Source organism: Adiantum capillus-veneris, chromosome 28 (genome assembly GCF_014529385.1).
Source record: "Adiantum capillus-veneris isolate H3 chromosome 28, ASM1452938v2, whole genome shotgun sequence".
NCBI classification, from domain to species: Eukaryota; Viridiplantae; Streptophyta; class Polypodiopsida; order Polypodiales; family Pteridaceae; genus Adiantum; species Adiantum capillus-veneris.
The window spans coordinates 54,621,198-54,693,286 of record NC_140958.1 but is presented as its reverse complement, the minus strand read 5'-3'; positions in this window follow the sequence as shown (position 1 = coordinate 54,693,286).

The window sequence follows — 72,089 nt, the reverse complement described above, 5'->3', positions numbered from 1 at the left end:
GTGTGCCTATCGTGTCATCTGTGTCCTCTATTGACATTATGTTGATCTAGGTAGTGTTTGCATGCACTTCATGGGTGTGTGAGTCTCTCCCGTCCAACAATCATCCTTGCCTTGAAGATCATGATCCATAGCAAATATACCATGTGTGTAGCTTCATAAGCTTCCACAACCACTTTGTATCGTGCAAATAATGATAAAGGCACTCATAGATCAGCTCAAGAGAATGAGTGTGTGAAGCTTTAATGAGCTTACACAGAAAGATGGCTCTGGATGGAGCTGTAGGAAAACATGAGGTTCCAAGATGACTAGCTAGGGAATCAAACTTACGACATTGCAAAGGCATTATGAGAGAACTCACCTTCCACTAATATCGAGAGCACAAGGGTTGCAAGAAGATGACTCGTGTGCCATTGTCACAAGAAAGATCATGCAGACAGATGAGCGCATAGTGTCGTTCTTGGTACGTTTTTGGGTAGAGGTCTAGGAGAAGGTGTGCAAAGGGATGTCAGACAAGAGTTGCAAAGGAGTCTGGTGGATAAAATGCTGAGGTCGATGAAGGCAATGAAGGATATATGGGCGTCAAGGCAGAAGGGGCTCAGTCATGATGACTACAATGAAAAAGAGATGATGGAGTTGAGGATAGAGGACGTGTTTGTGTGGCCAGTGTTGCTGTTGATAGAGTATGCGTTGGGGGTGGAGTTACCGAGAGCCAATGCATGTGAGCTACCGAGGAAAGTGGGGTAGGTGATGCACAAGATGACAGAGGCCAGGTCCTACAATGTAATTCTGGTGATTTTTGTCAAAGAATCTCTAAATGATGCTAATGTTTCATCAAATAAAAATGGTAGGAATCAAGAAGATTTAGACTTGTCTAATTTTCTAAATGGATTCCATGTCAGGACAAGGGTCCTACGAGGAAAGGCCCAACCTACGGGGTCAGGGACCTAGGCCAAGGGCGTGGACTGGACCAGTGCGGACTGGGGATCCGCTTAGGGCAAGAGCTAGGAGCTAGGCCTATATAAGGGGCGGTAGGGAGGAGAATCCTATGTTCAGTTACCCTAGGTCTTATGTTGGTATTAGATTTCAGGGGAGAAGAGGGAGGAAGAAGAAGAAGGCATGGTGTGCTCTCTCTCTTCGAGGCATGGCGTTCTCTCTCTATTTCTCTCTCTCTCTCTCTCTCATTTTTCAGGAGGACGTGCAACGAGGGCAAAGCTGTAGGATTAGCCCCTTAGATGGGGATCTTCATGACATGCTCAAGCACCTGACATGGAGCATGGTGTGCAAATCGACTAAGCAAGAAGAGCACGGGGTCGAAGGCCGTGTGCAGGGCCGCTAGTGCCGAGGAGGCGGGCAGCTCGAGGTGCATGAAATCAAATGGGGCTGGGATCGTCAGGGTCGTGAGACCCCACCCAATGACTTTCGACAAAGGGCAGAGTCCCGGTTTGCCACGGACAGGACCCTGCATGCCCGTTTTCTGCTCGTGGCGCCCCTGCGCCTTGCCATCGTCATCGCCATGTTCTTTTTTTTCATTAGGTTTAAAATTGGCCGCCCTTTGGGGCTTGAAGACTTTGGGAATCCCCTTTCCAAGGAGGCTTTCCCACCCCACCCCATATCTACACTATCTACACAAGCCCTCGCGGTCTTGCCGATCGCTATAAGCCGATGGCAGTACACACAACCGACACAGATTGCAGGCCATTAACAGTACGACAAATTTTTTTTGATTATCTGAAAATTGTGGGTTGACGACGACAACTCTTAGCCACTCGAGGATAATTTGCGCATCAACAAGGCGACGCTCCATGGTTGTGAGTTCACTTGGATTCAGGAGGAGCTTGGTCTGGATGGTCATACAGCATCACAGATGTTGCATGGTGGCTACAATGACATGTTCTCATCATTCAAAGTGGACTTGTACGAGTCGTTTTTTGATGTTCGGCAAAGCATGTGACAAATCGAATGCATGCAAGGCATGGGCCGTGTGGCATGGAAAGGCTTCAGTATAGAGAATACACATTATGATGATATGCCAGGCATTTTAATGTGTCCCAAACCATCTTCAGAGATCTTCAAAACCGTTATTTTACTACAAAATTAGAGTTTCCTAGCACTCATGGCAAGTTTAGGCAGGGCTTGCTCACTACGAAAGGATGTTAAGCATGAAGTCATAGGCCAGGTGAATGCAACCACTATTGCACACCTCAAGTACACTTGGTCTGGTAATTTTAAGCTTCCAAGTCCGTTGCGAATAAGGCAAGGCCTTGGTTGCAATGAACGGCAACGGCATCGTTCATGAGGTACACAGTTTCTTTTTTGTTTCTTGAGCATGTGCTTGATAACTATGGTATGCCATGGACGTTTATGAGTGGTCAAGGACAATGGTACTCAAGTCAAGCAGGTACGCGACACATCTACTGCACGTATTTTTCTATTTTTCAACACATTGTCCAACTCGACAAGGACGATTATTTCTGAATGCATGAGTACTTCTGTGGAGCAAGAGTATATGTAGCTCTGAGGCATGGTAGCATCCAAAGTGAGTCTACTAAAAAGTATCATGCAAAGACAAGACTTCCATGTTTGGCCTATACTATGAGCATACAAACTTCGGACGGACTTGAAAATATGCCAACAGGTTATTTCATGAGAAACAGACGAGCATATATGATACAAGGGACGTATCTGTACACACGACCGACCCCACTCCTACAGAGCAGATATGGCTATGCGCCATTTTTAAGCAAGTTTTCTTCCACGAAATATTGGACCAACTGGTTACAACAACGACCAGGTTAGCCAAGGTTAAGTTTTTGTTGTTTTTCCCTGTTTACACTTTACTTCGCAATTACTGTCATTGTGCAAAGCAAAGTGCTTTGGCAATTTCCTAGGAAGCACGGCTTCAGGGAACTGGCAAAATAGGGAATATCAAAGCTGACAGAATCCCTACCAGTCTAAACTGTGCAAGGCACGTTTGGTTTTGGTTCTCACGTTTGAGGCCATCATTTTCACCAAGCGCTTCAAAATCTGTATGCAAGGCATGCTAACTAGGTGGCATAAATTCCACCACTTCAAAGATTACGCTTCCGCTAGCACACTCGCAACTCTGTCAAGGACAGTATGGATGGATTGTTTAATATGATTGTTGGTCGCTATCAACACTCAACAACACTACAAAGAACCTAAAATTTTGACTAGATTCACCGGCAAGGTGCCCTATTCCACTCACCCTCATACAGTCACACCCATACACGGTAGACGGTAAAGATTTGACTTGTGTTTTTTTTGTTGCCTCTCTTGAGAAGAGCATCATACAGACAGATTGTGGTATGCTTATAGGATAAGCTGAAATTCAGGCATAAGATGTCTAAGACCACACCTTCTGGGCACACCCTCTACAAATTTAAGGAAAGTTCCTCTGCCCAGCATGCTCTTCTTCTCTCTCTTTTTCTTATTTTTCTCAAGAATAATGCAAACTTCTGAGAAGCTTGTCATACATGTTTTGTTTGGGAGTCAGCATGAGCCAAGGTTCTCTAACTCTCAGCTAGAAATGGGCCAAGATTCCATTCACATTAGTTTTCATTGGTTTATCGATTGGACATTAATTGTAGTAAGAGCTAGGAGCCACACAGAGGTTGGCTAAGAGCCATTGCTAAATTTAGGGTAAGATCCACTTGTTGGTATTCCTTGGATGATTGCTCTCAAGATCGGACAGCTCTACCCAGTGGAGTACACATTGATGTTAATTGACAAGCAAGCGTCTTGTCGTTACGGATGTTTAGGGCGTCATTTTTGCACTACATGTTTTCAGTGCGACGCTCAAGTGAGTTTTTGATAATCTTAAACTCGCACCGGCTGATCTCTACCACGGAGTATAGACGCAACACTCAGTTGTGATAGCATGGTTGTCCATAAAAGATCGGTAGTTCACTTGTGGATTTTCTGCTCTCTCTATAGCACTACGGCGTGTCTATGGACATACTGTTTTGGGGTAATACCCGATGGGTGATGTAACCGGCGGGTGATTGTTACATCACCCCATAGGCATTAAGGATCACAGTTTGATCTACATTAAGGATCACAGTTGATCTCTCCCAGTTATACTTTCAAAGAAAGAATTCCGCACTCTACCACACGCGGTAGCGGACAAAGACACTTTTCAAGTTGATTCCAATCATTTTGTACACAGTTGACTATGTTGGTTATCGTTATCTGCTAGTTGAGTTGTTTCTACAAAGAGTCTTACCAAGGGGTTTGACTACGTAGATTCTAATCCAAGGGCTTGGATTGCAAAGGCAACACCCAGGGTTCCTAGTGCAATGCTGTTTGTTTTTTCAGGTAGGGGATGTGCTCCTCTCCATTTGAATACAAGTAAGTGTACATTACGTTCAAATCTCCAGGTACGCATCTATTGATTTGGTTTTATTCCATTTTTAGTATGCTTTTCTTGTTTTTTCAAGACGTCTAAGTACGCTTGAATGTTACAGAGCCATGCCAAGGGCATGTCGGCACAAAGTATTTTGGGCCAAGTGTCCAATCTGTCTTTCTGTCTTATGCTGTTACGAACCTACTTGTAGGGTTCAATTTGGCACATGTTGTCACATGGGATACAACATGGTCTAGGAACTCAAGGAGTTCAGTTTAGCCAGTGTGGAGCAAGATAATGAGGGTCCCTCTCACTCTTGTCGTGGAGTGTTTTGCAGTTCCTCCACACACAAGTACATCTTATACTTGATGGATGTCGCTTTTTCGGCCATCCTTCTTTGAGACATATTCCACATGTGGTGAATATGAGTCTCTGGGACCCACACTGGCGCCTAATTCTTAATGATGTGTCGTGAAGAAGTCCCTATGTGCTGGTCGCATCCGTTTATTAGACCATTCGGAGCACACCGTATCAGGAACAATTTCAGTGGCCAGACATTGTCGGTACTCAGTACAGCTTTGTTGCGATGAAAAGTGCTGTGAAATGACCTTAACAGAAGGTCGTTTCTACATATAGCCAAGTATGCTAAGTTGCTGAAAATGTCTCATGGTTGGTACCTAGGTGTGACTGATTTTTCACATTCTGTTATGGTCCAACTCTTGTTGAAAGGCTTTCACTTACGTACCGTGGAAAGTCTCGTCATGGAATTGCGGTTTGGATAAATTTGTGTTAAATGCATGCACACTAGGTGTTATGGGCCCTATAGTTTAACACTGATTTATTTGAGCGGCATGCCAATTCATGGACTTTTATTCTCTCTTCAACTTTTTGCACTGCATGTGCAATCTCTCCTGCAGATTTATATGAGTTTACACCCTGCCATACAAGGTACTGGCTCAAGATGGGTGTCTATGGGTTGGATGGTCTAAACTCTAGGAGCTTACTCCAGTCCACCCGCTTTCAACCTAGTTGATTGTCTTCACTCCATATAAAATATATGGCTGGATACTCAATGATTGAATCCTAGTTTATAGACAGTCAGGGAAGACTGTCTGTAAGTGGTTGGGGAACAACACCTCACTCTTACTGCTGCTATTCATCTCATGTTGGATGGGAAACTTACAAATATTTCTTTTGCTAAAGGATTTTCTAAGAGAATACGTTAGCACAATGCATTTCTGAATAGATGATTTTCTCCCTATTCTAGAATTTGCTTCAGTATGGTTTTTAACTTTGAACACCTGTTGTGGTGGGGTTGGAGATTGTTTCAATAGTTTCATACGTCAAGGACTTACCAGGTGTGCTGACAAAGTATGTTGGCAAGTAACCTTCATTAGGGATGAACATGTAGTTCTTTGTGTTCCAAACTATTCAGAATTCTAACAAGAGGACACTCCTCTATGAACTTTTCAAGATACTCACACAAGTAGGAAATCTGGCTCACAACTGCATGGACAGTTATGCCAAGGTTTCCTTGCATTATTAAGTACCTTCAGAAGATCTGAAAACTGGTTATGCCTTTGGACAACTCTTAGTTGTGGTTACTCCTTTATAGTACTCAAGTGAGTTTTAAATAGAGTTACCATTTAGACCCAAGTGGTTGCAAAAGGACAACACTGTTGAAAATCAAGATGTTGCTCTTGGTTTCATTGAACCTCCTCACTGCACCAATTATCGGCCATACAGACAACTGGCTCATGTATGAGACGTCAATAAAGAAAACATCAGTATCCTTAAGAAGATATTACTACTTGTATTTTCGAGGACGAAAACTCTTCCTTAAGGGGGGAGTAATGTCAGGACAAGGGTCCTATGGGGAAAGGCCCAACCTAGGGGGCCAGGGACCTAGGCCAAGGGCTTGGACTGGACCAATGCGGATTGGGGATCCACTTAGGGCAAGAGCTAGGAGCTAGGCCTATATAAGGGGCGGTAGGGAGGAGGATCCTATGTTCAATTACCCTAGGTCTTATATTCCAAGATGTTTTTATTGATGATATACCTTTGGACTTACCTACAAAATGAGGGGATGATGATCATCAAATTGAGATCCTCACCGCCTAACAAGCCTCCTTATCGAGTTTCCCAAGCGCAACAAGAGGAGATCATGAGCAAGTACAAGAATTTGAAGACAAAGGGATGGTAAGGCCTAGATTCTCTCCCTTTTATTCTCCAATTCTTTTAGTGTGTGGACTATCCTCGGGGGGTTCATCTCTTAGACAAGTAAGTTACTACGTGAGTTTAAATGAATGGGTTTTTTAATTGCCAAAATTTTAAAACTTTAACATGATTATATTAACAAAAGGGGTTTTTAATTGATTTTAGAGAAATACCATAAGGTTTAAGCATATAAGTAAAGGGTTTTTTTTAATTCCCTTTGAATGCACGTTATATGAATAGTTTCTCAAAGGTGCATCCCCTGAGGGACTATCAAGCACTAAACCATATCACGATCAAAAAAAGATTTCCTGTATCATGGGTTGAAGATCTGTTTGATAAGCTACAAGGCTTTACCTACATCAGTAGGATTGACCTTAAAAGTGGCTATCATCAAATAAGGATAGTGAATGAAGATATCATAAAGATTGCGTTTTTTGCAACGTTTGGTCTTTATGAATATCTATTCATGCCTTTTGGCTTGACTAATGCATCGGAGACATTCAATAATTTGATGGAGAAAATATTTAGACCCTACCGCAAGTACACTTGGAATAGATGATGATATCATCATCTACTGATCCAAGTCCTTGTGTAATGGAATTGGCCTATTAACTTGAGAGTAGCGGAAATTACAGAGAGTACTTTTGTGAAATTACTTTGTGAGCATAGCAGGTGAACATAATTGTTTGGTGGACACAACGGACTGACACGTAAAAGACGGATGTACACCAAACCTTGTAGTACTCGCTCATTTTTTCAAAAGAAGCGGTGTAATTTAGCTAATGAGGATTCAGAATTGTAATATATTTTGTAATGCCCTCTTAGCCTCTCTAAGTCTACACACCTTGTAAGTGGTTGAATGACAATGAGAAATTCCCCTTAGCTCTTAAGTCAAAACCCTTAGTCTTTGACTAACATATTATCATTAGCTTGAAGGAGTATTGGTTAATGAGTATTGGACGTCCACTGTGAGAAACTCTTGCGGCTACAATTTGTAATTCACTTTTCTCCTTTTCCGGTAATCAGAATTCATTTCTAAATAGCACGCTCTACAATTTAAGTGTAATCATTCTCGATTCTGTTGTGGTTTGCGAAGACTTTCTTATGAGCTAAATGAAAAATGGTTGTCTTTTGATGTTTTGACCATGGATAAGTGTTTCTATGCTTAAGGGGACCTTTTCGTATAGTTCTGTTACAATTTTTTGCACATTTTTTATGATGGATCATGATTTATGTACCTTCCCAGATGACTGCAGAACTTGGTAGGATTGTACCCTTAGGTGTTTTAATACCTCTCCTTAAGTTTTGTTGCATTCCGAATTTATTTGGATGCCAAAAATAGAGCCGTAAGATCGGACATAGATCGGTTTTCTGATTAGGAAGTGGTTGATTTGATTTTGTCGTAGTATTAATATCCCTCTAAGTTCACTTTGATGAGATTGACACTCTCGTTAAGTGTCCATGCCCCATTCCAAGTCGTTTCCTTGTATATTAACATTATGTTAGTACCTAAAAGCTATGCTGCAGGCGTCCGTCACGGCAACCCGCTAACATTGGGGCCGCTGCCAGAGAAATTGATTCTTAGGTGGTGAGTGACTCAATTGTACAAAAAATCCTTTCCAAATATTTTGAGACCCATTCCGTTTACACATAGATATTAAAGCATCTAGACGTAGGTTTAGTGCTTAGTAGAGACTGGAGTCCGAAGCTAGCCAATGCTATTCCTTATGATCAAAGAAAGCTGTGAGTGAAGTACAAAAGAGTATTTGGTTCTTTGATTTCTCCATGCTTGGAAAGGACTGTTTCACCACACACTTCATTGTCGGTTCTGTACCTATTAAATTCATTTATATTTATGCATCTATATTAGTTTATAGGAGTAGGTTAAGTAATAATTTCCACCATCAATTTGGGCCAAAAGAATCAGTGAGAAAATTGTCCAAAACCTTATTTTGGTGCCGAAGACCATAACTCTGAAAAGTTGAAAATTTGATAGTCAGAGCCTCAAAGCTGAACCAAACCCAACAAAACTTGCAAAAAGGGGATATACAAGCTTGATAGAGACAGACTGTGTAAAATTTTTGTAGGTTGCCTGTCCATCATGGATCGCAATCCATGTACCTTTCTGGAAAAATGAGCAAAAATTGTTTTATCTACTTAGAACAGACTCTCAGGCATCAGAACCTTGAGTTTGGCCACAAGTAGAGTGCTAAAAGATCATTTAAACCAAGAAATTGGGTTAAGCAGAGCAAACCTTGAAAATTTGGAGAAACTAAACTTTTATTTGTCCAAATTCAAAAAGGGGTGAGAATTGGGATCAAGTAGAAGCTCAAAACCAGCAGGACAAAAATCATGACCAAATGCTGCCCAACATGGATCGCGATCCATGTACCTGGTGAACATTTGTAAGGGAAATTTGATCAGTGCACTCCTCATTACTAAGGGAATAACTTTTCCAAAGGAACCACACAAAAAAGTAAAAATACCTGATCAAAATAGAAAAAAAAGAGTTGTTTGCAAAAAACCGCAAAGCAGACACAAAATCTTGCTTTTGACTTGGAAAAAGTTGGTCAAATCCAAAAAGATTTGGGGAAGAGCATCACCATACCCTCTATCAAAAACTCACAAAATATCATGCCAGAATCTTGCCAAACATGGATCGGGATCCATGTTTCTTTCTAGAATTTTGAGGTGATAATTGGCAGGTAGAAAAGTGATAACATTTGAAGTACTTTCTCCCAAATCACTCTTATAAAAAAATGGCAAAAAGTGGGCCAAAAGGGCAAAAAATAGATACAGGGAGAAACCACTAGAACAGACCCTAAAACTGACTTTTGGTTGACCTAAGAAACTCCAAAACATTGAAAAACCATACAGCCAGCATCAGTAGACCAAGGACTAGTCGTGTGTCAAATTTCACTACATTCTAACACTGAGGTGCATGGATTGCAATCCATGTTCCTCTGACACAATTTGATACAAAATTTGTACCATAGTTAGAGGACATCACAGGGAGTCTAGTGGCCTTTCCAAAACTGAATTTGGATATTAAAAAACCAAACCAAAAGCCCAAACTTCTCAAGAACTCTGGCAAAGTGTCGAAATTGACCTTATTTCCAATCTAGGGGTCCATTTTCAAAAATTTTGATGCCATAGTACCTACTCATCATGTTAATCTGATGGTACCAAGAAAAGTCAATTTGGCTTGCCAACATGGATCGCAAACCATGCTCCTCTGAATTGGAATAAAAGCAAAATTTTACCACAGAGAGGTAGTCCACAGGAACCTGGTGGCTTTTTCAAAATTGGAATTGGACCTGAATTGTTGACGTTGTGAGTAAAATTGTGTACTATTGAAAAACCTTGTTAAGTTTTGTCGATTGAAAACTAGAACTAGTAGGAACGGTTGTAAACTCACAGCTATCAAGCATCTTTTGACAAATTCCAGGTACTAGAGAATACTACCCAGCAAGTAAGATCAAAATGGGGAGTGCAGGTTAGCTAATGAGGTAACCCGGTTTGGATTTTGCAATACCAATTCTTCATGAACTTGCGATCAAGAAGATTGTACCAGAATAGGAATCCCAATAGTATAGACCAAGCAAGCAATCACTCAACTGAAGGTAGCATGAATCAAAGACCACTGCATCCTTATAACCCATTGTAGAGGAAAGATTTTCTAACATCTCGTCAGAAAGATCATATAGCCTAATGACTGAGGACTACAACAAATTGAACCCTCAAGGACAGCTTCCATGGGGGCGGGTCCTTCTCAACCTGCATATGATGTAAAATTTTTGTACTTGAAGTTTCAATTTGAAAATATGCTTAAGGCCAAAATCTATAAGGATGGAATGGACCGCTACTATGTTAAGTTGGAAAATAAGTCAAGAGAGTTCAGAGACCTTGTAGATGTGGATTATGACGGGGATAGGTGTTTTGATAGAGAGGGAATGATGTACTTAGTGGTTCACAACCCCTTTATTGTGGACAAATGGGGGATGACTGGCACCAAGGACAAGATAGATGAAGAGCTAGCAGATGAACCACCTAAGATGGATAAGCAAAATGTGGTGCTCAGATGCACCAATGAGAGAGAGCGGCTTAATATGGACAACACTTACGTGGGGCTATATAAATTCAATAATGGAGATTAAACACTCTATTATAGATGTGATGAACCCCGGATCAAGGAACCGACTCCCGCAAAAAACTATAGTTTTCACTTACATAGAAGGGAGAAGTATTCAGGTGGTCATTATGGACAAGTATGGCCAAGATACTCTCCTATGGATCGTAAGGAGTTAGGATGATATACATATTTGGGGGGACCACTCCACCAATACTATGAAAATCCAGAAGAAGTAAAAACCGCGACTACTCACACGAGAGCAGAAACTGGGCATGTAAGTCCAGTGAGAACCAGAGTGGAAGATTCTTTTGGACATGAACAATTTTTGAAGACAGGGCCTAGGGGATCAACGTGATCTAGGGCTTCTATGAACAAACACAGGGGCAATGCAGCACCTGACGTGACTTACACCACTAGAATCCCTCCGACTATTACATGAGATTGCCTTGATGAATGTATAGCCAATAGGATACCAATTATAGTGCCAAGGGAAGATTATGAACCTAGAGAGACCACAACAAGGGGACCAGGGGTGGTGAGGATGGTTGTGGAGTCCAGACGCATGCGACCATCTCAAGTGGAAAAATGTGTACCCAAAAAGTATAGTGGATCGGGAGATCTGTATGCCCATGTTTTGATCTTCAAACAAGTGTTGAGGGAGGAACATGTAACTCATTTTTATACCCAATATGAAGGTTTTGGGTTGAATTTAGAAGGAACTACTTTGACCTAGTTTCAACCTTTAAACAGCCTAGAATTTTCAAGTATCAAGGAACTTCCCCAAGAATCCGCTCAAGAATTCTCAAAGAGAGGAATTAAGCATAATATTGTCTCCTAGATCTACGCATTTAGACAAAAGGAGAAGGAAAAGGTGAAGGAAATCTCGCTTTGTTTCAAGCAATATATCAAAAGATTCATGCTAGAGACCTACCTTGGGATGAGAGATTGTGAGTCCTTTTCATAGAAGGGCTCCGAAATGACACTCTCAAAAAATACTTGCACTTAAAGGCATGTGTTACTATTGAGCAAGTCACGAAAGAGGCAATGTATTTGGTAGACGATTTCAAGGTACATGGAGAGGTGACAGAAGATACAGACCAAGGGATGAGTAGCACCTCTTCAACCACTAGTGAGTCCACTATGAAACTGGGTTGTCAAAACCCAATTGTCCTGGACATTGATCAAATGATTGAGGAAGTGATCAGAAGGATGAACCAAGGGAACAGGAAGAACCCAAACACACAACAAACGCCCACCTGAAACTGTGACACTTGTGGAGGAGATCATCCAACGCAATGGTGAAACCTTTAACAGAGGCTAGGAGTAAAGATATTGCATGTACTGAAGTGGTGTGCTACTGAACAAGAATGGAAAAACCATGAAACCCACAAATGTTTCTATAATAGAAACTATGTTAGAGAGAGATAGTACGGGCCACATGGAGGGCAGCCATTTCCGCCACTTCCAAGATACCAAGTAGAGCCAAATAACGCAATCCAAGGACATGAAAAACCTCAACTTGTGTTGGGACATCAACCTCCTTTACCCTAGGAAAACAGGGCCATGGTAAGGATTTCTCAACCTATAGAAGCACCTTCTGTTCAGAGTATGGTCCATGTAGTTTCATACCGAGAAGATTTAAACAATACCTATGAGAGGGGGTTTGACTGGAATTCATATGCTTCAAAGGGAAAAATTCCATGGATGGTTCCTAAAGAGATGCCAAAGCCCTCATACATAGCACAACCGACGAAAAACCATTACTTGGTCGATGAAAATATGCTTATGTTTATGGCAAACCAGAACTACAAACCTAGGGGATATCCTTCTAAAACAGGACAATCTATGGGGTACTCCACAAGATTCTCCACCACCTGTAGTACCATGCTATGAATGCGGCAGTGATCATTGGACAAGGGTTTGTCCACACAAAGGAGAACGAGTCAAACTTTTTGGGATCTGGACGGGTGTACGAATGACCATCTCATTTCACATTCTCCAAAATTGGAATCGTACCAAGCTCAAGTGTATCAGAAACAAAACCAACCATTTTGATAAACTCGGTAACAAGATCCCAAGCACATGAGGTTGCAAGGAACACCCCAGCCAGTCAAACAAAGATATAAAATTTCTCTGCCAGAACCCCTAGGAAATCCTGGAAGGCAAAATGAGACAAGATAAAAGCCAAAATAGAGAAAGAAAAAACAGTGCTGGAAACCAAATTATTACAAACACAGAAATAGTTGAGGATGGAAAGAGACCTTAAGGAAAAAGGCGATGTAGCAAAGCCATCTGCAATATCGCCGGGAGGATCTGTCTTGGTGGACAAGGTCTTTCAACCCTTGGATGCAATCTTAAAAGATTACGATGCCAGTTAAAGCCTAACCAAACCCAAGAGGATAGGTGGCTAATGTACCCTCACCCAAGGTATGAAAAAGAGAGGTTAAAGATGTGCAAGGAGCTCATCCAATCTACTCAAGCGCTTATGGAACCATCAGTTCCGACTGCTCCAAAAACTGAGGTGTTAATCCATGAAAAAATTCAAGAGTAAAAGGAACGTGGAATTGGATATGGAGACCAAACATATTTTGTAAAGGAAACGGCCTTGGATACGAGGATAGCAGCCAATATGACAGATGGAATGTTTTGCAAGCACCTCTGCCAATTCCTAAGGTGGAAGAACAATGGCCACAATACTTGTGGGAACATATTAGAAACAAAAAAGATGGAAGCACGATGCTTTAGTCAGCGCCGATCACGGAGATCCATCACATAACGCATCTAGGGAAAGTCTTTGAAAAGTGTAAAGCTTATCGTATTTGCTTAAACCCTGAAAAACTTGTTTTCATGGTAAGACAAGGTAAAATTTTGGGCCACATTGTGTCCAAAAAGGGGATTTCCACTGATCAAGAAAAGATACAAATAATTATCGCACTACTCAGGCCAACAAAAATGAAAGAAATGCAGGCATTTATGGGACATTGTGGGTACTACAGGTGCTTCATATACATGTATGCTATAATAGCTAAGCCGTTGTATGCCCTCATTGCTAAGTTTGAATGGACAGAAGAACACGAGTAGGCTTTTCACAAATTGAAGCAGCAACTAATGTTTGCTCCAAATTTTCAAGCCCCTGACTAGAGCAAGATCTTTCACATTCAGGTTAGATGCATTAGGCTATGCCATTGGATGCATATTAGCCCAGCTAGGAGAGAAGAAAATTGTTTTTCCCATTTGCATTAGGAGAAAGTTGGACTCACATTTGGGCCCTGTAAGAAGTTCCACGTTGGCTTAGAGAGAGAAAATAAAAATGTTAAATTGTGCATTTTATGAGATACTTTATTGCGCCAACAAAAAGCCAATATGACATTCTTTGGTAGGTAGCCGTCGTCTTTATCATTCTTATTCTTCGTTCTCTTGTCAGGAATCCAACTAACCATATGACTAATGATTTGAAATGCCAACTTACAAGCGTTCCCTCCAGAAAAATAAGCCACACGAACTCTATCAACTCTAAACATGAGAATATGGTCTTCCCTCCCAAATCCTGAGATATTTCATGAGTTTTGAGTATTTGTCTATATCTCTATCAACTCTAGGAATGAAGAACTCTTCTTTTTCTGATGAAAACACCAATTTGAACTTGAAATCCTCAACCCCTCCATCTTTCACACTTACCCAAAGAAAGAACACACATCATCTTCATGTTGATGTATTGCAAGAGTACGCACCATTGCAGAAAGGTAGGAGGGAGTCTTTCTTATCTCAATGGGAGAAAGAATTTAGAAGTACAAACAAGGAACATTATTTGGATTTGTGGACCGATGGGTCTATTTATCCAAAGGATCCTACGACAAATGCGCCACCTCCTTTGCTAATATCACTAACCTCTCACATTTTACAGGTGATGGCAAGGATGGATATTGGGATACACTGAACATTTGGAAATGAGAGAATTGAATGCGGAAAGCAAAAGAAACTTCCTGGCGATGGAGAACATGCAGCTGAAGAAACTTAATGAAGCATGCTCTGGGAAGATTTCATCAAGTAAAGAGACAATCCAAGGCCTTGATAAGAAGATCACAAGTTTGCGAGAGAAAGACATTGTGCTTGGTAGTCAAAAAAGAAAACGAGATTTGTGCAACATTGAGAACATGAAGATTGGTAGTGGTGGCCTGAAAAAACAAAAATACGAGCTTTAAGGTAACTTGAAGTTTGTTTTTGCTTTTGTATCTTCAATGTGCTTCACTAAGAAACGGATACACTTTCTATACATGATCATAACACCTGGTGCTTTTTCGGCAAGTCTTTACTGCATCCAAACTCAAACGGTGCAGGCTTCAATGCCGGAGTGCATTACAGCCGTCTAGTTCCAAAAGAAAAAGTTGAAGAGATGATAACTCAGAAAAAATTTCGTAAGTTGAAAGGGCGGCTCCTTACCTCCTTCATGAACGAGAATCGGTTGGAACCAATAGAAGTGCAAGCAATACTTGATGAGAGTGACATCTCACAGATGGGATATAGTGAACTCTTCAAAGCATTAGCTAAAAAGTCTCAAAACAAACTACAGAGAGGATCATTGCTGCCAAATCCATCACAAAGGCTAACAATGAGGTGTTTGAGAAACTTGGGTCACCATTCCATATTGAAGCAAATTTCTTAGGCAAGGGTGGTAGAGAGGTACAGTTTAACGAGCACAACAATCTCTTCATTGATCTTGAAGCATTGGAAAGATATGCAATCCACTTCTTTGACATCTCGACAAGTGCGAGGTCCTGAAGAACAAGAAGCTGGAGAGAGTCACCATTACCCTCATGAATAGAGCTCTAGATCCATCAATAACGAAAGAGGATCCACGATCCTTCAACGTGCAATCCAAAAACAACATTCTAACTTAAGATCCTTTCAGGTATACTGCGTCCACGCTATAATAATAAGAATATTGATTTTGGTTGTTGATTTTGTATTTTTGTTTTTCACTGCAGGTTGATAAGGAAAATTTTGAAATCCTCGATTGGGTTTTTAGTCAAATCCAAATTCCTTCTATCATTAGTGAACAAAGAAACGAAGTTTTCCTTTCAGTGGAAGGATTTGGTGACTATACAGTGGAATGGCACATGGCATGTGACTCAAAGACTCTTAAGTGTATGTAAAACACAACACATGGAGCAGCTGTGGCAAATGCATGCTTTTATTGCATGGCTGATGCACAATCTCTTGAGAGTGTGCAATGGATTAGAGCTCCCAACAGACAACTTCAAGATAAAACTTTTAGGCCAGTGCTTGATATTCCTCTGAGTAGATTTCACATCTGTACACTTCATGCACTCTGTCGAATAATTGAAAAGGTGGTTCATTTGTACATATGTTTTTCATGGACATTAAAGCCAAAGAGTGAGTCGAAAAGAGTGATCAAAGCATTAGAGGGAGTGCTCTCAGACATTGGTTTGCATGGAGGCAATGTCAAAATCGAAGAGGACCCTAAGATGTCTAAAAGTCGTTACAAGGTACATAGGAAAACATCGATAGGCGACGTGAAGGCCATAAGGTTTCTTGGGTTTAGCCTCAAAGATTCAATTAGAGAAGAAAGGAGAAACCTCTTCAACAAATGGAAACAGTTACATAAAATGGTTAAAGACAATGCTGGTGGTGGGGAAATCCAAGATCACCAGGCGAACGTGTGAAAATCACTAGATAAATTTTTCCACTATGTTGAGCAGCATTCTTGGGACCAAAGTAAGTTCACATCATTTCAAGCAGCCTTGTTGGATTGGAAGAAGGCTTATATTAGAGGGTGGGGTGGGCAACATATCACACAGTACATGGTGGGTTAGCATTCTAGTATACAAAACAAAATTTTAAATTGTACTCTATTGACCATTTTTTTATTTCAATGCAGCACATACTGTTCAACCATGGTCCATATTTTGCCAAGACATATGGCTCACTATCAATATGATCCACAGAAGGCATGGAAAAAACCCACTACATGGCAAGGACAGGTTATTTTAAGCACACTAGACATGGGGGAGGAAAGGATAAGGTCAATAGTCTATTAGAGTTACACCAATGGACTTATTGACGACTAATTCATAGAGCAAGGCAGAAGGAGCTTCTTAAGAGTTCAAAAATTACACGATCTTTACAACACATCCGCAAAGAGAAGAAACAAATGGCTTGGGGAAATTCAAATGCGGGGGAGTGCCATGCAAGGTGGCAACAGTCACGAGTCAGGAGAGGGAGAAGATGGACCTGAGGGAGAAGATGGTGCCCGTCGTTTTTATCCTCTTCAATGCACCTCCTTCTTCCTCACTTTGCACCTCTTCGATGTGCAAGCTTTGTAGACGAGCTCGTTCCTCTGCTGATGGCAGCATCCCCACGGGCATCAGGTGTCTTCATTACCTCAAAAACAGCCGCTTGTTGTATGGATCTAAGCCCTCCCGGTCTTCAACCCCTGCAGCCAGAGCCTGAGCTGTGTAGGACATGAAATAGGGGGCTTTGAGTGCTTAGAACCCATACCCAATGCCGAAGATGCGTAGAGCAAACTGTTTCTCAATCAGAATTAGTCTTTATGCATTTAGTGGGAGGGGGCGCCCACCACACAATCTTGTAGTAACTTTCATTGCAAACAGTGGGAACTTTGCATTGTCCTCGGAGTATTTCTTGTGGTATATTATGATCTACAAAAAAATAGTAAAGCATTTATGGGCCGTAAGTGAGATGAGTACAATTGCCAAGTACTTGAATTGTTTCTACAAATCTTTTTGTGGTTGAAACGTCCAATGTAGTGAGACAACGCCGCATCCTTGCCTTGTACTCCAGTGGCAAGCCCTTGCCGTGAGCCTCCCACTCTTCTAAGAAAACTATTGTCATACACTAGCACTGTCAACAAAAGGATTGATCATTGTATTTTATCACTAGGCCATCTCCAATACCATCTGAATTCCTTTAAAAATTACCATCTGATTCTCGTCCATTTCCAGCATCGACCTTCCCCACAAGTGAATAGACTGACTATTCATTACCTGAGCTCTGGGTGCCATGGGCCTACCCATGTTTTCCAAGCCGAGTTGTTTTATTGTCGATTGAAACTGCTCATCTATTGCCAAATTGGCCTCTCCAGAATTTGCTTCATTGAATGTATCTTTGATCAATTGCCACCCTGAAGTAAACTGTGAGTTGTGGAAAACTGTGTCAGCAATAAGATGTTGGTCCACTCCATCTTCATCCACAAATCCCATGTCTGTCTCACAAAAATTTGCAATTGCAGCTAGGCAATAGTCCTCCCGTATATTCAGCTCATGCATGATATCTGTGAGCAGAACGTAGTGGGTGTCGCCCGCCATAGCAAAGCTGGGAGCGCAATTCAGAGGCAAAGTCACTTCCTTATTTGGGCTTTCTTGATTGCACCATAATGCTTCATCCACAAGAGAAGCAATAGTTAAGCCGCATCAAATGTTTCCTTTAATACCTCTACCCGCTCTTCTTCTGGGTCAAACTGCACCTCCACATCCTCTACCTCTTCCTGCGGCGCCAATGGACAACTACCAAAAGTTGTTGACTGGGAAGTTTCTGACTCACCATTCGTCTGCAAGTACAAGTAAAAAACAAACCCGTGGTAGAATTCCACTAAGTGACACTTTTTGAAGTGCGTCATAACATATCTTGTACAAGCAGTGCATTGGAGGGACACTTTTCTAAGTAGTAGTCTCCTTGAAGCACTCTTGTCAGGGTCAAGGTCGGCTGGGTGCACATATCTCATGCCATCAATTTTCATGGAATTTTCACAAATGACTGCCTCATACTATTGCAAATGGGTTTGTAGGTACGCAAATGAGCAATCTATAATCCTCTGTATAGAAAACTCTGCATTCAACATTCTTGATAGTTCTGATGCACGGTGATGAGCACGGGCATTGTATAAGAACGTGAATAGTTTTTCTTCACATGTATCCTTTCCCACATTGTCTGTCTCCAGGACTACAATCCCCATGACTGAAAGAAAAAGCAAGGCAAAACTACTATTCAAAATTGGTATGTATTTGGTGTCATAAACAAGTAAATATTGAGCCTCGAGTATCCCTCAAGTTGTCTATTCACTTGGTTCTGTCTCGTGTGCTAATGTCATAATAGGTGATGTCACTTGAGTCGAAACCAGGCAAATAGGGGCCCCAAGAATATTCGAAGGGCCCTATTTGCTTGGTTCTGACCCAAGTTTGATTTTTGTTGTACCCATGTCCATTCGGAATAGGTGGAGTAGAACAGAGCATTTAATGTTATCAGTAATAGATATATAGGCCTAATCACTCACTATGCCCAAACATAGCATTGAATAACAACTCAAGCACGGTCACATAAGGAGTAATTATTACAACCATGCGGTGTAAGACTTCTAATCTTACCCTAACGACCACTCTTGGCCCTTGGAGTGTTGTTCCCATTGTGCTCTAACCTCGTAACACAGTGGCTTCGGTGCGCACATAGTTAACAACACAGAGGAAGGAGAGAGAGAGAGAGAGAGAGAGAGAGAGAGAGAGAGGGAGGGAGGGAGGGAGAAAGAACCCGTCTTTGCAATATCCAATGGCGCCGAGTTGGATGGTGATGTCGCAGGTCACTGAGAGAAAGAACCAGAAGGTGGCCAAGAGGAAGATGAACAAAAGGCGAAGGCGACATGGCAGCAAAGGAATCAAACCAGTGGAGGTCGCTCAACGCAGGATCACGAGAGGTGGCCAAGGGAAAGAGTGCAGAAAAGGCGAAGGCAAGGTCGATCTGTTTGTTCTACTTGGAGATGGAGATAGAGACTACAAGGGTGATCGATGTCTGACTCTAAACGCTCACTCAAAAAAGGCACGTGGGTTGTGCTCACAAGGACAACTAGTAATAAATGGGATCAAATTCCTATGCAGTATGATCTAACAACCACAATCTCGAGTGTAGTCATACGCATAAGTGAATTTTTCACCCTCATCGAGGTGGGCATTCTAAGTTTAGAGGCAGTACCCCGCCAAACATTTTAACTATACCCTCGCCCCAGATGAGCGCTCTTCTACCTCTTTTTGCATCCTCTACTGCCCATCATTTTAACTCTGCCCCCGTCGATGCTACACGGTACGCAAACCATTTCTTTTGTGCTCCCAACCTTTTTTGTGCATCTCCTCTTACTCTCTAGAGCTCCTCCTTTTTGTGCATCCTCCTCTTACTTTTGTTCTGCAGTGCTTTAATGATGCAGAACTCTACACACATTGAAGAGGTATGCTACTACATTTTTGTGCACTTGTATTTTTTGTAGTCAGTACCAAGAAAATAAGGGAAGGTAAACCCTATTCGTTGCACCGTTCGCTTAGTACTGACCATCATCTTTATTAATGATGTTTGCTATTACACTTTTCTGAGGACAGTACCAAGCGAATAAGGGAAGGAAAACTCTGTTTGATGCACCTGTTCGCTTGGTACTGACCTCAAAAAATATAAATGATGTTTGCTATTACACTTTTCTGAGGTCAGTACCAAGCGAATAGGGGAACGTGAACTCTGGTTGTTGCACCTGTTCGCTTGGTACTGACCTTTTTTGAGGTCAGTAACAAGCGAGTAGAGGCAATACAACCGTATTTGGTGCACTTCTTTGCTTTGTGCTGACCCTAGAAATCTTAAGTCCCTTGTGCAACAAATGACATGTTCTTTTCTGTTGTGCTATTTGTAGAGATGTGTCAGGACAAGGGTCTTGTAACCTAAGAACTAGGATGGTCATGGACTACGACCAGGGTCGGGCTAGACAGTGTGGACAGGGGATCCGTCTAGGACAAGGGGCTAGGAGCCCGCCTATATAAAGGGAGGTTGGGAGGAGGATCTTTAGTTTAGTTTCCCCTAGTTCTCACACTGGTATCAGAGCTTAGGTTAGCTAGGAAGTCTCTCTTCCACTCTCTCTCTAAGCGTGGTCACTTTTTGCTCCTAAAAATAGGGCCTTTAGGTGAGAATCGTGGCCTTTGTAGGGTTTTTACCAAATTTAGCAAGCAACTGCCTAAATCGGGCACACTTTCCCATTTTGGAAGAGGAGCTATGGTGCACGAAATGGCACCCGCTTGGGCTTGACACGATCGCCTTGGCGAAGGGGGTGGGCTTCCAAGAGCTCGCGGCCATTAGTCGTTTGAGCAAGCCACACACAGCCTCTGTAGGCTCGTGCTACCTACCCCGCGCTGTCTGCGTTTTTTTTAAATCAAAAAAATCGTTGAGTTTCACATGGAAAGGCCAATTGGCAATCGATTTTGAGCCTTGGGCATTGTTGGTGGCCCTTCCCACAAGCAAGGCAACACAAGCAAGAGCCTTCGTGTGCGGGGCAAGCAACAAGCCGTCTCGGCTTTCCATCGAGTCTCACAACTTACGGTTCCACAAAGCTATTGCAGAACATTCCAGAAACCTGCATATTTTTACAACTGCGACAATTTCAATTGGCGTTCATGCAACATAACTGTTCGCCGATTACGAAAACTACATGATTTCAGTCGTCTTGTGAAGCCACGGGCGATTTGTGAAGTTCGTTTTTTACGCCGCTTGTGCAAATTCTTCTTTTTTCGACAGTCAGGTGCTATGACGTACAAGTGGAGTTACCTATACTTCGCAAGTGCTACCAATATAAGGTTTTTTTTTTTTAGTACTTCTTTCATTGCACTGTGTTGCCATGGATTCAGATATCAACATGACATTCGATTTTGAGCAAAGTACTATTGATCCTACCAATGACGGCTTGCGGCGGATCCTCTCAAGGAGAGTACCTGCGACGCTATGGCAGGAGAAGATACTTATGAATTGATCGATATTCAAGAATTTTGTGCACTTCAGACATGCATGATCGTCATGGATGAAAATTTTAAGGCTTTAAATGAAAATGTTCCTAAAATTTCCACATTAGTCATTCAATTAATGCAACAGTCTAAGAGTCCTGCTGACACCCACATGCATGAGCACGTTGGAACACAAGGGCAAGGCCCAGTTCATGAAACAATGCATACTCTCACTGCCAAAGAGGTAGACGACTTGTTAAAAAACTTTAAACCACCAGTTTTCAAGGGCGAAGACCAAGACCTCAATAAGGATGTAGTGAACATCTTTCTCAGTAAATGGGATGGAATTCACGCCTTATGACGTACTCCGGATGCAGTTAGATCTCTGGAAACAAGCTTAACTGTGAAAGGCAAGGCCTACAAATGGTGGATGTATCTCAAGGAGAAGAACATCATACCACAGAGTTGGGAAACCTTTGAAGCAATGTTTAGCAAGGAATTTTTTCCTACAAACGAGGCCGATCGGAATTGGACCACTTGGGACACGTGTTCCATGCGCCAATATCCATCACTCCTTGAATATATCTCTCACTATCAAGACGTCATCCTCAAGTTGGAAGGCTTGGATACCTTTCAACAAGTACGAGGGTTCATACAAGGTCTGATTCCAGAACTTAAGAAGTATGTCAAGACCCAAGACCCTAAAACACTTGAGGAAGCCATAGTGAAAGCACATATTCATGATGACCCTGATGATAAGAAAACACATAATAGTAACGTGCCTACTAGTATACATGGTAATACACACACTCAGTACGGGCACAATAAAAGAAAATTTCTAGTTGCTAATTCAGATGCATCTAAAAAACCCAAGGGGTCCAGGGGTCTTCTCTCTCCTGAGGATTTTGATAAAGCCAAGAAATAGAAGCTATGTTTTCAATGCTTAGGAAGAGGCCATGGCAAAAATGATTGTCCCAAGGGGAAATCTACTGCTTAGGGGAAGGAGAAATTAGTGCACACGGTGCAACTACTGCCTCTTGAGTCTTCCTCAAAATTCTCCAGAGTGGAAGTAACACACACTGAGGTGGTGCATAAATGTTGTCTCACAGCTTCCAAACAAACCTTTGGACCACATGAGCTAGTACGTATGCACGAATATCTGCAAGGGCACAAGGTGTGCATCTTGGTAGATGATGGTGCTACTCACAATTTCATCAATTATGGATTGGTGAAAAAGCTCAAACTGCCTCAAACTCTTAGTACCCAACCGAGCTAGAAGGTAGCAATGATGAATGGACATGATACTGAAATATGGGATACTCAATGGCGAGCTGTCCCATTGGAAGTACAAGGGTACTCTACTTGTTTGGATTTTTCAAGTTATGAACATGGAAAGGGCTGATGTGGTTCTTGGTAGGGAGTGGTTGTCTAGCCTAGGACCATCATTGAAGCGTAACTATGAGCACGACATCTTGATGTTTGATTCCCATGCTTGATGTTGTTGTTAGGAGAAAAGGATATACCTTCATCACCATTGATTTGTAGTGTTGAGCTTATGCAGCTCGTTTCTGATAATGAAATAGAACAGGTTTTCTTGTGTTACTCTCTATCTCATTTTCTTTCTAACATTGAGTCGGTTGAACATTCCTCAACGCCGCATGCTTCTCTCTCCTCTATTCCACCAATTGCTAATTCTACAGAAGCAAATGTTGCTAATCAATTACAAAAATTAATAAAGTAATTTCAAGATGTCTTTCGTAATGATTTGCCATCAGGATTATCGCCGACACGCACAGTACAACATGGCATTGATGTGACTGCAGTCTGTAAACCTGTTAGTAAACCACCTTACCATATGAGTTACTCAGAGGCTGTTGAGGTGGAACGTCAGCTTGCTGACTACCTTAGCAGAGGGTTTATACAACCCAGTTCTTCACCATGGGCTTCGCCTATCCTTTTAGTGAAGAAAAAGGACGACAATATGCGCATGTGCGTAGACTACCGGGGTTTAAATGCGGTTACAATTAAGAACAAATACCCATTGCCAAGGGTAGATGAGTTATTTGATAAGCTAACTCATGCTCGAATTTTTACGAAAATCGACTTACGGTCAAGATATCACCAAGTCCTTATTCGGCTTGCCAATATACCTAAGACTGCATTCCGAACACGGTTTGGACATTACGAGTTTTTGGTGATGCCCTTTATGTTAACCAATGCGCCCGCAACATTCATGACACTTATGGATAGTGTCTTGAAGCCATATTTGGGCAAATTTTTCATTGTGTTCCTCGATGACATTCTAGTTTATAGTGATTCTGAAGAAGAACACTTACAACATCTCAGACAGGTGTTTGAGTTGTTACACATAAACAAGTTATATGCCAAGGAATCTAAATGTGATTTTCTCAAGGAGGAAATTCATCATTTAGGGCATGTTATTTCAGCTAATGGCCTATACATGGATCAATCCAACGTGGATACCATCCGAAAATGGCCACCTCCTAAAAATCTCGAAGAATTACAGATCTTTTCAAGCTTTGCAGGTTTTTACCAAAGGTTCGTTAAAAACTATGCTCACATTGTTGTACCTATGACTAACCAACTAAAAGGCAAAGGTAAAGCTTTTCAATGGGGTTCTGCTCAACAGTACAGTTTTGAAACACTCAAAGACGCATTAGCTACAGCTCCTATACTGGCTATTGTAGATCCTTTGAAACCATTCGTTTTGGAAACGGATGCCAGTGATCGTGCTATTGGAGCAGTCCTATTACAAGACGGACGGCCGATTGCATTTGAAAGTAAGAAGCTTGATGCAGCTCAGCAGAACTATTCTGCTTATGAACGCAAACTCTACGCAATAGTGTCTGCCTTAAAGACATGGCGGCACTATCTGTATGGTGCTCAGTTCGAGATTGTGTTTGACCATGAAAGCATCAAATGGTTTACACAAGAAACATATTTAAAGGGTCCAAAAACCAGGTGAACCGAGATCCTTCAGGAATATGACGCCAAATTAAGGTATCGCAAAGGCCGATACAATGTACTCGCAGACACTCTACATAGAATGCGAGAGATCAATTTGCTCTTGTTCATGGAACTTCGTAGTGAATTTTTAGATTCTCGCAAGGGCAAATCTGAGCAAGATGAAACATATTCCAAAGTGTGGAGCCATGTTCAAATACCGTCTCACAAATCCATAAACTCAAACAGAAAGATGGGGAATCTATACGAAAGGCAGTCCTAAGACTAAAAATATTTGTTAAGTTCTGTCCGATGGAAGAACTGCCAACTCAATCCAGACTTATGATTATATTCATCCTGTTAAGTATGGAGCCTGATTTACCCTTGTAATTTTCTGTGGTAAAAGCGCACATTTGTAAGGCCCCCATTATGAGGAGAAGCCATTGTGCGTGAAGGGAAATCACTCACCGAAAACCAAAATTTTCACGGACAAGAATCAGGGGCAACTTTAAAGGCCTCAAGGGCGGAGGCCCCCGAGAATTTTTTTTTTCGCCAGAATATTCTTTTTTGTCGGAATATTATGGCCGGACGGCGGCCGAAAAGTGGTTGGAAAACAACCGGTCGGTTGGCCGGTGGCCGGTAGTCAATGGCCGATGGCCGGTGGTCGGAAGTCAATGGCCGGTGGCCGGTGGCCGAATTCAAAAGCGGACTTGTCTTCTCAAGGGAGGCCACACATGGGGGGATTGGAGGGTCTGATTTGGACTTATTCGCACAAGGGCGGCTACACATGGCTGTCTCTCATAAGAGAGGGCAGCCCTTTTGGCCTATAAAAGGAGGCCATTTCTACACACATTTCATAGTGTGAAGTTGATGCAACAAGGTGAGTGTGAGGTGGTGAGAGTGAAGCAAGGTGGGAGCTCCATTAAGGGTATAATCCCTTTGTAAACTACTTCTTGTTTTGAAGTACTAAAGCCATTGAGTGGCTGCTTTCCCGTGGACGTAGCCCACATTGGGTGAACCACGTATATCGTGTGTACTCTCTCTCTCTCTCTCTCTCTCTCTCTCTCTCTCTCTCTACTCTATAATCTCGTGTATATAAATTTGTCTCTCTCCATTAAGTAATCTACTCAATTATCTATTTAGCTACGTCTTATTTCCTAACACATCCAAGGACTAAGGAATGCGGATCTCCAGAAAGACTTACATATGAAGAGGAGCACGACGTTGAATGAGCTGACTAAGGAGGCTCTTTACCTTGTGGACAATTGTGCGGTCTACAAAGTGGGGGAATTCAAGGACCTTGACGACGATTCATCTTCACAACAAAGTGGAAGCAAGTCTTCTAAGAAAACACCGAAAGGAGAAGTAACTGTAAATCAAGAGCTACTTGTAGATGAAGTGCTAAAAAAGATTAACTTGTACGCCAAACCCCATGCTAAACAACCCAAGTGGTGTGCTATTGAACAAAAATGGGCAAACCATGGGACAGAGGAATGTTATTATAACAAGGGATATGTGAGAGAGAGACCTTACGCTCCCCAAGCTCCAGTAGCTTCTCTTCAAGTTCCACCTATGCCTAGGTATCAAGCAGGCAACCAACCAGGACCTGTAGGTGTAGAAAGACCACAACCAGTGTTGGGGCAATAACCACCCCTACCAGGATTACGACCAGTCGGTATAAGATACACACCAACCGTAACCGAATCAGAAGATAAGGCTTTGGTGCCTATGCATGCATATTATGAAGATCCCAATGGATATGCGGAAAACTCTGTCTATTATCCATTGGAAGAACCCTCGACACTAGAACCATGGAGCATGATAGGAAGTACAGGACCACCAACAGCTGCACATGCAGCAGGAGAAGGGAGATATAGCTTAGATGAACGAACATTGTTGTTCATAGCCAACAGAGGCATGGGCAGATAGAGAAGTACAGGACCACCAACAGCTGCACATGCAGCAGGAGAAGGGAGATATAGCTTAGATGAACGAACATTGTTGTTCATAGCCAACAGAGGCATGGGCAGATAGAGACATGCATACCAACAAAGAGGAGCTCAAGGAGCACCTCAACAACCTAAGGGACCCTGATACAAGTGTAGTGGAGACCATTGGCTAAGAGACTGTCCTCATGATGAAATCATTAGAGTCAACGCGTATTGCACCGAGTGTGGAGTTACTCATTTGATTCCCGATTGCCCTAAAAACCCGGGCAAAGGAGCAAAAACCACCTTGAACATGCTAGAAACAGTACCTTCCAGTGGAGGGTCGAAAAATGAAACAATCATACCTATTCAGGCGGTAACACAAGCCCAAGCTCATAAAATGACGAATGAACCCATAGTTGAAGAGCCAAAAATCGATGCCCAAAGTTCAGAAATGAAAAATCAGAGAAGCACTTGGAAAGCTAGAAAGGCGCGTATGAAAGCCAGGAAGGAACGAGAGCAAACAACTCTATCCGAGGAGTTGAAACATACAAAGGATAGATTAGAGAGGTTAGAGGATCTAGCTGGCCTAAGCTCACACACCACGGCAACCATAGCACCCAAGGAGATAGCAGAGCCCAAAAGTGCAGGATCAGGAGGATCTGTACTAGCAAATAAGGTAAATGAGCAGTTGGATGCGCTTCTAAAGGCTTATGAAGCTAGACTCAAAAAGAACAAAACCCAGGAGCAAAGGTGGATGAGTTATCCATATGCGGAAATAGAAAAACAAAGGTTGGAAATGTGTAAAAAGATGATCGAAACAGCTCAATCAGTGATGGAAGACCCGCTGGGTAAATCTGCAAATTTGCATGAGGTACCGGCTCCAACCCCTGTCCAACCAACTTTAGAGGAACAAGTAGAAACATAGGAAAGACTCACTAATGCCTATGAGTCCAAAGGAGAGCCTATCATAGTGCCAAATACAACAGATGAGGCAAGTGATGAGTTCCAGCCTAAAACATTGACAGAAATGGGTAAGGACTGTAACGGTCTAGAAGATCTGTGGAAGCAAATCCGTGAGGCCAACGAGGCTAATAGGATGAGTAACCACATGAATAGCATGAGAAAAGAAAAGAATGTAACCGGTCCACATGTTTGGCCGTAACCTTAGGAGTTCTGCTAATGTGATTGTTCATGCCACCGGGGTGGACAATAACTCAATCAATCCTTGCGAATCCATCACTTTGTTAGAAGAAAGTCTTTGCGATGGGATTGCTCTCACTTCCAACTTGGCTTCATGCTCTCCTAGGTAGGAGGGTAAAGTTCTCAATGAGTCTGGTTGGCTGTGCCCCGAACTAATTGATCCTTGGTCTACCCCTTGTGAATGTATCTCAAAGTTCACTTGTGACCTTGCATCAAATTCTTCAATAGGAGGCACAGTAGGTAAATGCCTAGAAAAATTTGGAGTAAGAGACCTCACCTTAAGGCTACATGAAGGGATCAAGGAGTTGGGCAGACCTCAACTAAACACTAGACCAGTACCATTAAACAAGGTTGGAGAGTATTGTGAGGGAGAAGATGGAAACACCACGCTACTAGTAGAATTCCAAGGAGTAGTTTCCAAAGCTATTCTTGACAGTGGAGCGGGAGTTGCTATCGCCACCAAGGAAATCTGGAAAAAATGGGAAAAACTAGCTTTAAGGGATACCATAATGAAATTGCAATTGGCATATGGGTTCATGGAGAAGCCTTTAGGGCCTTTAGAAAATGTGATTGTCACTTTGTGCGGGATCGAGTATGAGCATACATTTGCAATAGTCGATTTCAACAAAAAGAACAATTACGAGATCATCTTGAGAAGACCATTCATGTGACAATTGAAGATGGTCCAAGATTGGGGTTACGACCACATATACCTCAGACATGGCAAGACAACAACTAAAATACACCTAAAAGACCATAGTTACAAAGATGTGAACCAAACACCTGTGGAAGAGTTTGATTCAGCTACAGTAGCAGGATCGAAACTCCCAACATGGTTAGGGAAACAAAAAGAGCTATGGATGTGCGGAGCTTCACATTGTGGAAGCTTAAGAAGAGAGGAATGCGTATTAGAAAGAGCAATTGAGGACAAGGATTATATTCCGGAACCTTTCCTTGAAGATGCCTTGGAACCTCTAGAATGGGAACACATACTAGCAACATTTGATGTCTGTACCATTACAGATAGCCCAACAACAAAATTTTGCGATAAGGATGGCTATGATGTGCTACCCTACTACATGGTAAACATTATACCAAGAGAATATGAGACGATAGAACCACCAGAACAAGAAGAGTTTTATAACTCCTCTGAACATATGGAAGTAAATGATGATGCAGATAATGAGTGTTCGGACACCTCAAGTGAGCGTGGAAGGGAAACCGAGAATATCAAGTTTTATGATTTTGCTAATCAACACCCTAGACGCCAGGAACGCTATAGGAGGAAACGAGCAGGAAACAAAGTGAGAGAGAACCTGATGCCCGGGATAAAAGGTAAAACTCACTATTTTATGCTTGTAAAAGCAGACGATTGTGTAAAAGATCAAATATCAGGAAGATTCTCAAAAGATCAAAGGGAAAGAACGCCAGAGGAAATAAAACAAGAACGAAAAGCTAAAACAGAAACAAAATCACAAAAATCTCAAAAATCAAAAAAAGAAACAACAAAAGACTAAGAGTGGACCAAATTGGAGCGTAAACAGAAATACCAAGAATTGAAACGTTCTTTACGTGAGATATGGACTACTGAAGAAGATAGTGATGGTAAAGGGGAGTCCGAAAAGGGAAACATGAATGTACCATCACATTATCGGAAATTTACCATCGAGGACAGAAAAATCATCATGACACCACTAGTCAGGGAAAGAACCAACCAAGAATCTTACAATGGGCCAGAAAATGCAAAAAGGATAGACCTTGCAGAACCAGGTGAAAAGCCTCAGCCGGTCTATATAGCAAATGATTTAGAGCCTGAAGAAGAAGAACGGCTAACACAACTTCTCAAGAAGTATAAAGATGTGTTTGCATGGTCCTATAAAGACCTCAAAGGAGTTGATCCATCGATATGCCAACATACAATTCCTTTGAAATCAGATGCAAAACCTAGCAAACAACGTCCTTATACATATAATGACACATTTGCTAAACGAATCAAAGAAGAGATTGATAAGCTGATGGAAGCTGAATTCATCTATGAGATTGAACATACAGATTGGGTGTCACCCATTGTGGTAGTTCCCAAAAAGAAAAGAAAACTACGAGTGTGTGTAAACCTCAAAAAGGTAAATGCAGCTACCATAAGGGATAATTATCCCTTGCCAATCACAGAACATGTACTTGAGCGGGTGGCTGTAAAACGGGATTATTCCTTTCTGGATGGGTTTTCCGGATATAACCAACTGGAAATAGCAAGAGAGGATCAACATAAAACATCATTTGCCACAGAATGGGGAATTTATGCGTATCGAGTTATGCCATTTGGCTTAACTAATACCCCAGCTACCTTCCAAAGTTTAATGACGCACGCGTTCAAAGAATACCCGAGAATATTCTTGGAAATATACATGGACGATCTTTGTGTACACTCTCTTCTACGAGAGGAACATATTGACCATTTGCAAAAGGTCTTTGAAAAATGCAGGACATATCCAATTTGTCTTAACCCGAAAAAGTGTATCTTTATGGTTAAGCAAGGCCGCATCTTAGGACACATTGTCTCAAGAAATGGCATAACCACTGATCTAGACAAAGTCAAAGTCATTGTAGACCTACCCAGGCCTACTAATGCTAAACAAGTGCAATCCTTCATGGGACACTGCGGATATTGTCGAAGATTCATATACATGTATGCGGTTATCGCACAACCTCTGTATCGTCTGCTAGCCAATTTCGATTGGACCGAGGAGTGTGAACGTCATTCCAAAAGCTGAAGGAAGACCTTATATCAGCACCTGCACTGAAGGCACCAGATTGGGAAAAGATATTCCATGTTCACATTGATGCTTCTATATATGCAATCGGGAGTATTCTGGCTCAACCTGGAGACGGAACAATGGATTTTCAGTATGTTATGCAAGCCGACAGTTAAACAGTGCGAAAAAGAACTACACAACCACCGAACGAGAAGGGTTAGGAATGATTTATGCTGTAAAGAAATTTTGGCATTATTTGCTCACAAACAAATTTGTGTTCTTTATAGATCATCAATCTCTTTTGTATCTGGTAAATAAACCATGCAATACAGGGAGAATTGTACGCTTGTTTATTATATTGCTAGAGTTTGATTTCACAGTGGTGGTCAAAAATGATAAAACTCATCTACGAGCGGATCATCTTTCAAGGATACATAACGGGGAAGCTCTTGAAGGAGTAGATGATGACATACCAGATGCTTATCTTTTCAATATTGAAATGATACCCAAATGGTCACAGGAAATTGTTAGCATTCTTTCCTTTGGAAGTGGATTTGATAATATGGAATACAGATCCAAACAACAAACAATACGACCAACAAAAAACTTCCAGTTGATAGCAGGACGGCTGTATCATCTAGGATCAGACCAAATCCTACGATTATGTATAAATCCGAACGAATTCGAGTGCTACCTTGAAGAAGCACATGTCCAGGATTGTGCATTTCATTGTTCAACAGTGAAAACACACCAGAGACTGAAACAGTTAGGGGTGTATTGGCCAACTATGTATGTGCACACGCATTCTTATGTTACCAATTGTACTATATGTAGTACTAAACGACAAGTGGATCACGCGACATTATTTCAGGTAAACATTGCACCTACATGGAGTCAATATATCATTGATTTCTTAACCACCAGGACGTTTTCTCAGAACATAACAAGAGCTCGGAAAAAATCTATAGAGCTGGAAGCCCGTGACTTTCAGATAATTGGGAACCAACTCTATAAGCGAGGAAAGGACAATCAACTTAGAATCTGTACAAGTGAAATCGAATACCTATTGATTCTATAGCATGCACATAGCGGAATAAGTGGAGGCCATTTTTCGGGCAATAAGATGACAAAAATTGTCTTAACCGCAGGAATATGGTGTCCTACATTGCACATGGATGTGAAAGATTTTGTAAAGCGTTGTGACGCATGTCAGCGCACCAAGTTGAATCGACGGCATTGCTTGATTCTAGAGCTCAAGCAAATTTGATCTCTTACGGATTATACCAACAGCTCAAATCCACAGGTCATCCTCATCCTACTCCTCAAGTGTTGGAAAGTAGTACATCACACCCGTTGAAAACATTGGGATGGACTATATTGCATGTACAAATACATCAATATATTTACCCACACAAATTCTATGTGGTGGAGGATGAAAGCACACAACATCCAATGATGTTGGGAAAACCTTGGCAAAAAGAGTACAATGTGCAGATAGATTGGAATGCAGAGGCAGTCAAACTTCAGCATGCACAAGAACAACAGGTGATAGCCTTTGCTTAGCAATACTGAAATAATCAACGGGCAAGCCATGCAATCACAGGAAAAAGAGTCAAAAGCAAGAATGCCACCGAAGAACAACATGATACCCAAAGCCAACAAACAGGTAAAAGCAAACCATGCTAACTATGTACATACAAAGTCACCGACCGCGGTGCAAAGATCTAGGTTACCAAAACAACAGAAACAAGTATGGATGCGGAAGGATAGAAATGACATGGCAGACAAACAACAATGCAACGAAAGAATTCAACCGAAGCAGATAGTTCAACCAAAAACCATGGACATAAAACAGATATGGATCCCAAAGAAAATCCTCAGCAAATAACCCAAATGTTACTCGCATTTGGATACCAAAACAAAAGCAAAAGGAACTCCCTTCAGTACAAGCAACAACGGAAGGCAGACAGCTGCATTTGAAAAAAGGCAACTGACCTATGTGGATGCCAATCAACAAAACAGTGGCAACAAAGGAAGTAGCAAAACATCTACAAAAACCGGCACAAAGAAAATACCAATGGAAAGCAAAGGCAATACGATCCACGGCCATTCCGGCCAAGCCAATCCTCTCCATAGAAACAACTACGGCTATATCAACAGTATCGTCAAAGCAATTTCCTGTGGCAAAAAAGACAATTAAACAAAGAGCAATAGAGTTACAGCTGTTACTTGCAAAGAAAACAGGAAACCTCGACGGTGAATTCCAATAAGCATGTTGCTTATTCCCTTCTCTTGCACAACATTAATTTTTCCATGCATTGACCGAGTATGCATAAATTAGGGCCACATTAATCAACCAAGCATTAGCACAAATTTTTCAACCGATGCATGACACATACTCCGAGGCGATACCTTGTCATCTGGGAGGACTCCGGCTAGGAGGGGAGGAGGCATTCTCAAATGCGGAACCAATAGCAGAAAGAGCAATAAAGGGCATGATTTTTGACTATTTTAAGGGTTGTTGTTTGATTGCAAATTTTTTTGGACTAACCCAAGTACATATGCCCTTATACAGCATGTATCTATAGGTATATGGAGCCAAACGCCAAATCAAGCCCCTAGGTGTGTGTATATAAGTAGAAATAGCCATTTTTCGGGCAAAATATTGGTAAAACAGAGAAATCCAGCCATAAAAAATGCATAAGAGTGTATATAATGTTTTGCGGTGATCATTGTGATTTATTATGATTTTTGGGGATTTTTTGGGTTTGATTTGCTATTTTCCTTTTAATTTTGCTAATTTTCGGAAGAAAAATTTCAAAAATACAAAAAGAAGGTGAAAAACAATCGTAATGAAAAACAAAAAATATGGGGATAATCAATGACTATAGGACAACCTATGGTATAGTGGGGGGGTGCAATTATGAGATTGGAGCGGAAAGCGTGTTTTGGTTAGGTTTTGATCGAAATGCCAAATTTCTGGTAAACAGAGCAAATGGAGTCCAAATCAAGAAATTTTGGATCCTAAACTGCATCTCGCAAGAAGATAGGAGCACATGTCAAATTTCATGAAAAGTGGTTCGAGGACCTTCATTATAAGAAATTTTCACCTCATTTTTAGCTCATTTTCACTATTGACCTTGTGGAGAGAGCTTCTACCACCTAGAGCGGACGGACCTTCCAGCAGCTTCTACAATGTGCACGACTACCAGACGAGCTTCAGACATGAGAGGTAGGCTCACCACCTTGAGCTTTTCGCGCATGTTTGTCGTTTTGTCGTGAAAACTAGCGTAGGGTGCACACACAAAGCGGGCGGTAGAGACCTACAAGTAGAGGCGGCGACCTAATGGCTAACCCAAAAGCAACAAGACTTCATCGGCAGCTTACCCTAGCATAGGAGACCAGTCTTGGATGTCCAAAGGCAGTAGAAAACCATCGGGAAAAACCCTAATTCCTAGAATCCCACAAGAGGCCACCAAATGGGAAATCGGCGAAAAGACGACCAAATGCTACCAAAATTCATGGGTAGGAGCATCTTGACATGCTCGACAAGTCTATGTGACCCGCAAGACCAAAAAGTGACCCGAAGTGGCACTAAACTTCAGAAACCGCATGTCCGTTTGCCATCAAACTTCACAAGCAAACCGCGGCCAAACCGCATGTCCGTTTGCCACCAAACTTCACGAGCAACTTTCCTGGACCATCAACAACCAAGTCCTATGGTGGTAGACCACCACAAATCATCGAAGATATGTAAATGCAACCACGGGTGCTTCTAGAGCGATAAATTGCCAAATGAAGCTCCGGTGAAGCCAAAGTCGACAAAAACCATACGGCAAGTATCCCCAAGGGATCGAGAAGCTATGGAGACCAACATCAAGAAATTTCATCGCCAAAAAGCACTCCAAAAGTCAGAAAACGGCTCGGAGGCTCTGAAGCCCGCACAGGGAGTTAATTTCTATCCATTTGATTTTTTATTGAAATTAGGCTTAAAAGGGACTCAGGGGCACTAGGGGCACAATCCATGAAAAAATCATCAGGAGACATCCTACGCGTAGGATGTCTCAAGGGCATTTCTGGGCACAGATCCCAACATTTTTCATCATACACATTTTCTGAATGACCTTTACATGCTATCCACCAAGTCTCATCACATTTGGACCAAAATTGACCGCATATGCATGAAAATATGCAAAGTTAGGGCATAGAGGCAATAATGGGCCATAGACCTACCAAATCGTGTCCAAATCACATGAAACTTGCACAACACATTCACTAACACATCAACAACCAATCTGTGTGGTCAGAAGCAAAAATTGGTGAAGTAGACATCCTACGCGTAGGATGTCTATTTGACATTTTTGGCCTTAAGAGGATGGTTGTTCATTCCAGATCCAATCACCTCATCATCAAGAGCTCATATATCAATTTTGAAGCCATTCTAATCATTTTTTACCCCCAACACCTTCACGATACACTTTTGAGCCCAAAAACACTACACAGGCTCTTTTACAAGCATCAATCCTTGTCCAAATCCAAATCCAAGAGCATATCCATGTCCCATAGGCCAAGGACTACCCACATAACAAATCTCATGTCATTTTCATGAAAAAGACATCCTACGCGTAGGATGTCTCCAGCATAATTTGGACCTTCTGTGCAAAGAGTGACATCATGGAAGCCAATACCATGGTGCAATGAGCCCATATACCAATTTTCAACCCATTTGGACATCAATTGATAACTGTTATGGAATTTCTACCCAATTTGTGACCTAAAGCCTGAATCAGCCAAAAAATGCACTTTTTGATGCCCAAATCCATATCCAAGCACATAGCCATGTTCCATAAGCCATGCACTACCAGCATGTCAAGTATCAACCAATTCTGATGAAAAAGACATCCTGTGCGTAGGATGTCTAAATGGAAAATTTTGGCCAAAATTGCACTGTGAGCACATGCACAGCCTCACAAGTTCCTTTTAAGCTTTATTTTCAATTTTCAAGTCATTTGGATAGTTAAAACTCAGTTTCTCAACTAATATGGAAAAAACTCTAACTTCGGACTACTGAGTGCAATAGGATCTATGGCAGCCGCGAAGTCACCGGCAAAGAAGAAAAGAATGACCTTCAAGGATTACCTAGAAGAAGTGGAACCCTTCGTCATACCAGAAGGAACACTAAATCCCACCAGCACATGGATCCAAGAAGATCTGTTAGAGTCCAACGACCTAAAGATCTACCAAGGAGTGTTCAAAGACACTGAAGGGAATGTGATCGAGCTACCAATGCTGCCGCGAGAACTCAATGAGTTCGTAAGAAGCAAGATGACCGGGTACTTGGAGAAGATTGATCTCCACAACTACTTTGAAGCAGTACCGGCAGGGGTGGACATAAAGAGAGTCTGGGAGTTTGTGACAACCATCAAAGAAGATGGAGTGGCCAAAGTAACAGATCTACAAGGCAGGCCAACACTGAGCAGGTTGTAGCACATGCACTAGACCTCTCCAACAAGGGGGATAGTGTAACTAAAATAAGGGATGAGGTCAAGGTGTACAATGAGAAGAAAGGAAATTACACCTTTGAAGATATTGCCAACCCAAGAGTGGCAATCATGAGCCAGATGTACAACCAATACTTCCATATGTGCACGAAGCGGCCACAAAAGTACAGAATGCCGCTAGGTGCAATTGCCACGACATTCACTTGGGCAATGACGAAAGGCACCCCAAAGATAATCAATTATGCAGCGTATATACATGACAACCTAGTAAAGATGGGTAACAAGAAGCCAACATATATTGTTCCAGGAGAACTAATCACTAAGGTGATTTACGGGGCACTGCACGCAAAAGGAAGATGGCCTGACCCCCCGTCTCAGAACGACTGGCAGAGGCTAAAAGAAGACAAAGAAGACGAGCCCCAAAGAGCACCAAGGGTTGCCACGAGACTGAAAAGACGGCTAGAACCTGTTCAAGAGGACAAGCCAGAGCAAAAGAAAGGAAAGAAAGAGTTTGCCCAAGTGCCGGTGAAAGAAACAAGGTCACAAAAAGTGGCAAGCTTAGAGAGGCTGATGGAGAGCTTCAGAGCAGAGAGAGCCCTTAAAGGTGATTTGAGTGAACTCTGGAAGCCATCTCTAGAGTCAATGTCGGGATCATCCCGAAGAGTGCAAAGGGACAGATTCGAGGATTATATCAAAATTTTTGAGATTCTTGATGCCGCATCAGAGAATATACCGCATGTACCTTTCACAGAGGAGGAAGTGGAGCAAATACGGAAGAAACTTCTAGATGAGCAAGAGAGCCAAGAGAGAGAAAGAAAAACTAAATCCGACAGAGATTTAAATGGAAAGCCTACATCTCTACCAGCCAGCCCTAAACCGAGCCCACCGCCCTCACCACCTCCTCACAGCCCTCCACAAGAAGATAAAGAGGAGGAAGACAAACACAAAGGCCAGGAGGAGCCCAAGAGAGACCAAAGCCAGGAAAGGGAAGAGTTTAAACCCAAGAGTGAGGAGACAAAGCCAAACAAAGAATATAACACATTTTTGGACCTGCTAGCTGCAAGGTACACAAAAGAAGAGGCTGCCACAGTCGCATTCAACTTGGCAAGCATGGGGACTAAAGAACAAATTCAAGGCATCAGGCTAGTGGAACTAAAAGAAATTTCCACAGATACAGTGGATTTGCACCCGCCCTCCAATGACTAGGATGTGGTGATGACGAACCTAACCGGGTTGAGAGCGCAGTCCATGGCTTTAGAAAGTGAGGTGGCAGCTCTCAAGGCCACTGAAGTGAAGACAAATATGGTAGTAGACACTTTGCAAGGACAAAGTCAAAGGCAAAAAGAGAGAGAAGCTGAGCTATAAGCCAGCCTAGCAAGGGCATTGCAAAGATGCCAGGCAATGGAGGAAGAAAATCAGGCAGCAGCACAAAGAATGAAAGAAGTTGAAGAGGAATGTCAGCAACTCAGTAAATCACTGATAGACGTCGAGAGGGAAAGGGATAACCTGGCCCTACAGCTGGCTGAGGAATTTAAAGAAGTTGAATCCATGAGAAACGCCAAGGAAAAGGAGAAGATAGATCAAGAAGCCAGCCAGGATGAGGTCCTTGAGCTCAAGGACCAGCTCAAAGTGAAAGATCAGACCATCCAGAGGCTGCGGGCATTCTCTGCCAGAGTCAGAGCTACTAGCTTGACTCACATCACTCCGGAAAGTCAACTCTATGAAGAACAGATGCAAGAACTTCAGAAGGAGTTGATTCTAGAGAAAAGCAAAGATTGATGATGGCAGAAGGGTCTATTGTCATGCAAACAAGAATAGAAGAAGACCAAAAAGCCCTGCAAGAGGAAGTAGAAAGTATAAAAATAAATCTCAAGGAGGCGGAGAGGATAAACGCCGAATTAAATGACCTCCTCATGAATATGGGCGAAGAAGCTGAATTAGAAAAATAGAACTTACTAAAGCAGATAGAGGAGTTGATAGGACAGCAAGCAGGATGAGGTCCTTGAGCTCAAGGACCAGCTCAAAGTGAAAGATCAGACCATCCAGAGGCTGCGGGCATCCCCTGCCAGAGTCAGAGCTACTAGCTTGACTCACATCACTCCGGAAAGTCAACTCTATGAAGAACAGATGCAAGAACTTCAGAAGGAGTTGATTCTAGAGAAAAGCAAAGATTGATGATGGCAGAAGGGTCTATTTTCATGCAAACAAGAATAGAAGAAGACCAAAAAGCCCTACAAGAGGAAGTAGAAAGTATAAAAATAAATCTCAAGGAGGCGGAGAGGATAAACGCCGCATTAAATGACCTCCTCATGAATATGGGCGAAGAAGCTGAATTAGAAAAATAGAACTTACTAAAGCAGATAGAGGAGTTGATAGGACAGCAAGCAGGAGAGCAAGAGGTCACAGGGCCAACAGCCAATGAGGGCATCGATTTAGAAAATGTGGCAGATCCGGTGGACACGCCTATGCAAGAGGAAATCCTAGAAGGATCCTCTCAAGAGCCACAAGATCTAACACAGGAGGAGGAAGAGAAGCTAAGGAAGGCAATAGAGGTGGAAATCAGAGAGACAACAAAGGAAGCCTGGGAGTGGGAGACGAGGGTTTTCAAGTCTATGACCATTCAGAAGATCGACGCCAGCAACCTCAGGCGTGAATGGCTTCAACCCTCTCTCCCATATCCATTGCTGAAATATGAAGCAGCCACCATCAATAAGCGGATAAGAGAAGAGCCGACCGTACCACTCTACAACGCAGATACCTCCCAACCAGAAGTGGTCAAGCTAATTGTTCACTCTCTAATCCACTTGGTAGAGGCACCGAAAAACATCAAAGACAACCTCAGATTTTGTCCTCTACCAAGGATCAGGACGTTGAAAGCCCAGGAGATCTTGCAAAGGAGACAACCCACTTGGGTGAATTACCCTAAGCTGTCGGGCTTGAAGGCAGGTGAGAGAATAAGTGTCCAATACATGGTGAAAACCCTAACGGGTGCCATCAAATTGTTCACTGGCTCACCTGACCTTACATGCATCATGATGAAGAAAATCTGCAAAACAATTTTGGAAGTATTTGAGACTTTCAAGCCAGGCCAGGTGACAGACAGTATCTTTTTCATCCAAGATACTTACAGATGCGCTTATGATCTGTTTGGTCAGCCTTCCAAGGAGGTGATACATGCGTTGTATCAAAGGATAATGTTTCTACCATCCTATCACCTCCAAGCCTTTGAAGAAGCGTTCTACACAGGCTTCTTCACCATAAACACTGATATTTTCGGCCCAACAATGATGAACCTGCATGCAAGATACGAATCGCTGATCAAGATGCCTGAAACCATACGATGAAGAAGCGGATCAGCGGCGGCCATGTCATGGACGACATGAGCAAGGAGGGGGGGAGTGTTAGAAGCTGGACACACCCCAAGGCAACTAACTACTCGGAAGATTATTATTTTTGTAATTATTCATTTATTGAGGAAACCTGATTTTTCACCTTGTAAATATTGGGACTTACAGAAATTTCCAGATTGTATCCTAGTTTTGATAGATAGATGGAGTAGTTGGTTGATTTTGGAACTTTAGGGTTTGAGAATTGTAAGGTATATATACCACTTTTTGACCTTAATGAAAAAACCTTTTGTCATTTTAAAAAACAAGTTTTGAAGTCTGTGAGTGAGCGTACTGTGTACGAGAGAGTGTGTGAGCTTCATCTTGATGCTACGTGTGCACCGGTGGTTGAAATCGAGTGCGGAGAAGTGCAGTGTGTTGCCCCCGACGAGAGCTACACGCGGATACCTACATTGCGCGCGTACGGTCCGGTTTTGCAAGTTCCTTCTACGAGCTTCATCTGGTGATTGGGTGAGCATACGTTGTCCGATTTTGCATTGCAGCATATCCACGCGTTCACATTGAGTAGAGCTATACATTAGACACTTTAGATTTTGGAAACGAAGACCTGCAAATTTCGGCTAGACATCCTACGTGATTTTGCACCGGGTGTTTTGGGTTGAGATTTTGGTTCATAGACCTTAGGGAGAGCGACCTATTGGTGTTAGTAGGGTCTCCTTCAAGTTCTATGGTGTTTCGAGATTGTTTGATGGATGTTCAGCTCTAGAAAGCGTTGTAGGAAGTTTCCTCTTATGCACTCTTGAAGGCTATGACTTAGACAATTGGTAGAGACCTCTGTAGAAATTAGTTAGGAGTCGGTCGAGTGTAGGTTGACACCTTATGCTTGCTTCCACGCGCCTGCGGGTCGAGCTTCGTCCTTAGCTGACATTATATGTTAGGTGAGTTCTCGCTGTGCTAACGTCCATCGCGGCGTATCCATCCAACAGTGATCCTAGTTCTGGCCAGTTTGTGACAATGCGAAGCTGTATGGATCCATCCTTCTGGAAGAGGCTGATTGGTTTTGATCCAAGCTTCAAAAAGAATCTCTGCCATCTCTCTATATTGTGGTCCTAGGCCTGGTTTAGCCGTAATTTCCTCTTCAGGCAGTTTAGAGGACTCAACAGTAAGTTGCAGCAATTGATTGGTGATCTTAGTGAGGCCTCTAATTTGAATCTTCCACTAACCCATACACAGTTTGATCCTCTACACCTCATGTTTCAGCTCTTGAATATCATTTAGTTGGAGAGCATCATTGAACAATGTTTGCCAAGTTTTCCATTCCATTGTTGATCACTCATACCAATCCTGGAGGTCATCAATAATCTTGAAATATGTAAGGCGATTGATTGGTTCTAGATGTTGAGGGTAAAGTGCTGGAAAAAATCTTGGCAATTATGTCTCTCTTGCTGGTAAAGCATACAAGAGAACTAGGGAATCAAGCACAAATTCTAAGAAGTTGAGAACAGCCTGGTTCTCTTGCTACATCATTTTTCTGGTTACTCTTACCAGCTGAAACAGTTTCTGGCGAGCGGTTGCTTGTTCTCCAACTGACATTCTAGTCTGAGGTCCTTTGCTGGTGGCCGTCTGATCTTCAAGAATGGCCCGCACCCTTTGATCCAAAACTCCTCTAGCAATTTGCATCTGCACCAAAACCTCTTTCAACTGATTCCTGACATCCTTCATACATCTGTATGTTGGCTTGTTTCCCAGCAGAAGTTCTAATTCTATAGCCAAAGAGCGACATTCTTCAGTAGACTGTCGTTGCCAATGTGGATTGGTCACTCTCTCTTCAACAGTGATTATCCATTCATGCACCCTTTCCAACAGCTCAATTGTGCTGGGATGCGCAGGTAAGTGGCAGGTCTTCTGATCGTGATAAGCAACTGATCTCTAGTACTCAACCGTTTCCCTCGCTCCGACATACAGTCGCTAAAAGCATTCCAAATCAGATAGGAGATCATCATCCTCTAGATATTTCCTCGTTATGGAAGCCTACTGATGTCTCAACCTCCTGTTTAGTGTGATAAATTGTAATGAATGTTGCTTATCAGCTCTGCTGGTCCCTTAGCCATAACTTTACTTTTCCCTTTATCCTCCCTACTGTATTGTTGACTGGTGTGCTGGTGGACCCCCAGTGTTACTGCGTTGTTGTTCTTCTGGCTATTGATTTCTTGACTTCTGCACTTCATACTGGTCTGGCTTGTGTGCCTGTGTGACTGATTTCCTCAGTTGGCCCTTTGCCACCAGTACCAAGTCCTGGAGGTGGAGATGGAGGAGAGGCATCATCATCATCATCATTAGTATGCCCTTTGTTGTGGTCATCCTCTTCCTTATCTGCTTCTTCTTCCTTATCTTCTTCTTCAAGGGAAGTTTGTTGTTCAATATAATCTAGGATGGCTTGATTTGTCAGAGCATTATTATATTCAGCAACTTTGTCCTGCAAGTCACTCTGCATGGTCTCCATAAGAGACTTCAAGTTATCCAGATCAAAAACAGCATTGCCTGATGGATTTAAAATCTCAGCCAAGTTATTATAGATATATCTTTCAGTTAGGGTAGTCTTTAGAGCTTTATGACGAAGCATCAAGGAGTTGAAGTCAACTCTCTTCATTCTCAGCATCGTTTCGAACCGATCCGGAGCTCTCTGTGCTTCATCCTTTTCTTCCTTCATCATCTGCATGGCAGACTCCACCTTAGCTAGCTTACTTTGCAGTAGCTTAATGGATCTCTCTGAATGAGCTTCAAGTAGATTGTGGTGCAGATTCTGGTTTTCTCTTGCTTCCTTTAGCTTCTCAATCTGGTCCTCAACATCCTTCAATTCAGCTTTAACCTTATTCAGTTCATCTTCTGACCCTGCAACATCCAGCATTTGTTCCATACAGTTGACAACAGTGTTCCATGCGGACTGGATGAGGACTAAACATCCATCATTGACTGTTGCTGGGTCAAAATCAGTTGGTTCATACACTGTAACAGGAGCCATATAGGGTAAAGCAGCATAATCAGATTTTTGTAGAAAGAGACACTCTTTAAGTGGATGGGTCTACAACTGTTGTAACCTGTCCTTCTTCATCACGTGCAGAGCTTCTTCATTATTTGGGATGGAGACGCCGCCCAGCAGGGTTGGAGATGCTAGACCTTTGCCCTAATCCAACTGTTCTGTTGACTTTTCAGAAGTAGTCTCTTTTGCCTGATCTTGGCCAGTACGAGTAGTGACTGTAATCTGTCCTACTGACTGGTTGATTCCAGTGGTTTGATTAGTTTGTTTGTAAGTCTAGCTAGCTAGAGTTTTATCAGTAGTCACTATTTTGACTTGGCTCTCCAACTGCATCAGAAAAGCACTGCTCTTCGTCAGTGTTGTCCTCGGTTTCTTTGAGCTGCCAGATTCATCTTGGCTAGCCTTCCTTTTCAGTCTAGTCGGAGTGTTCTGATTGTCTGTTGCTTCTTCATCCGAAGACAAATCGATATTTTTTGACACAGGAATTGTCTTCTCACTCCAAGAATTCTCACCTGGTCATGGAAATCTGGAGCAGTTGCCCAATACAAAAATTGCCAAACATACCAATCTTTAAATACACTCTGGGATTTCAACTTGGCAGTTTGTTGAAGCACATTATGTGACAATATTTGATGGAGATTGATAGAAACTTTTGAATCCAATCTTTTTGCCAGCAGCATAGCAAAAAGCTTCTCTGACACATATGTCGGATTATTCTTTAAACTGACAGCTTGAGCCACAAACCTATAAGCAATGGGAGCTTTCAGTCTTGCCACTGGAATCCCTTGACCACTGGATTTTCTTTTTTGCTTGGAAGCATCATCCTCCTTCAAGACTATGCTGATCTGCTCTGGAGTTGCCACAGACGGCTTGGGCTCATTTGGCATACGAAATTCAAAAGCTATGTTGTCTGGTGTGACAGACACCTTCTTGCCATATATCATAGCACTGCCATCTTCAACATTGAAAGATTCTAGAACCTGCCTCATGATGGCTGTGTCAAAGTTAATTATTGTGGCTTGCAGAACCACATGTAAATCCCACAGTCGCAGCAGAGCCATAGCTTGGTCAGTGAACAAATAACACTGAATCTTGTTGTAAGGGATGAGGGGAAGGCTTGCCTTTGCAGCATTGACAAAAGCTTGGGTTTCATTGAGAGAGTCTTGCATCTTGTCGGAGCGTCTTCTCCTACCCATACACCGTGAAGATGACGAAACAGGTGAGGAAGAGGAAGACTTACTTGATTCTTCAAAGCCGTACCCAGGTGTTGCTGGCAAAGCTAGAAGACAGTCCACTATCTCCTCAGAAGACAAAGTCGGCTGTAGCGAAGATACCTCAGAGCTTGGAGATGGCGAATGGACAACAGGAAGTAATCATCGTGTAGGAGATTTCTGAGGAAAAATGCCGACTCTCCTTACTGTTATACGCGTTCGTGCCATAAAAGCTCCACCACTTACCGTTCCTAGACTTTTGTGCATCGCAACTGTCATGGTAGACATGCATTGGACAAGACTTCTACCCATCCTTGAGATGATTACTACAAAAGTGTCATCTGACCGTTGGGTGCCTAAAAATTGATAACTATGTTTCCACTAATACTGGGCTGGGTCCCAGTCTGGCTTGATCGCACTGGTATTGGTCCTGATACCCGTCTGGCTTGGTCCCACTAGCAATGGTTCTGAAACTGGAACTGGCTGCACATGAAAAAGCCCAAAAATATCTGATTCTGGTATCTCTTGATCTTCAGTTCCCAGCTCCCTAGTACCCTGTTCATGGCCAGGCTCTCTAGCTTTGGAATAGTAGAGCTTGATCTTTGCGCCATTATACACCCCTGGCAGCAGTAATCCAAATAAGTCTTTCAATCTTACCGTGCCATTGGAGAAAACCCAATCCACTTCAAATGGTCCTACCCAGGCAATCTTTAGATTCGGCTTCTTAGGACCCAATCTGGACTGATAGAGGAGCACCAGATCCCTTTTTTGAAACTCCCGAACCTTAATTCTGCTATCATGCCAATGCTTCCTTTGTTGTTGAACAATCTCTTGTTCCAGCATAGCTCGTTGCCTAAGTTCATCTAACTGGGTAAGCTCCTCCAGTCATTTTTTTAGATTGTGGTTGAAGTCTAACCCATATTCCACAGCCATTCTGAGACTTGAGATAACAAACTCCATAGGAACAACAGCTTTAGTGCCATACACCATTCTGAATGGTGTCAATCCTGCAGTGACCTTGTAAGCTGTCCTATACGCCCATAAAGCAGTTTGGAGCTTCAAATCCCACTGGTCTGGCTTCTTCTGCACAACCTTAGTGAGAATAGTCTTAATTGTCTTGTTACTACTTTCAACCTGTCCATTGCATCTGGGATAATAAGGGGTAGATTTACGATGCTTGACTGAAAGCATATCCAGTAGGATCTCCATGGTGTCATTGATACAATGTGTCCTTTGGTTCGACACAATCTCCACAGGACATCTATAGCGATAGACAATATTCTCAAATAGAAATCTTGCAATGGACGTGGCTGTGTTGTCAGGAATAGCTTAGCTTCTACCCACTTAGTGACATAGCAAGTAGCCATCACTATATACTTATTCTTCCTGGGGGTAACCTTCTTAAAAGGTCCCATAAAATCCAAGCCCCATTTCATGAAAACACCCAGTGGTTGCACTGGCATTAAGGGATTCATGTCTGCAGCTGTAGGTCTACCCATTCTTTGGCATATGTCACAAGTTTTGCAAAAACTTCTAACATCAGCTATCAATGTTTGCCACCATAAACCAGCTTGCAGAATCTTCTTGTAGGTAACCTCATTGGAAAAATGTCCACCAGATTTTCCATTATGTGCCTCTGAGATGACTTGCATTCTCCCTTCCATAGGTACATAACGCCGAAGAATACCATCAATACCTAATCGATAGAGGGAATCCCCGATGATGGTAAACTTCAAGCTCTTGATGACCAAAGCCTTCTTCTGGTTCTGCTTCCACTCATTTGGGAAAGCACCTTGAGAAAGAAACTGATAAACGTCATACCATTCAAGGTCAACCAATTCCCTTGCTTCCAGCTGAAATAATTCAGCATCCACTGGTTCGTCTCTCAAAGATGCTTCTGAATAACCCTCTCTACTCCTAGATAGAAAATCAGCACCACAGTGATTCTTTCCAGGCTTATGAAAAATCCGAAATTCAAACTCCATGAGGAACATCATCCACCGTATTAGCCTGCCTTGAATAATGACTTTATTAGTCAAGAACAAAAGAGCCTGATGATCCACATAGAAATGAACCAGTTTTCCTAGCAGGTAATGCCTGGACTTTGTAGCACTGAAAACCATTCCCAGGGCTTCTCGTTCAGTGGTCGTATAACCTTGTTCAGCCTGACTGAACCTGCGACGACTGGCAAAATAAACAGGATAATCAGCCAACTGGCGGAGCCAATATCGCCCCCATTGTTAGTCTCGAAGCGTCCACATGTACATGGAAGATAACATCCCAGTTTGGTTACCTGAGGACTGGTTTACTGATAATGGCCTTTTTCAGGTTCTGAAAGCTTTCCTCACACTCAACAGTCCAATTAAACTTACTGGTCTTCTTTATGAGCTCATATAATGGTACAGCTTGAGAGGCAAACTTATGCACAAACCTTTTGTAGAAGTTAATATAACCTAGGAAAGAGCTTAACTCAGATGCATTTCTTGGCGCTTTGGCTTGCTGAACACCCTGGATTTTATCGTTAGCCATTTCTATTCCATTGCGGGATACTACATGTCCCAATAGCTGTCCCTTCCAGACTAGGAAAACAGATTTAAATGGATTCAGACAAATCCGCTTCTCCTGACAACGCTTGAAAACCATTTATAGGAATAGTAAGTGTTGTTCTTCATTTGAATATACAGTAAAATCATCCATGAAGATGGTGAGGAACCGATGAAGAAACTCATTGAACATTTCGATCATGCACCACTGAAAAGTGGCTGGTGCGTTGCATAGGCCGAAGGGCATCACCAGATACATGAAAGCTCCCCACTCTATGATGAAAGTGGTCTTCTCTCTATCCTTAGGAGTGATCTGTAACTGGTTGTAGCCACTGTAACCGTCCATAAAACTATACATTTCATATCCTGCAATCTCATCAAGAAACATGTCAGTAAAAGGCAATGGGAATGGATCTTTGATAGTTTGGGTGTTGAGTTTCCTATAGTCAACACAGACTCTCAACTTCCCATTCTTCTTGGGAACTACTACTATAGGAAACATCCAATCGCTACTAGCCACTTCTGTGATGAACCCAGCCTTGAGAAGATTTTCAATCTCCTCCTTGACCTTCTTAGCATAGTTGGGGTTCATTCGGTATCTTTGCAGTCTTACTGGCCGAGCATTTGGCTTCAACGGTATCCTGTGCTGGCATACTTCAGGATCCACCCCTTTTAGGTCTGTGTGTTCCCAGGCAAATACGTCTTTGTAATTTTGGAACATCCTACGTGCCTTTTCCTTCATTGTAGGATTGAGATGCTTATTAACCTTGATCATCATAGGACTATCCTCAGAGCCTAGGTTCCATTCTTCAACTTCTTGGTCATCTGGAAGCAACCAATTAGGCCCACCGCCTTTTCTCTTGGTCGATTCCTCATCATAATCCCTACATGGCCCGTTAAGTTCTGAATCAGCATTCTGATTCACTGTGTGCTCTCCAGAATACACTGGCTCCTCTGCCATGTCAGTTTCAACTGATTCTTCTAGCCTCCCAATTAAGTGAACTGATCTTTCTCCTGTATTGATTTTAGTAAACTGGTTTGGGAATTTCTTTTTCTGCTTGTCGGCCTGCTCTTTGTTCAGTAAAACCACATTCAAGTCAATTTCTGCTAGAGGAAATATGTTTAGAGCTGCTAACATTCGTTCAATCTTCTTTGCCTTGTACTTCTGGCATAATTCCTTAGGCCTCAGCTCTTTTCTCCAGCTCCTAGTATTGTTCGTCTGGATCTGAATCCTGCCCGCTAGCCCCTTGTATAGTTAGGGTTTGATTTGCATAGTCGTGAACAACATGTGTTGTTCTCAACCATGGGCGCCTTAGCAGCATTCCATATGCCCCTTGCACATCAAGAACTAGGAAGATGGCTTTAAATGTTTCCCTGCCTACTCATATCTGCATATTTTCAATCATACCAGTAGCTTGTACTACTCTCTGATTTGCCATTCTCACTTTAAATGGTGCTAACTTTAGATTTGTGATGCCCATTATATTAACTCCTACTCCTCCATCCAATATGACACTTGAAAGTGGTTCCCATTGCTTCCGAACCTTGTAATCCACCTGAATGAGCGGTACTTCATCATCTCGAACAACCGTCAAATCAACTATTCTGGCCTCCGCTTTAGCTTTTCTTCGCTATCTGATGAATTTCGCCACTTCAGGCAAAGTACTTCTGATATCTTCCAACTCCATAGTGAGTTTCTGAATTCTATCATAGATCTTAACATGGATCTCTTCTTTCTCCTGATCAAACTGGTTGCAATGTAATCAAATGCATAAACATATGTAAAGGTAAAAAATTAAACAAGTCTGGGGTCGCTAATTGTCGGAGCTTGAAGAATTGATCGTATCTTCAGAATGCCATTCTTCCTTTGTAGTTCTTCTATCAGCTCCCAGTTCTCCAATCATCCCTTGTACCGCAGCTAGCATGGTCTTAGGTATGCTAGGCTTTGACTGACCTTTCTCAATAGATTGGGCTGCTATCTTTTGAATGACTCGTGCTTCAGAACTTTTTGGCTGCTCTAGCAGTTTCTTGGCTAAATCCTCCGTGATTTTTGCCACTAGTTCTCTCTGCTCTTGCCATTCATCAACCACCTTCTCTTTACCCTTGGCCTTCCATACCTCTCTCTGTTGAGCCCATTTGCTTCTTTCAGTAGTGACTGGTTTTTCTGGAATATTTGGAATGTCCTCAATTATTACTTTGCTCTGTGTCACTGCTCGTACTAGAACTGGCTCTGGTGTCTTTGCCTCAGTAGTAGCAGGTGCAGGTGTGTCTGGACATTTAGCCGCAAAATGCCCATACTTTCCACCAGTATAGAAATTCAAACTCCGGCTTTGGAAGTTACCACGCCCCCGGTGTCGGCCAGTACCCGCTTGGTATCTGTCGGGGCCTAGACCAGTACCACTAGTACCTGGTTTCTCCTCCTGAGAACTCGTTGGCGGTTTCCACTCTTACTGGTTCAGTATATGCCACTACTGACAAGTCTTTTTCCTTCTTGAAACGATGAATCCTAATACCACAATCATAATGGCCAAAGGATTTATAATAAGTACAATGTGGGCACTCGTTAGAAGCATGGTCCTTGGATTTACATTTTGAACACCAAGTCTCCATTTTTCTCACTGGTTGTATAGTCTGGCTAATCTCAGCAATCTGCCTAGCCATCTCTTCAATCTTCTTAGTCCAGGACCCCTTTTTTTACTTATCCTTGGACCTCTCATTCGAGCTACGCTCACAACTGCTGGAAACTTCACTGGAATCAGAGTTCTCAATAGAAGAACTACTGCTACTGGATCTTCTCTTCTTATAGCCCTTTTCCTTCTTAGCCTATTGTTCCAACTTTAGTGCTCGCTGTACCAGATCATTGAATTTCTTCATTGGTGCTGGTACCTCCTGCTCTCTAAGCTTCTTGCTACGGAAGCCATTCAGGAACCATGCATGCAGTTGCTTTTCTGATGGCGGTTCCTGCAACTGCCTTGTCAACTCCTTGATTTTCTCCACATAGCTTTGGACTGACAAATTTCTCTGCTTGATCTTATCCAGTTCACAAAGAATACCTTCATCACCTCTGTTGTTTGAATACTCCAGTCTGAAGGCTTTAAGTAGTTTATTATAGGATCTAAACTGACAAGCGGGGTAATGGTAGTACCACTTTCTCGCTGCCTCCTTCAAGGTTTGCGGAAAGTATTCACCCCAATCATTCTCATTAATATTCTTCAGCTCTGCATACTGCTCAAAAGCCTGGATGTGAACATCCGGATCATCCTTCTTGCCCCCTTTGAATACTGGAAAAGAGATTTTCAGTGAGGATGTGTAATCATGCCGATTACCGCTGGCCTTGCCGCTTCTCTTCTTAGAGTCGGAATGCCGCTTTGGAGTCTTCTTATAGTTGTCAATATCTGCATCCCAATCAATATCTATTTTTGTCTCTATGTTAGTGTCCTCTCTGGCCAGCCTACGAGAAGTGTGGCGACTGTCGTTACTACCTTTGGTACCCTCATCCCCCTGCCTGGACTGAGAACTTTTGGCTTTACGTGCTTCCCTTTCTGCCCATCTGCGTCTAGAGTGACTGGAATGCTTTGAGTCCTACATCTCATCAGCCTGACTGTGCTCCTCATGGGCCTCAGTTTCAGTCACCCTCTCATGCTTCAGGTCAGATTCTCTTCCCGACTCCTCAGGAATAGGATCAACACGGATGGTTGGTTTTCGGCCATGACTGGTTTTGAGTGCCATTGCTGTAGCTGAGAACTTCCAATTGGGAGAAGAGTGTTCCAGTCAACGAGCTTCAGCTCTAGCCACCGTGATCGCCAAAATGGAATTGGAGCTGATCTCTTGAGATAGCTAATTCCAGTGCTTGAAGCTTACAGCTACTGGTGATGTATTAGTTCAGACAGTAGACTGGACAAAGGAACAGAAACTGAACTGGAATACATCTACTGGAATAAGAACCAGACTTAGTACTGAGAATGATATTCAGATTCAGAGTAACTGAGTACAGAATAGGTATAAATGGAATATACTGCACTGTTGTAATTGAAATTACAGATGAAGGATTACAATGAAGATGATGTGTCTTATGGAACAAAAGATGAATAGAGTACAACCGACAAATGACTTAATGACTGCCTGTAACTTATGCCCGTAACTGCCGACAACAACTGTCAACACGATTACAATGTAATGGGTCCTATTTATATGCCTTGGGTTTACCATGGTAATTACCGTAGTAATTACTGATTGATCCACTGCCCATCTCACAGGGCCCGGTTCCCACATAGTGAAACTGTCTCATCCATCTACAATCCCCACCTTCTCTAGAGTTTTTTGTAAATCATTTCATAAATATGGTCTGATTTTTAACAGTTCTCCCAAATTAAGAGTACATTAAATGGGTGTTGACATGATTGAATGGATGTTCTCTACCTTCAGGGTCTGTTCCACTCCTGAGTGATTTTGCACACTATGGACTCGTCTTCGTTGTCTCCTAAGTAAGAGGGCAGTGTTTTTAGAGTTAATGGTTTAGACATTCCTGATGCTTAAGAACCACAATCCCCATACAAGGAATTGTATATCAATGTCCATATGAGAAGGTAAATTGTCTAACCAAACTTCCTTTATAGGAGCTGATTTCAAAGTTATGCTCCCATCGTTAATCTCTCTCACTTTTTCCCATAAATGTCTTGGCTAGTCTTCCTCCAGGAACATAATTCCATCTAGAGGATCTTCACTATCAGGCACCATGATTTTTGGCTCTTTAGTTTCAAGGTGGGGTTCTACCATCACTTGGGGTTTCTCTTTATTGGTTTCTACCACAAGCTCCTCAGGTTTTTCTATACTCTCAAGCTTGGGTTTTTATTTTCCAGCATCTCTTGAGTAAGTCTTACCAAATTTTGATAAGCATAAAGCTTAGTTGCTTCTATATCTAGAGAAGGATAGTTTTTCCATTTGTTTTTCATGTTTTGGTCTGCTTTAAGCCTCTCTTGGAAAAAGCTTCCAAGGCTACATTGATTGGCTAAAAAATTTTGTCTACCAAAATTGATCCTCCAGATTTCTTAGTGGTTTCCTTGATTTCACTCCCACTTTCTTTCATTTTAACCTGGAATAGTTTCTTGGATTTTTGTACCTATTGCGTCCTTTTCTCTGTTTTCTCATCTCATACCTTTGATTTTTGCACCTATTGCGTCCTTTTCTCTGTTTTCTCATCTCATACCTTTGATTTCTTCTTTTCTTGGTCTTTTGAAAGGAATTTTTATTATTCTCGTTAATTCATCAGAGGAGTTATGTTTCTTTTTCTTAGCCTGGGCTCCAATGATCATCTTGATTGGAACAATAGGTTCACTTTCTGAAGAGCTACTAGGTATCACTTGGACTACATTCACCATTTCTTTTCCTTTGTTTAAAGGATTTTTTGAAAAATCTTCAAGAAAGTGTCCTCCTTTTCTGCAACATTGTGTACAAAAAGCTTCAACTGGCTTAATGTTCTTGCCAAGTTTTGGGCATTCATTTTTCCAATGACCATTTGCACCACAATTGTGATAGTTTCCAGTCCTTGGCTTAATCATAGGTCTTACTATTGGAGGTCTAACACCTTGATTAGCTGCAAAGTACATCGGTGTCAACTCTGGTGTAGCATAAGTCGTAGGTTCTTCCATTGAAGGTGGATGTGAGTTATATCACTCTCCTTCTACCATTACTGTAGATGGACTAGGCTGAGCATAAAGTGTAACAGGCACTAGTGCTTGTTCATCTATGACTCCTTCTGAATGCATGTACTTTACAGGTACTGCATTATGTCCAGGATATGGAGGTTTTTGATCCAACATTGGTTTTGGTCTTTCCATACCCATCAGTGGTCTTTGTGCTGGGGCCATATTAGACTGATATCTGTACATGGGTTGTTCTTGTGGCCTCATAGACACATATTAAACATTCCCATCATAATTTGGTCGATAATAGCACTCATTGGTCTCATGGTTTGTCCACTTACCCTCGATAGCACACCAATTTTGCGGCCTAATTGGTTGTCCCTGCTGAGATATCCCTTGCCCTAGTCCTCTCATATGTGCTTTTTGCATATTATTCATCATTTTGTTCATCCTTTTGAGCATGTCTTCTATGGCCGTAAGTGGTGCTGCATCAGCCGCTCCCACTTCTGTTGGTTTTGTGGATGCTATTTTCTCACTCTGAGTATCCTTAGGGACATCTTCTTCATTGAAAATATCAAAGAGAGAGAGAGAGAGAGAGAGAGAGAGAGAGAGAGAGAGAGAGAGAGAGAGAGAAAGGAAAGAGGGAGAGAGAAAGAGATAGTGGGAAAGAGAGACAGAAAGAGAGGGAGAGAAAGAGAGGGATAAATAGAGAGAGAGGAAGAGAGGGAAAGAGAGATAGATAGAGGGAAAGAGGGGAAAGAGGGAGAGATAGATAGAGAAAGAGGCAAAATAGGGGGGGGGGAGAGAGAGAGAGAGAGAGAGAGAGAGAGAGAGAGAGAGAGAGAGAGAGAAAGGGAGAGAGATAGAGAGGGGAGAGAGAGGGAGAAATAGAGAGAGAGGCCGAGAGGGAAAGAGAGATACATAGAAAGAAAGAAAGAGGAAAGAGGGGAGAGAGAGAGAGAGAGAGAGAGAGAGAGAAAGAGCAAGAGGGATAGAGAATGAGAGGGGAGAAAGAGAGAGAGATATTGTAACATTTAATGGCCTAATAACTTATGTGTAGCGGAAATTAGCATGAACATAGTGGGCATTTCATTAGAATAGATTCCTAATGAGAATTACAAGAGTGCTTGGGTGGAGAGAGCAACAAAAAGCATAACACCTAGTTAGATAGCATCGACAATACTTTCAAAAGAGAGAGCAATTAAGCTATTGACAACAGTTGAGGACCGGATTTTCATGGAGCCGGTCCCCCCTCCAAAAGGCTTTGTATTATGGTTTCTCCCATCAAGAGAGACATTGTACAATACAATTCTTTGTGTTCCTTCAAGGCTAGCTAGTGCAATGAAGATGGAAACTTCATGCACTAAGCAAAACACTTAACAAACACAACTTGAATTATCCCCGTTCTCAGACCCAAGACCTCACACACCTTCGAAGATGGTGAGAGCTAGCAGGGTATGAGAGTAGATTGAGAGGAAGAAGGAGTATCTTACGAGAAAGATGTACATCTCCTCACATAATCACTCATATGTAGCATAGCTTAGCTTAGTAATTAGCTTGGTAGAGGAGATGAGCATGCATTGAAGCTTGGCTCTTGGTTGGATTTGCATCCACATGCCAAGAGAGTGTTGATGTAGGCTTCTATCTCACAAGCTTGGAGTAGGTGATGAGTTCTCCATTAAAGCTTGGGAAGAAATAGTCTTCTCTTTCTTCACACATGAGCTTGTGTGAGTGTGTGTGTGTGTGTGATAATGCCTTGCAAAAATCAGCCCCCTCTCTCTCTTGGGCGAGCCCTCTTGCTAAATGCTGTTCCTGAAGCCTCCTTGGCCCTCCCCAAGTCAAGCCAATTACAATTAAGCAGCATAAGTGATAGCCTTCTGACATGTGTCCCCCTTTCCCCTTTTGTGAGAGATTTAGGTAATTAAATAATTAAACTAAACTCTCATTGGACCCCTTTGCCTCCTGGCCAATAGGAATCAGGCAAGCCATGGGGCTCCTGAATGCTCATTGGACCCCTTGGGAGACTGCCCAATAGTCTTCTAAGAGACTTAATTCTCATTGGTTTCTTTTATTAAATGTTTTTAAATTAATTAAACTAGATTTACTCTAGCTTAATTTTCATTGGTCCACTTCAAGGGTCATCCAATAGAAATTGGGCACACCTTGTGGGCATCTGGCCTAGGGAGCTGACATGTGTCCTTCATTCCCTTTGTGTAAAGGGAGCCTGTGTGTGTGTGGCTTTCTCTCTCATCCCCTACCTTTAGGGCTCGCCCCCTCCCATGTAGGAATGTGCAAAGACTTTTAGGGCACACACAAAGCATCCAATTTTCCCTAGGGTTGACCTTTGGACACAACCTTTGAATTTTGGAACCTTAGCATTTTGGAAGTCTTAATGGGCTGAACCTTAGGGTCTTTTTAGCCCATTGTTGCACATGGCTCTTTTGCAGATGGCCCCCCCTTTGGATCCCTATTTTCCCTCCTTTGGATCCCTACTGTGGCCGGTCTGCTAGCTTAACCAATATTCTAGCTTTTTCTCCCGTGGCCTTCCCCACATTAAATGATCAGTTTAATATGAGAAAATCATTTAGGAGAATTAGATATTGATTATTATGACATTACCTCTCTCTTGAAATCATAGTCGTCCTCGACTATGGTGTAGAGAAGATAAAGCATGTTCATGAGTCCTTTTCTTAGCAGGTAGAGGATCGCTATGTTACCCTACGCTTGAGAGCCTGAGGCTGCCACAAGCATGTCTGCACATTAGTCCTATCAGTCTTCCATAGTAGAGTGACAAGCTCTACTTGGTGTTTGGGAGACGTCATCTCCGCAAACTTGATCTAAGCATGCATACTACTTCATTTTTGTGCACAAATAAAGAAAAAGAGAGTCTTATAAGACAAAAATTTTGTTCATTTTTAACATTTTGTACATTTGCTTACTCTTGGGAAGCATTGTAAGCATTGACAAGGTTTAGGTTATCCTTTAATTGTATGCCTTGCATCCATCTAGCATCTTCAAAAGGATAATTCTTAAACTTAATAAGATATCGTTGGATAGTCTTACCACCTCTTAGTACCTTGTCTTCATGTCGGAGAATGGACTCGGGCTGCAGCACCTCTTCTTGGTCCTCGATCTCCGGTGGGTCTTCACTAGTTGGTTCTTGAGGTGGCTCTCCTTTGTAAGGCTTTAATAGGCTCACATGAAAAGCATTGTGTATGAACCAATGATTGGGCAACTTGAGTTGATAGGCCATCTCATTGATTGGCCTAAGAATCTGAAAGGGACCATAGTACCTTTTTGCTAGTTTAGCATAGTACTTTTGGTGACCCGTAGGATTCTTGCCCGTTGTGTGCCTTAATCGAGCCTTGGGAAACTTTAACAAGACCCAATCGTTTTCTTTAAAGGTTTGGGCTCTTCTGTGCTTTTCAGCAGCAGCCTTTTGCCTTTGCTGTGAGATAGAGATAGCATCCTTAATCTTTTGGAAAGATTCTTGTAGGTCTCGGCTATACTCATCTGCAGCGAAGATCTTCCCATGTACCTTAAGTAGCAAGGTACTTTTTGATCTTCCCTCAGTTACCTCGAAAGGTGCTTTTCCTGTGGAAGTATGTACAGTGTTATTGTAAGCATACTCCACTAAGGGTAAGTACTTCTCCCATTGGGATCTTTGATCTACTTCCGTTACATAGGCTTTTAGTAGATCGAGAATGGTTAGGTTAGCTATTTCACTTTGGCCATCAGTTTATGGATGATAGGCCGAAGAGAAGTTTAGCCTTGTTCCTAAATTCTCAAAGAGACCCTTCCAGAAATTACTGGTCATTCTAGGATCTCTATCCGACACTATGGACATGGGCAAGCCATGGTACTTGAAAATTTGTGAAATAAAGAGGGTTGCCATTTGATGGGCTTTGATAGTCTTTTTGACAGGTATAAAATGAGCTTGTTTACTAAACCTGTCTACTATCGTCCATATTCTCGTATTCCCATGGATAGACTTAGGCAATCCAAAGATAAAATCCATCGATATGCTCTCCCATGGTGAATTAGGGATTGGCAAGGGTTGAAGCAATCCAAGTTGCTTCCCTCTATCAAATTTTGTCTTTTGGCATACCACACATTTGGAAACATACTCTTGTATGCTCACTTTCATGGTAGGCCAATAGAAATATGTTTCAATTCCCTTTAAGGTAGACTGAATCCCTCTATGCCCCGCATAAGGTGGAGCATGAGATTCATACATTACATTCTCACGTAGTGAGTTAGTAACGCATAGTCTATTGCCATAGAGAAGATAACCATCTTGTAAAGTAAATGGTTCTTCTTTCTTCCCTAATGCAAGGGCTGAAATCACATCTCTAAAACCGGGATCAATAGCATACTCATCTATCATTGAAGATAGATCATTGTGAGTTGCTATGGAAACCGCATTCACTCTCGGCCGTCTTGAGAGTGCATCAGTTACTTGATTATGCTTGCCAGCAATGTGAGCAATATGAAAATGAAATTGCGAAAGGAAATTTTTCCACCTCATTTGTTTGTCGAAGATCTTGGTCTGTGTCATGAAGTACTTAAGACTTTGGTGATCCGTTCGCAGAATGAAAGGAGTCCCCAATAAATAGTGCTTCCATGAGTCTAAGGCATGTAGAACTGCAAGGAGTTCCTTTTCGTATATGCCTAGAGCTTGCTCAACAGGGTCAAGCCTTCGACTCTCATAGCCTATGGCGTGCCCTTCTTGGAGCAAAACAGCTCCAAGGCAATCACCACAAGCATCGCATTGGACCTCAAATGGTTTTGAGAGATCCGGTAGTGTAAGCACAGTTTGAGAGATAAGCTTTTCTTTAAGCTTTTCGAAAGCATTGTTCTCCTTAGCAGACCATGTATACCTAACGCTTTTCTTTGTTAGGTCATGTAATGGTCCCACAATTTGTGAGAACTTTTCTATGAAGCGTCTATAGTATGCACACATACCTATGAAGCTTCTTAGTTCATGCAGATTCCTTGGTTTAGGCCATCCTTTTATTACCTCTAACTTGGATGGATCCATTTGGATGCCATCTTGAGAGATAATGTGACCTAAATACTGAATCTCTTGGAAGAAAAATTCACTTTTCTTTTGATTAACATAAATTTTATTCTCTCTTAAAACTTGAAATATTACCTGGAGGTGTTGCTTGTGTTCCTCCAATGAATTAGAGTAGATGATAATATCATCAAAGAACACTCCAGTGAAGGTTCGATGAGGCCTGAACAACTTCTCCATCAAGCAGTTGAATGTGGCTGGTGCATTGGTCAAGACAAAAGGCATGACAATGTATTCGTAAAGACCAAATGTAGTACGAAATGCGGTCTTTACAATGTCTTGATCAACTATCCTTATTTGATGATAGCCACTTTTTAGGTCAACCCTACTGAAGTACGTCGATCCTTGTAGCTTATCAAATAGGTCTTCTACCCGTGGAACGGGAAACCTATTCTTGATAGTGATCCTATTTAGTGCTCTATAGTCGACACACATACAATATGTGCCGTCTTTCTTTTGCACTAATATCACAGGTGAGCAAAATGGAGATGAGCTTGGCCTAACCATACCCTTCTCAACTAACTCATGCACTTGCCGCATAATCTCCTCTTGTTGAGCTTGAGAAACTCTATAAGGAGGTTTATTAGGCGGTGAAATTCCTGGAAGAATTCAATTGCATGGTCATCATTACCTCGTTTAGGAGGTATCTCACAAGGGATGTCGTCAATAAAAACATCTTGAAACCCCTTGAGAAAATTGGATAACTCTAATTCCTTTTGGTTGCTTTTATTTTCTTTTGCTAAAGCATTAGGTTCATTTTGAGAGTCTTTAACAAAAATCATGTACACGGAAATAGAGCTCTTTATTGACTTGTTGAAAGCTGGTGTATGTACAATGGGGATGGTGTTACCCATTTCCTTAGCATCTATATACATGTTTTTTTCCCTGAACTTAAAGGAGATTCTCCTTTCAGGAAATTTAACATCGGCAGCCAGGCGGTCAAACCATGGTCCCCCTAGGATTACATCCTCATGCTTGAGAGGAGAGATAAAGAAGTCCGCTTTGTCCACATAGCCTTGGACATGAAGCCTCAATTTCCCGATTAAGGGAGTGACTGAAGCTTCTTGCCCCTTGAAGGCACTGTCTGTGGGTAGGACATCTCCCATCTCGTAGGATTGTATTCCTAGCTAGGTGGCCAACTCTATAGATATAAAATTGTGAGTAGAACCAGGGTCAAAGAGAATAAAAGCATCATGTTCTCTTACCTTTCCCCAAGCATGGCATAGAGGAGATCCTTTGTGGTGAGTTTGGTCAGTCTCCTCCTCTTGGATTTCAACCAAGGAAGCTCTAGGAGGATCTTGGCGGTTGTTCTTTTGGGGATAAGCGCGGTACGCATGCCCTTGTTCGCCGCACTTGAAACACCGGTTATCCTTACGATAACGCTCAAGCTCTTCAGGAGAGAGTTTATTCTTACCTTTGTAAACTCCCTTCTCTTTAGCTTTGTTGGAGTTGCCCTTAGGAGACTTTTCGACATTGTCCTTCCCCTTAGGCTCATTAGAACCCTTATTTTTCGGGGGCTTATTATTTATTTTTGCCCCCATTTGGAAATTGATTCGAGAGGCGACCATAGTGTGGTGTATTACCGCCGATATGGTACGTGGTCTTTGGGAGTTGACATACTCCGCCATTTCTTCGGTTAAACCCGCACAAAATTGTTGCTTTTGCTCTCCAAAATCCAACTTTTTGAAGACAGTGGCTTTGAGTTGTAGGTCCCAAAACTTGTCCACATATTTGTGGATAGATTCATTGGGAGAGAGCTTTAAGCTTCACCATTCGGTGAGTACTTTGTCTTTCGCATCGGTGGCCAAAAACTGCTTCATAATGGAAGCTCTTAAAGCTTTCCATGTTCGTGGAGCTTCACCGTTGGCTCGTAGGCTAGACCACCATTGTCTGGCGGACTTTTGAAAGTGCATAGCTACATGGCGTAGCTTAGAGGACTCCGTGAAGCCCTCATCTCCAAACGCCGCATCGAATTGTTGGATAAAGGCCAAGACTTTGTCCGTAGCACCAAAGGTACCATCATAGCTAAGGAAAGAGATGCTCTTCCCTCCCTCTTTGAATTTCTTCAGCTTGGACGACCTCTTCCATGCGGCATAGGATTTCCTATGACCTCTTCTTTTTGATGGTTCAAAGGTTTCACCATCACTTTCTTCAGAAGGTGAAGAATTTGAAGAAGGTGGAGAAGAGGGTGACCTCTTTCTCGCCTTTTTCTTGTCTTGATCTTTGTCGTCTTCACCATAGCTTTCATAAGAGGAAGTGGATGAAGAAGATGGAGAAGAGGGTGTCCTCTTTATCGCCTTTTTCTTCTCTTGCTTTTTATCATCCCTCTTTGAATTATGGCGTGGAGAAGAGCGTGATGGTCTTCTCCGCTTTGGTGGTGATGGAGAGCGTTTGGCCCGCCGTCTTCGAGGAGCCATCTCCGCCGAGGTGGCGGGAGACTCGCTTCTTTCTCGTTCCTTCGGTGGAGGCTCTTGAGTTCTCCTTTGGGAAGGAGATGCATCATCAAGAAGTAAATTCTTGAGCCCTTCGTATGGATTCTATTCTTCTTCCCGAATCGGAGAGAGACCTCTTTTGGTAGTCTCACAAGGAGGCTTCCTAGGTGTTCTCTCGTCATGGTGATGAGCTTGGAGAATCCCGTGAGCACGGAGCTGCCGTTGCACTTCACTTTGGAGAGATGGATTGCCCATGGCTTGTTGAAGCCTAGAAACAAGATAGTTAACAAGCATTGAAGCATCATTAGTAGCTTGCTCATGAGCAAAATCAAAGTTATCAACATTAATTTCACTCTCTTTACTATTGTCAGCCATTCTAACAACTTTTAGATGTAAACCTTTTAGGTGTACTTTGGCACTTCAAGCCCTAGTTTCTACTCCTCTTTAACCCTTTAGAAAAATCACTCAAGCTACTGTACCCGCGGCTCGAATATCATTAATTGCAAGGAATAGAAGAGAGGGTCTTTCGACACCAAAACAGCACCGGCTCCTGTCAAGCTTCTAATAGCTCAATAGTGGTTAAGCCGTAGGCAAGCCCTGTAGGACTCCACTATTAAGACCATAGCTCTCGACGGTGATGCCCCGTTAACTACACGAAGGCAGGCGCACTGCAAAGCTAAAAAATACCTATTCTACTTACTCACAGGCAATTAATAATACCAACCATTTGTAGCTAGCTTGAGGACCTCCCTTCTTGAGCAAGAAAAGAGAAACCTTGAGCTTTGATACCAATGTAACATTTAATGGCCTAATAACTTATGTGTAGCGGAAATTAGCATGAACATAGTGGGCATTTCATTAGAATAGATTCCTAATGAGAATTACAAGAGTGCTTGGGTGGAGAGAGCAACAAAAAGCATAACACCTAGTTAGATAGCATCGACAATACTTTCAAAAGAGAGAGCAATTAAGCTATTGACAACAGTTGAGGACCGGATTTTCATGGAGCCGGTCCCCCCTCCAAAAGGCTTTGTATTATGGTTTCTCCCATCAAGAGAGACATTGTACAATAAAATTCTTTGTGTTCTTTCAAGACTAGCTAGTCCAATGAAGATGGAAACTTCATGCACTAAGCAAAACACTTAACAAACACAACTTGAATTATCCCCGTTCTCAGACCCAAGACCTCACACACCTTCGAAGATGGTGAGAGCTGGCAGGGTATGAGAGTAGATTGAGAGGAAGAAGGAGTATCTTACGAGAAAGATGTACATCTCCTCACATAATCACTCATATGTAGCATAGCTTAGCTTAGTAATTAGCTTGGTAGAGGAGATGAGCATGCATTGAAGCTTGGCTCTTGGTTGGATTTGCATCCACATGCCAAGAGAGTGTTGATGTAGGCTTCTATCTCACAAGCTTGGAGTAGGTGATGAGTTCTCCATTAAAGCTTGGGCAGAGATAGTCTTCTCTTTCTTCACACATGAGCTTGTGTGAGTGTGTGTGTGATAATGCCTTGCAAAAATCAGCCCCCTCTCTCTCTTGGGCGATCCCTCTTGCTAAATTCTCTTCTTGAAGCCTCATTGGCCCTCCCCAAGTCAAGCCAATTACAATTAAGCAGCATAAGTGATAGCCTTCTGACATGTGTCCCCCTTTCCCCTTTTGTGAGAGCTTTAGGTAATTAAATAATTAAACTAAACTCTCATTGGACCCCTTTGCCTCCTGGCCAATAGGAATCAGGCAAGCCATGGGGCTCCTGAATGCTCATTGGACCCCTTGGGAGACTGCCCAATAGTCTTCTAGGGGACTTAATTCTCATTGGTTTCTTTTATTAAATGTTTTTAAATTAATTAAACTAGATTTACTCTAGCTTAATTTTCATTGGTCCACTTCAAGGGTCATCCAATAGAAATTGGGCACACCTTGTGGGCATCTGGCCTAGGGAGCTGACATGTGTCCCTCATTCCCTTTGTGTAAAGGGAGCCTGTGTGTGTGTGTGGCTTTCTCTCTCATCCCCTACCTTTAGGGCTCGCCCCCTCCCATGTAGGGATGTGCAAAGACTTTTAGGGCACACACAAAGCATCCAATTTTCCCTAGGGTTGACCTTTGGACACAACCTTTGAATTTTGGAACCTTAGCATTTTGGAAGTCTTACTGGGCTGAACCTTAGGGTCTTTTTAGCCCATTGTTGCACATGGCTCTTTTGCAGATGGCCCCCCCTTTGGATCCCTACTGTGGCCGGTCTGCTAGCTTAACCAATATTCTAGCTTTTTCTCCCCTGGCCTTCCCCACATTAAATGATCAGTTTAATATGAGAAAATCATTTAGGAGAATTAGATATTGATTATTATGACAGATATATAGAGAGAAAGGGAGAGAGATAGAGAGGGAAAAGAGGGAAAGAGAGAGAAAGAGAGAGAGAGAGAGAGAGAGAGAGAGAGAGATAGAGAGAGAGAGAGAGAAGAGGGAATGAGAGGGATAGAGAAAGAGAGAGGAAAGAGGGAGAGAAATAGAGAGAGAGAGAGAGAGAGAGAGAGAGAGAGAGAGAGAGAGAGAGAGAGAGAGAGAGAGAGAGAGAAAGAGAGATAGGGATAGAGAGGGAGAGGTAGAAGAGGGAAAGAGAGGGATAGAGGAATGAGGGAGAGAGAGAGAGAGAGAGAGAGAGAGAGGGAAAGAGAGGGAAAGAGGGAGAGAGAGGAGAGAGAGAGAGAGAGAGAGAGAGGGGGGGGGGGGGGGAGGGAGGGAGGGGAGAGAGAAGGAGATAGGAAAAGAGGGAGGGAGAGGGAAAGAGAGAAATAGAGATATCCGTGGGGAGAAAGAGGGAAAGAGGGAGAGAGAGAAATAAAGATATCCCTCGGGAGAAAGATATAGGTAGAGAGAGGAAGATAGGGAGATAAAGAGCAATGGTTGTAGGCGGAGCAACGATTTTGTGGTGTACGCAGTGAAGGTATGATCCTTCTTCTGTAGAGTGCTATTAAAAAGACCTTCTTTATGTGACGTCGATGGACCCTCGGAAATTAGTTTCTACCTCTTCTCTTGCTATCTCTTTCTCCCCACCGAATAGGCACGATACCGTACCTCAAAATGGAGGCACACATGCGATGTGCAAAGTAATCTCTTGAACAAGGAACTGTTGTGAAGAGATGATGCGCAAGAAGCACAAAAAAGAATCTCTTGTTCATAGCACTCTACTGAAGCAAGAGCACTATCGCACTACGCACAACACAAAACAATGGCTACATTTACAACCATAACTCTTTATCTCTACTCAAAACGATGGCTACATTACGTATTTGTATATATATTTGTGTGTACATATATATTTGTTTATGCATGTACGTAGACACTATGTACAGGAGCATAGCACCCGAAGGCTAGAGGCTTCCTCTTGGGTATAGTCTTTTTTAATCGTGGCATTGTGGTCATTGATCGACTCATTCATGGATTACTACAATATACCTTTGGTATTACCACGGTTGAGACTGTGATGATATCTAAGAAGGTGCACTTGACATTTGGCACTACTAGCCTCTACTTAGGTCTACTAGTATGTATATGTATTTACGTGTTTGTGTGCTAATATACTTGTGTACGTATTTATATATGAGCGAGTAGGGGGAAAGCTAAATCTCATATTGCTCTTTGTAATGTAGATATCAGATGAAAGACCACCTGGTGGGGAGCAGCCATCTGGCTCTTCTTTTGGTTGGTTCATGTCCCAGGTGGGCTCCCACACAGGGTGGACATTACCTCCGGTGGACCCGAGTCTTGAGGCGGTGAGAACAAGCAAAGAAATAAAGATTGTTTCTAGCTAGTTAACCCTAAACCATGAGTATTATAGGTTTATTTTTGTTATTTGTAGGCATGGCCATCCTGCACCTACTCTACTCAGGGTCCTCCACCGTTTGTAGATCCAGACCTACAACGGGCTACCTCTTTATGAGAGCAGTACCTCTATGTTCGACGGAGGATTTGTTTGTCCACTACACTCTGCAGCAGCTTGCGTCCTACGGTCTTTCTCAGCAAACCACACCATAGGGGAGTTAGGCAGGGACTCCTTACCTAAAGAGCCTCGCACCGATGACACCTCAGTCTATGGCCCCTTCTTATCATCCTACTCTCCTTCCATCGTAGGGTTCTACTCCCCTTCCATCACAAAGTCCCACTCCCTTCGCATCACAGGGTCCTACGCCACTCCATTCCACTCCTGCTTTGCCAGAACACTATCGATGAACTTCCTCTAGCAGCATGCGTCGACGCTCGTCTCAAGGCAGCGAGTGTCGTGAGAGACGAAGCGGTGGTGGATCTTGTGGATTATCCTATTTTGATAGTGGAGGGAGAACGGAATCTCCACTTTCAAAGCGTGCCACCCCTGATACAGAGGACGAGGATACTGACGCACCCATGCCAGACACACATGGACGCTACTATGTGCTTAAATATGGCGGCGAGGTGGTTTTCGGCACAGCACAGGGAAGGGCATTTCGACGCCATCTAGAAATTCTTATACATTCAACGTATAAGAATTGTTTTGTAAAGTTTAGAGACCAACTGCCTGATCATGCACGCTCCATTGAGGACCCGCTGCTAGCTAGATTTCCAATGCCTCGATCATCATTTATCACAACTGTGGTTGGACGGCTACATTTAAAAAAAAAAAAACAAGCAGTCCATTGTGCAGCGTGCAACAACCAACCAGGTTAGAGATCCAGACAGGAGCTATCACGGTGGGAATATGGCAGACACATAGTGGGAGTGGGCAATGCAAGAAAAGAGCGATCAAGTGGCGATGGGCTCATCCTACAAACAACAACACGAAGCTCGCGCCAGACAAACTCCGACACACTATGGTTCAGGAGGCAAGGCAGTGTGGAAGTACAAATATGTAAGATTAGTTAAATTATAACGTCGATCGATGATTTTAAAGACTGTAGTTGATGATTTATTATTGTTATTGCTAACTTATGAAAATATCACTCTTAATCAACCAACCAGAGAGATGGTCAAGTATCGGGAGCGACATACAAAATTTGCTTGGTGATGGTTGTTCAAGAACAAACACATCTTCGCGAGCAATTTGACGCGGCGATTGGATCACTATAAGCGGTAACGTTAAACAAGTAGTTTTGTATCAATTGTTTAGAGTTGTTGATAATTGTTTAATTTGGTTTGCGTTTATATAGAATCAAGGTGATCAAAAGTACGTGCCTCTGGTTGAGGACAAGATCGAGGAGGATAAGATAGAAAAATATTTGTCCAAACTTTCGTAAAGTCCCAATGTGGCATAATGTATATACAACTATTTACATTTTATTATAGCTTTTCTAAATAGTTGATCTTCTGCATATTAAATTGTCAAGGTGAAGTAAATTTAATTTCAATTCTTTGGTTTTTTTGTATAATCTTCCAAAAACCAATTGATGTTTCATTGTTTTATGCAGGTAAAAAATAAAGGTGATCATTTGGGCCACCCAATTTTGAGTGGCCCAAATGAGCACCTTTATTTTTGAATGGTTGTTTAGCGGCAATAAGCACGGTAATAGAGAGACGGTCCGAGGTGGGAAACAAGAGAGGCAACCTCTAAACACCCCTCAAGGCTCCTGTGCTACTCAATTGGGACTGGGGAAACCACAAGCAAGAAACAACAACAACAAACCCACAACCAAAAAAGTGAAAGAGCACCACCTAGTTATGGTATGCGAACTAGGATGCAAGAGAGCTTTTGTCACAACCAGGAAGATGCGCCACAAAACGCACACAATCAATCTCAAACCAAGACATACCAAATGGAGCAAAGCGAGCTAGAGCAAAGGGAAGAGAGAGAGGAATGAAACTTGTGTAGTACCTTCTTTGTGACTTGCAAATGGAGATGTTCGTTATGATGCTATCGTAGAGCTTGTACAAAACTAACTCTTACTTAGTAAATGCTAGACAAGGCCAACACACACACACACACACACACACACACAATCTTAGGGTGTGGGAGACCTCTCATCACAATACCCTCTTACAATGGACACAAAATTGGCAATGAAAACACACTAAAACACTTTCTAAAACAAGATCAAATGATAGAAAATTCAAAATACACAAGTCACCTTGAATTCACCAAACCATATTGCACAAGTGGAAGGACGAAGATTTGAACGTCGAATCATGCCTTTGATGCACCAACCCTCAATTTATTGATGATGTCAAAACATATACAATAGTGGTTTTGAGATTTTTGAACTCATGCTCTCTCACTAAGGCATATTTAGGAATTTTGGAAAAAATGCATAATCCAGGGACAAACTTTTGTGAACCAAGTTCTTGAGTGCTGGCGGTTGCATTGTGCTAGGTTGAAATGTTTTCAATCATTGGTATCAAGTTCTAGGTTGGAGTTTGCATTGCTAGAACGTTGCATTATTTTCAACCGTTGGTGTCAACTTTGCTAGGTTTGCATTGTTGTCAAGAGTTGGGTGTCAAGTTCTAGAGCAGAGTTTGCATTGTTAGTAGGTTTCATTATTGTTAATAGTTGTTGTCAACTTTTCTAGGTTGCATTGTTGTCAAGAGTTGGGTGTCTAATTCTACTAACTTGCAAAAGTTGCATTGTGCTAGGAATCAGGAATATACAGATAACTTGGAAACTGTTGATGTTTAGATGGGGATCAAGAGTATACAAAGGAAAGGGAAACATCAATTTTTGAATTGTAAAGTGAACAAATTTGCCTTGTTCTAGAATCATAAATAGAATTTGAAGAAATTTGGAGGGCCTTAAATGGTTAAGTGTGGGGGATTGAGTTTTAGTGAAGCTGAAATGTTGAGACGTCAGTTAGCTAGAACACTCACTACAAGAGCAAACAACCCAAAACCCAAGAGAAAGTTTCATGCAAAAATTTACAAGAGGTAGCATACACTTGTACATAGGAAGCCAGGTACTTTCTCTCACATTTTCCCATATAGTGATCAACATTAGGAGCTTCTAGGGAGAAGCCATATACTAACAATGTGCATTGGAGATCAAGAGGACACTGGTCTTCCATCAACTTTGAGGCTGCCCCTATAGGACCAAGTTAGGTATGTGGTTCCTCCCACACAAAAACTCATGGTAATGTGGTATGCCACAACATGGGAAATAATATGAGAATTTGTTAAGTTAAAAGGACTTTCCTAGTACTTTTTATGAAGATTATACCAACAAGAGTCAATTGCACCTAGCAGGGTATGTGATGCCCCCACACAAAATCTCATGATGTTGAGGTAGTATGCCACAAAATAGAAAGTAATATAAAACTTTGCTAAAAATTCTTGTGAGCATCAAAAGAAACTTACAAATGCTCTCGCATCTTAAAATTCAACTAATCAAATGAAAATTGATGTGCTAAAAACCTTTCCAAGGACTTTTTATGAATATTATAGAAGCATGTCATGTTCAGTCTAGTTTTATGGTGGAGGAGCCACCCATCACAAAACTTATATGATAGAATTTGGTTTTAGAGTATGAGATCAAACAACGGAGCTTCATGTACAAATTTACAAGACATGTAGGAACTCGGTGAATTGTTTCTCATCGTTTTTCTGTGTAGAGCATATCATCGGGAATTTTTTCTTGGGAAGCATATACCTAGCCATGTACAATTGGACAAAAATGGCCAATAGTACATAGCAACATATGTGACGCATCCATTGCAAAACCCTGCGGTGTTGTGGTAGTTCACAGTGTGGGACGTATTTTGAGAATTTCTCTAAAACATCTTGTGAAAGTTTACTATGAACTTGTAAATTCTCTCATACTAGAAACGAGAGAAGGATTAAAATGAATGTTTTAATATGAAAACTTTTGTAGCATTTCTCTTGTACACTCTTCTAGCAAGGCTCAAACTAGAGTTTGAGGCTTCAAGAGCCACTTGCAATAACATCCAAACTAGAAAACTACAAGATTAAAGAAATCAAAACTAAAAACAAAAAGAAATTTGCAAGAGATGTCATCCATTCTTGATGTAAGAAACTCACACTTGTGAGCGTCTGCTTGGAGCACATGCCCGCACAAAAATATGGTGATTCTTTGCCCCAACAACACCAAGCTAGGTATGTGGTGCCCTGTTCACAAAATCTTATGAGATTGTTTTAGGTCATAGTCTAGGATTAGTGATGAGAAATTGTATAAACATGCTTGTGATACATACTTAGAACTTGATATTTCTTTTACACAAGCACAAGCAACCTGTTTTTAAAGACAACAAAGCTCGAGCTGTGGCAAATACAACAAGTTTTCAAGGCAGCAAGGCTTGAGCTAGGGGTAAGTAATTTTCCCATTGTGAGCGTTGATCTACTTATGTAGCATAAGTCTTTAGTAGATCAAGTATCATAAGATTGGCTATCTCATTGGCCATCTATTTGTGGGTGATAGGCCGAAGAAAAATTCAATCTCGTACCTACATTTTCAAAGAGACCTTTCCAAAAAATATTGGTCATTCTAGGATCTCTATTTGACACGATGGATGTTGTTAATCCATGGTGTTTGAAAATCTGAGATATGAAGAAAGTTGCCATTTGGTGTGCCTTAATAGTCTTTTTGACAGGAATAAAGTGTGCTTGATTATTAAACCTGTCAACTATTGTCCATATTCCCGTATTCCTTGGATAGACTTGGGTAGTCCAAAGATAAAATCCATGGATACACTCTCCCATGGTGAATTAGGGATTGGCAATGGCTGGAGTAATCCAGGTTTCTTCCCTCTATCATACTTAGTCTTTTGGCATACCACACATTTTGAAACATACTCTTATATGTCCACTTTCATGGTAGGCCAATAGAAGTACGTCTCTACTCCTCAAAGAGTAGGTTGAATGCCTCTATGCCCCACAGAGGTAGGAGCATGGGATTCATACATGACTTTCTCATGAAGGGAGTGGATAACACATAGCCTATTGACATGGACAAGATAGCCATCCTACAAGGTGAATGGTTCTTCTTTCTTCCCCAATGCAAGGGATGACATTATGTCTTTAAAATTTGGGTCAATAGCATACTCATCTATCATAGAAGATAGATCATTGTGAGTTGCTATAGACACCGTATTAATTTTTTATCATCGTGAAAGTGCATTGGCCACCTTATATTGTGCTTACCAGCAATGTGAGAAATATGAAAATAAAATTGCGGAAGAGAATTTTCCCATCTCATTTGTTTGTCGGAAACCTTGGTTTGCGTTATGAAGTACTTGAGACTTTGGTGGTCGGTTTGCAAAATAAATAGAGTCCCCAATAGATAGTGCTTCCATGTGTCTAGGGCATGTAGAACAGCTAAAAGCTCTTTTTTGTATATGCCCAAGACTCGTTCATCCGCATTGAGCCTTCGGCTCTCATGTATGCTATGGCATGCCCTTCTTGAAGTAGGACTGATCCAAGGAAATCACCACAAGCATCACATTGGACCTTAAATGGCTTTGAGAGATCCGGAAGCATAAGGATTGGTTGGTAGGTAAGCTTCTCTTTGAGGTTGTCAAAAGAATTTTTCTCCTTAGCAGTCCATGAGTACTTAACGTAATTTTTTTTATATGTCATGTAATGGTCCTGCTATTTTAGAGAATTTTTCTCTGAAGCATCTATAGTATGCATACATACCAATAAATATTCTTAGCTCATGTAGATTCCTTGGGTTAGGCCATGCTTTTATTACCTTGAACTTTGACGGATCCATATGGATACATCTTGAGAGATACATCTTGAGAGATAATATGACCTAAGTATTGAATCTCTTGAAGGAAAAATTCACTTTTCTTTTGATTGATAAAAAGCTTATTCTCCCTCAATGCTTGAAAATCACCTGGAGATACTGATCGTGTTCCTCCAAGGACTTGGAGTAGATGATGATATCATCAAAGAACACTCCAGTGAATTTGCGGTAGGGTCTAAATATTTTCTCCATTAAACAATTGAACTTGGCTGGTGCATAAGTCAAGCCAAAAGGCACGACTAGATATTCATAAAGACCAAACGTTGTACAATACGAGGTCTCTAGGATATCTTCATTCAGTATCGTTATTTGATGATAGCCACTTTTAAGGTCAATTCTATTGAAGTAGGTAGAACCTTGTAGCTTATCAAATAGATCTTCTACCCGAGTGATAGTGATATGGTTTAGTGCCTCGGGAGTCCACACACATGCGGTATGTATCATCTTTACTTTTCACTAAAGGACTGAAGGGAGAGAAGCTAGGCCTCACCATTCCTTTGTCTACCAATTCTTGTACTTGCCTCATGATCTCCTCTTGTTGAGCTTGGGAAACTTGATAAGAAGGCTTGTTACGCAGTGAGCTTCCTGGTAGGAGCTCAATTCGATTGTCATCATCCCTTCGTTTTGGAGGTAAGTCCATAGGGATATCATCGATGAACACATCTTAGAATTGGTTTAGAAAATTAGACAACCCTAACTCTTCTTGATTCCTACCATTTACATTTGATGAAACATTAACCTTTTAGGGACTCTTGGATAAAAATCATGTGTGCAAAAATTGAAGGGAATCGGAGAGCACCACGGAAGGAGAGTGAGAGAGATAAGGAGACACACGACACACAAATTTGGGTGGGGAGACTCAAAAGAGTGAGCAGACCCCTATACATTTATGCTATGTATAAGGTATACAAGTCAGGGGGCACCTAGACTCTGGGCGGCCGGGCAAGGCACAGGCGCCTATACCCCAACAACCTCCCACTTAAAGGCGATTGTGCCTTTAAGCAAGGGAACCTAGTCTAAAGACTACAAAGGCGAGAGAAAATCGCTCTCAATCAATGCCCACTGGATGGCTGTGATCGTGTGTATCCGGTTGTCCTGCTCCCGTGTAAGTCCATACACCACCAGACGTACCGCACACGTACTGCAAGTATGTACGCAATACCTGCATATCTCCCTTGTGCACTATGCCATCATCACTCAACAAACAACTGACAACCTGAATTGCAAATGCTCCCACTGTAGCTGCGATGTCCAGTCTCAAGTTCGGCATCTCATACATGAGACCACCGAATGTCGATGCAATGCTAGCGGGCCCTGCTAGCTCTACAGAGCATGCATCAGCATATATATCCCTGGAAAAAGGCATCTCTGACTGACAACACGTGTCAGCCACATGCATCTCCTGGCTGTCCGCAAAAGACGCATCAACCTATCGTGCAACCTCAAAGCAAACCAGCTGCTCTAGGTGTCTATTGGAAGACATATCTTGCACAACTATATTCCCATGCTCACTGTCGAGCATAGAAGGAATGACTGCATAATCGCTGACATCTTAGCCTCCTCTGCAATCATCCACTGCAAACATGACCACTCAATTTGTTGTGACTCACTAGAGCTCTCATGCTCTAACTCTTTATGCATAGACTCTTGCACAACGTCCTCCTGTCGTGACTCACTAGAGCAAGACCGCTCTACCTGTCTATCCTGCATAGAAGTATCTCGCACAACTGACTCTCTGCTTTGCTCAGTCACTAGCAAAGCATGCATGTCTGACTCTGTCACCTCTCTGTGTGACTGCTCAAGTTGTTCCCCAACTGTGTGCACAATGAGCTCACTACTCTGCACTCCATACAAAGCACCCTGCAACCCATGAGCAAAAGAGACTGTCCGGGTCTCTCGCTCTCTGCATGGCTGTAACAAGATTGAGGCTCGACCATCTCGCAGCAGTACTACGTGCAATGGGTACCATGTGCCAACTCTAGCATCTCTCGCAATCACCAGTGAACCCAAATGCAACGCAAAAGATCGCTCAAGCAGCGATACCCGACATCCACTATCTCGGAGTTGACCAACGGAGATAAAAAAACTCATTTCGTCAAATCTGACACATGACGCACATCTCTGAGCACGTACGATGCACCGCTCAGTAATGACAGTCTCACATCTCCTGAACCAGCAATCTCATGCAGTGACCCATCTGCCAATTGCACACTACCATGCACTCTGCTAGAATAGCTACTGAACCAGTCACGATACAGAGTGCATGAAAAGTAGCATCCTTGTCTAGCACCCACTGCAAAAGAAGTGCACTATCCTCAGACGTCAAAAAATCAGGAGTAATACAGGAAGAAAATATGACCTCACTGTCACTAGGGTACTCAGACACTGTATCTGATCTTGCAGCTATCAAGTCAATGGAGCCTATAGCATCTACTGCATCCTTGAGACTAGCCTGTCTCCTGTGCTATCTCATACGACGAAAGCATCATCGTCTAATGTGCCCTGAACGACCACAATGCCAACACATAACCCGTCGGTGCATATGTGAATGTCATTGTCTCACAAGAGTCTCAAATGACTCAGATCTGTCATACATCTCATGCAATCTCTGCCAACATGCTCTCGTAGTCGTCTCATACATAACAAGAGCAAATATAGACTCCGCAAGGTGCAAACATATCGTAGATAATGCCATCTCATCTAGCTCCTGCCATTGAGTGTCAGACAAGCATGAAGGTCTACCTGCATCACCACTCAATGGTCCATGCAACCCTCGCTGTGTCAATGCATCAAGCATACACTCTCTCCATGCTGCAAAGTCTGACCCATCAAACATGCGCATTTCGGAGAGATCTTAATTTGAGCGATCACCTGTCTCTGCCATGAGCACAATGTAGCAAACTAGAAAGAAAATCAATGTCTCAGCACCTGCCAGCTATCCAAGAATATGGCAAAGTCACGATGCAAAATCTATGAGACAATCTATGAGCATAAAGCTCCCACAAATGGCAATGATGCAAATCCCAAATGCCAAGTGTACGGTAGAGTAAACCAAGCTTCTGTATGGCTGTAAAATATGGCTGGAAATCAGCCCCAAAATCAGCTCTTAAACAGCTGCATAAACAAGTCACAAACGTGTCCCAGATCAGCCTACAACTGAGCCATACATGGACACCTGCAAAGAGGAAACAATGGCTGAAAATTCAGCGCCCAAATAAGCCCTCAAACCTGCCTGTAAAC